We start from the raw sequence: 72,089 nt of genomic DNA, 5'->3' as shown, positions 1-72,089 counted from the left end.
CCACGAGATCGCGATGAACACTATCGCCCAGCACTTATCAGAATCCAAACACGGGATTTAGCCAAAAAATTCATTTTTTCAAAAACCAAATGGTGAGATGCGATTTTCAAGAGTCATTTATTCCCCAAAGTGTTGGTAAGCGATTGTAAATCATTTTCTTTCAATTACCCATTACATTTCATGAATTATCAACCTAAAATATAGAGTTTTCATGGTAGAATTTGGGGTTTGGGTAGAATCTAGGGATTTCGGAAATTTGGGGATTTAGACTTTAATTTGAGGTCGGATTCCAAAATCAATTATATATCCGTGCTCGGGGGTGAATGGGTAAATGGATTTTGGTCCGAACCTCGGGTTTTGACCAAGCAGGCCCGAGATCGATTTTCGACTTTTTGGAGGAAAATTTGAAAAATTTATTTTATGCAATGTAATTGATTCCTTTAGCAATATTTGATATTATTGAGTCATTTTTGAATAGATACGAGTGGTTTGGAGGTGAATTCTAGAGGATAAGTTGTGATTGAGAATTAAGTGCCTTTCGGAGCAAGGTAAGTGTTGTGTCTAACCCTGACTTGAGGGAATTAGGAACCTCAGATTATTTGCTATGTGAAACTCATGTGAGCGGCGTATATGTGAGGTGACGAGTACTTATGCGCTGCCAATTTACCTGTTTTCCCTGTTTTCTCCCATTTTTTTATATTGTCTCTTTCCTATGCCTAATTATTACGTGTTTAGACTAGTGTTGTTAAATTGATCGTTCTTATCATGATTACGGATTCTCTGGTGATAATTGAGTATTTATTTCAAAGTTGAGATTGATATTGTGGAACCAAATGTTAAAGTAAGGCTTGTACTTGTTATTCTATCTCCCTATTGTTATTTATGCATTGCATTATGGTAAGGGAGAGTGTTAATGCGCGAAGGGTGATGTCGTGCCATATTGTGAGTGTTAATGTACGAAGGGTGATACCGTGCCATATTGCGAGTGTTAATGCACGAAGGGTGATGTCGTGCCATATTGTGAGTGTTAATGCACGAAGGGTGATACCGTGCCATATTGCGAGTGTTAATGCACGAAGGGTGATGTCGTGCCATGATATGAGAGTTAATGCACGAAGGGTGATGTCGTGTCGTTTATATTGATTTATGGAGAGACTGGGAGTAAAAGCACGAAGGGTGATGCCGTGCATTTTTACTTTACTGTATTCATGTTCCTGTTGATTCATAATATATTGGTTGTTCCAGTTATCATTCTACTGTAGTTCTATATCTCGTATTTCCCCCAGCATGTTTCCCCATCCCGATATCTCCTGTCTAATCCTTTATTACTGTTATTTGTATATACATTGTTAAACTGTACAGGTTTCTTTGTAGGTGCCTTGCCTTAGCCTCGTCACTACTTCATCGAGGTTAGGCTCGACACTTACCAGTACATGGGGTCGGTTGTACCGATACTGCACTCTGTACTTTCTGTGCAGATTTTGGTACCGGCTCGGGTTGATCGAGATTTTGCTATTGGACAGCTATCCAGAGACTCAAGCTAAATCTGTCGGCATTCACAGAACTTGAAGTCCCCGTCTATCTTTTATGTACTATTGTTTCTTTCATTCATACAGTTGTATTTCTTTCAGACTATTACTTGTAGTAAATTCGAGAATGCTCGTGAATTGTGACTCCAGATCCGGGTGGTAGTAATTAATACAGTTTTTATATTATTCCGCACTTATTATATTTCACCTTAGTTAATTTGCTGAATGGGATACGGGTTGGTTTAATGATTCTCTAACGTTAGCTTGCATAGCAAGTGAAATGTTAGGCGTCATCACGGTCTCTACGGTGGGTATTCCGGGTCGTGACAAGTTGGTATTAGAGCACTAGGTTGCCTAGGTCTCACGATTCACGAGCAAGCTTAGTAGAGTCTGGAGGATCGGTACAGAGACGTCTGTGCTTATCTTCCATAGGCTATGAAGTTTAGGAACAAATTTCTACTTCTATTCTCCTCTGTCGTGCAATGTTGTTTTCTCAATACTGATTGAACTCTTCTACTCTTGTTCTCTCGGAGATGGCGAGAACACGTACCGATTCCTTAGCTGAGCAACAGTTAGAGCCTCCAGTGGTAGCTCCTACGAGGGGCAGAGGTCAAGGCCGAGGTCGTGCCAGAGGCCGAGGTAGGGGCAGGGCTCAGCCTAGAGCCCGAGCAGCAGCCCTAGCAGTGGAGCCTCAGATAGATCTTGACGAGGAGGTTCCAGCCCAGACTGTTCCTACCGGGCCAGCTCAGGTTCCGGAGGGGTTCATTGCTACCCAGTACTTTAGGATGCTTTGGTCCGTTTGGTGGGCCTTATGGAGAGTGTGGCCCAGACTGGAGCATTTCCCATGGAACCAGTAGTCTCTCAGGCTGGAGGAGGAGCCCAGACTCCCCCTACTCCCTCTCCAGAGCAGATAGCTCCCTAGTATCAGGTTCCAACAGCTCAGCCAGTCGGAGTAGTTCAGTCGGTTATTGTGGCACAGGTCGGAGATGGGCCAGCTATGTCTTCTGAGGCTTTGTGGAGGTTGGACATGTTTACCAAGCTCTTCCCAGTTCACTTCAGTAGTGCTCCTTCAGAGGATCCCCAGGAGTATCTTGACAGCTGTCACGAGGTTCTACGAAACATGGGTATAATGGAGACCAATGAGGTCGATTTTGCTGCATTTCAGATGACTGGTTCCGCCAAGAAATGGTGGAGAGATTACTTGTTGAACAGACCAGCTGGGTCGCCTGCTCTTACTTGGGACCAATTCTCTCAGCTATTCATAGAGAAGTTTCTGCCTATCATATTGAGAGAGGAGCGTCGCCGTCAGTTTGAGCGTCTTCAGCAGGGCAATATGACTGTCACTCAATATGAGACCCGTTTTGTGGATTTCGCCCGTCATGCTATTCTTCTGCTTCCTACCGAAAGTGAGAGGGTGAGGAGGTTTATTGATGGACTTGCTCAGCCTATCAGATTGCAGATGGCTAAGGAGACTGGGAGTGAGATTTCTGTTCACGCGGCTGCTAATGTCGCTAGACGAGTTGAGATGGTTCTTACTTAGGGAGGTCAGGGGTCTGACAAGAGACCTCATTATTCCGGTGAGTTCAGCGGTGCCTCATCTAGAGGCAAGGGTACTTTTGGTATAGGCCATCCTCCCAGGCCATTTTATTGAGCACTCCAGGCATCCCACGGTGCCTCAGGTGGTCGTAGCCCTCAGATGCATTATTCCAACCAGCTAGCCTACAGTGCACCATCAGTTCCTATTAGTACACCTCCACTCCAGAGTTATCAGGGTGGTTATTCAGGTCAACAGGGTCAGTTTCAGGGTCAGCAGTCACATCAACCGAGGTTATGTTATACTTGTGGTGATCCGAGGCACATTGCTAGATTTTTCCCTCGGGCAACGGGTAGCGCATAGCATCAGAGTTCTCGTGCCATGGTTCCGGCACTAGTTGCTGCACCACCTGCTCAGCCAGCCAGAGGCAGGGGTCAGGCAGCCAGAGGTAGAGGCCAGACTGTTAGAGGTGAAGGTTAGGCTGTTAGAGGTGGAGACCAGCCGGCTAGAGGTCGTCCTAGGGACATAGTTCAGGATGGTGGGGTCCAGCCCCGGTGTTATGCTTTCCTAGCTAGGCCTGAGGCTGAGTCATCTGACGCTGTTATCATAGGTACTGTTTCAGTTTGCAGTAGAGATGCTTTAGTTCTATTTGATCCGGGATCTACTTACTCATATGTGTCATCTTATTTTGCTTCATATTTGGTTGTGCCTTGTGATTCTTTAAGTGCTCCTGTGTATGTGTCCACACCTATGGAAGATGCTATTATTGTAGATCGTGTTTATCGTTCGTGTGTGGTCACCATTGGGAGTTTTGAGACTCGTGTAGATCTTCTACTTCTTGATATGGTTGATTTTAATGTCATACTAGGTATGGATTGGCTGTCACCCTATCATGCTCTATTATATTGTCACGCCAAGACGGTGACCTTAGCCTTGCAGGGGTTGCCTCGATTAGAGTAGAGAGGGATTCTTTGCCATTTTTCCAGTAGGGTTATCTCTTATGTGAAGGCTCGACATATGGTCGAGAAGTGGTTTCTAGCTTATTTGGCTTATGTCCGCGATTCTAACGCGGGGGTTCTTTCCATGGATTCAGTGCCAGTTATTCGTGAGTTCCAGAGCTGTTTCCTGCAGACCTGTCGGGGATGCCACCCGATAGGGACATTGATTTCTGTATTGATTTGGCTCCGGGCACTCAACCCATTTCCATTCCGCCATACCGCATGGCCCCGCTAGAGTTGAAAGAATTGAAGGAACAATTACAAGATTTGCTTGATAAGGGCTTCATTAGACCTAGTGTATCACCCTGGGGTGCACCATCAAGAACAAGTACCCATTACCGAGGATTGATAATGTATTTGATCAGCTTCAGGGTGCCCAAATATTTTCAAAGATTGATTTGAGATCTGGCTACCATCAGTTGAGGATTAGGGCATGCGATGTCCCTAAGACAGCTTTTCGGTCTCGGTATTGGCATTATGAGTTTCTAGTTATGTCATTTGGGCTGACAAATGCCCCAACATCATTCATGGATTTGATGAACCGGGTGTTCAAGCCCTACTTAGATTCCTTTGTGATTATGCTTATTGATGATATCTTGGTCTAGTCCCACAACCGAGAGGAGCACGAGCAACACCTTCAGATCGTTCTTCAGACTCTGAGAGATAGTTAGTTATATGCTAAGTTCTCAAAATGCGAGTTTTGGTTGAGTTCAGGTGCTTTCTTGGGTCACGTTGTATCAGTAGAGGGTATTCAGGTGGATCCTAGGAAGATTGAGGCAGTTTAGAACTGGCCTAGACCCACATCAGCTATAGAGATCCGTAGTGTCCTGGGTTTGGCGGGCTACTACCGTCGATTTGTGGAGGGGTTTTCATCAATAGCAGCCCCGTTGACTAGGTTGACCCAGAAGGGTGCCCCGTTCGGGTGGTCAGATGAGTGTGAGGCGAGCTTCCAGAAGCTCAAGACAGCTTTGACTTCGGCACGGTATTGGTGTTACCCACAGGTTCAGGATCTTATACAGTATATTATGACGCATATCGTATTAGTCTAGGTGCGGTATTGATGCAGGGTGGTAAGGTTATTGCATATGCTTTGCGGCAGCTGAAGGTTCACGAGAAAAATTACCCTGTTCATGATCTAGAGCTGGCAACCATTGTTCACGCACTGAAGATTTGGAGGCACTATATTTACGGCATGCCATGTGAGGTATTCATGGATCATCGGAGCTTGCAGTATTTGTTCAAGCAGAAGGAACTCAATTTGAGGCAGAGGAGGTGGTTGGAGCTATTGAAAGACTATGATATCACCGTATTGTATCATCCCGGGAAGGCCAATGTGGTGGTCGATGCTTTGAGTAGAAAGTCAGCTAGTATAGGTAGCCTTGCTTATATTCCAGTTGGTGAGAGACCGCTTGCATTGGATGTTCAGGCCCTTGCCAATCAGTTCGTGAGGTTGCATGTTTCTGCGCCCAGCCGTGTTCTAGCTTGTACAGTTGCTCGGTCTTCTTTGTTTGAGCATATCAGAGATCGGCAGTATGACGATCCTCATTTTCTTGTCCTTAGAGACACAGTGCAGCATGGTGGTGCCAAGCAGGTTACTGTTGGAGATGATGGAGTTTTGAGGATACATGATCGTATTTGTATGCCTAATGTCGATGGACTTCGTGAGTTGATTCTTGAAGAGGCCACAGTTCCCGGTATTCTATTCATCCGGGCGTCGCCAAGATGTATAAGGACTTGCAGAAGCATTATTGGTGGAGGAGGATGAAGAAAGACATAGTTGCATATGTATCTCGGTGTCTAAATTGCTAGCAGGTAAAGTGTGAGCATTAGAGACCTGGTGGTTTTCTTCAGAAGATAGAGATTCCTGAGTGGATGTGGGAGCATATCACTATGGATTTTGTCGTTGGACTCCCACGGACTCAGAGGAAGTTCGATGCAGTTTGGGTCATTGTGGACATGCTGACCAAGTCAGCACACATCATTCCTGTGGCAGTTACTTATTCTTCGGAGCGGTTGGCAGAGATTTACATTTGTGAGATCGTCCATCTCCACGGTGTGCCCGTGTCTATCATTTCTGATCAAGGTACACCATTCACCTCGCACTTCTGGAGGGCAGTACAACATGAGTTGGGTATGCGAGTTGAGTTGAGCACAACATTCCATCCTCAGACGGATGGGCAGTCCGAGCGTACTATTCAGATCTTGGAGGATATGCTCCACGCATGTGTTATAGATTTCGGAGGATCATGGGATCAGTTCTTGCCCCTTGCAGAGTTTGCCTACAACAACAACTACCAGTCGAGCATTCAGATGGCTCCCTATGAGGCATTATATGATAGGCGGTGCCGGTTGCCAGTTGGGCGGTGGTTCGAGCCGGGAGAGGCTTGGTTGTTGGGCACAGACTTAGTACAGGATGCCTTGGATAAGGTCAAGATTATTCAGGATCGACTTTGCACAGCTCAGTCCAGGCAAAAGAGTTATGCCGACCGTAGAGTTCGTGATGTTGCATTCATGGTCGGGGGGAGAGAGTGTTATTCGTGTATCACTTATGAAGGGTGTAATGAGGTTCGGAAAGAAGGGTAAGTTGAGCCCTAGGTATATCAGACCTTTTGAGATTATGGAGAGAGTGGGAGAGGTGGCTTACATGCTTGCATTGCCACCTAGTTTAGCAGCTGTTCATCCGGTATTCCATGTGTCCATGCTTCAAAAGTATCACCTTGATCCGTCCCATGTGTTAGATTTCAGCTCTGTCTAGTTGAACAAGGATTTGAATTACGAGGAGGAGTCGGTAGCTATTCTAGCCCGGCAAGTTCACCAGTTGAGATCAAAGAGTTACCCTTCAGTTCGAGTGTAGTGGAGAGGTCAGCCTATTGAGGTAGCTACTTGGGAGTCCGAGTCCGATATGCGGAGTAGATATCCCCACCTTTTCACCAGCCCAAGTACTTTTCTATGTCCGTTCGAGGACGAACAATTATTTTAGAGGTGGAGAATGTGATGACCCAAAAGGTCATCATATGTTTTAGAACTCGATTCTGTGCTTTTAAGCTTTAAAAATCTCATTCTCACCCTCCTCGATTTATGTGCGCAGTCCGGACATGTTTTCGGAAAACTTTTATGTTGAAAATTGATGAAAATAAAACTTTTGCCTTAAAAGTTGATTTTAGTTGACTTCGGTCAACATTTTTGGTAAACGGGCTCAAATCCATGTTTTGACGGTCCTGGTGTGTCCGTATCGAATTATGGGACCTGGGCGTATGCCCGGAATTGAATTCGGAGGTCCCTAGCTTGAGTTATAAATATTTGATGAAAATTAAAAGTTTGAATTTTTTTTAAGACGGTGTTGATGTTTGGCCTTATTGATACCGGTCCGTATTTTGGTTCTGAATACCGGTATAGGTCCAATATAATATTTATGACTTACCTGTGAAATTTGGTGAGAAACAGAGTTGGTTTGTCGTGATTCAGACGTCTAGTTGAGAAGATAGGAATTTTAAAGTGTTCTTGAGAATTTCATTTGATTTGGTGCTAAATTCATAGTTCTAGATATTATTTTGGCGATTTGATCGTGCGAGCAAGTGCGTATGATATTTTTAGACTTGTGCGCATGTTTGGTTTGGAGCCCCGAGGGCTCGGGTGAGTTTCGGATAGGCTACGGGATGTTTTAGATTTAAGAAAATCTGGTATTTCTGTTGTATCTGCTATGCTGTGCTTCGCAATCGCGTAGTCACTCTTGCGATCGCGAAGGGGAACCTGGGCTGAGGGAGGATTTACTCTATGCAAACGCGAGACCATGAGGGGGAGTTGCTCTATGCGAATGTGACCTATCGAATGCGAACGCGTAGCTTTTGCTAGGCTGGGTAGGGGACCTGGGAAAGTTCTATGTAAACGCGAGCCCTTTCACGCGAACGCGAAGGTAAGGCGGGCTAAACCTTCACGAACGCGTAGAGCCATCCGCGATCGTGTAGGTTTTTAGGAGGCTGCTCTTCGCGAATGCGACAGAGTCCACGCGATCGCGATGAACACTGTCGCCCAGCACTTAACAGAATCCAAACACGGGATTTAGCCAAAAAAATTCATTTTCTCAAAAACCAAACGGTGAGAGGCGATTTTCAAGAGTCATTTCTTCCCCCAAAGTGTTGGTAATGTGATTCTAAATCATTTTCTTTCAATTACCCATTACATTTCATGAATTATCAACCTAAAATCTAGAGTTTTCATGGTAGAATTTGGGGTTTGGGTAGAATCTAGAGATTTCAGAAATTTGGGGATTTAGACTTCAATTTGAAGTCGGATTCCAAAACCAATTATATATCTGTGCTCGGGGATGAATGGGTAAATGGATTTTGGTCCGAACCTCGGGTTTTGACCAAGCGGGCCCGGGGTCGATTTTCGACCTTTTGGAGGAAAATTTGGGAAATTTATTTTATGCAATGTAATTGATTCCTTTAGCAATATTTGATATTATTGAGTCATTCTTGAATAGATATGAGTGGTTTGGAGGTGAATTCTCGAGGATAAGCTGTGATTGAGAATTAAGTGGCTTTCGGAGCAAGGTAAGTGTTGTGTCTAACCCTGACTTGAGGAAATTAGGAACCTCAGATTATTTGCTATGTGAAACTCATGTGAGCGGCGTATATGTGAGGTGACGAGTACTTATGCGCCGCCAATTTACCTGTTTTCCCTCTTTTCTTCCATTTTTTTTATATTGTCTCTTTCCTATGCCTAATTATTATGTGTTTAGACTAGTATTGTTAAATTGATCGTTCTTATCATGATTACGAATTCTCTAGTGATAATTGAGTATTTATTTCAAAGTTGAGATTTATATTGTGGAACCAATTGTTGAAGTAAGGCTTGTACTTATTATTCTATCTCCCTGTTGTTATTTATGCATTGCATTATGGTAAGGGAGAGTGTTAATGCACGAAGGGCGATGTCGTGCCATGTTGTGAGTGTTAATGCACGAAGGGTGATACTGTGCCATATTGTGAGTGTTAATGCACGAAGGGTGATGTCGTGACATGATATGAGAGTTAATGCACGAAGGGTGATGCCGTGCCGTTTCTATTGATTTATGGAGAGACTGAGAGTAAAAGCATGAAGGGTGATGCCGTGCATTTTTTTCTTTACTGTATTTGTGTTCCTGTTGATTCATAATATATTGGTTGTTCCAGTTATTATTCTACTGTAGTTCTTTATCTCTTATTTTCCCCAACATGTTTCCCTATCCCGATATCTCCTGTCTAATCCTTCATTACTGTTATTTGTATATATATTGTTAAACTGTACAGGTTGATTTGTAGGTGCCTTGCCTTAGCCTCGTCACTACTTCGTCGAGGTTAGGCTCGACACTTACCAGTACATGGGGTCAGTTGTACTGATACTGAACTCTGCACTTTCTGTGCATATTTTGGTATCGGCTCGGGTTGATCGAGATTTGGCTATTGGACCGCTATCCGGAGACTCAAGGTAAATCTGTCGGTGTTCACAGACCTTGAAGTCCCCGTCTATCTTTTCTGTTCTACTGTTTCTTTCATTCAGACAGTTGTATTTCTTTCAGACTATTACTTGTAGTAAATTCTAGAATGCTCGTGAATTGTGACTCCAGATCCGGATGGTAGTAATTAATAATAGTTTTTATATTATTCCGCACTTATTATATTTCACCTTAGTTAATTTGCTGTTATTTACTGAATGGGATAAGAGTTGGTTTAATAATTCTCTAGCGTTGGCTTGCCTAGCAAGTGAAATGTTAGGCACCATCACGGTCCCGACGGTGGGAATTTCGGATCATGACAATGTCACTTTGAAATGACGTGACCTCGGGTTGCAGCTCAAGGAAGGCCACGTTTCCACCTTGTCTGAAACACTTCTACTCCACCTGCTCATCTAAACTTCTCAACCATAACTAACAGAGTCCGTTCATCGAGGTCGCCTAGGGTCGACATCAATAAGTGGAGGGACTAAATGTATAGGTCAAAATCTACCTCAATCGGATTTAGCATGGAGTGGTACTATGGAGTGATGTGGCCGAGGTCGACTAGTAGACAACGGGAAAAAAGAGGGGCAGTCAATAATTGCCAAGGTCAAATATCAAGGACGGTACTAACGGCTAGTTTTTGTAACACAATATTTAAGGGAATATTCCATTGAATATTCTCTGTACAGGTACTTTTAGGGTTTACTGGGGATATGTCCCATATAAATAGAAAAAGAGATAAGGGGGAAGGGCATGTAAGTTATTCGGATAAGAGTTGTTTTTGAGAAGAAGACTCTCTAGAAAAGATACAAACACTACCTTTCTAATAAGATTCTACCATCCATTATTCCATACTTTACCATCAGATCCGAGAATAGTTCAAATATTCTAGGATTTGTCTATCACGCATCTCTGCCAGAAAGAAGAATCATCCACCTCATTCGATGTTGGGTGAATCATTCTCCTTATTTACGTTTATGCCATTTATTGTTATTTATTGCTTGATATTCTTCCATCATTACTTCTCTTGAAATATTAAATGCATACTGCATTTAATCCCTCACTAACACTATCTTGCATTATTAGTGTTAGCTAGTTATAAATTCAAGGATATTATTATCAACTAGGATTAATCCCTCATTACACAAAATTGATTAGTTTTTCCGAAGATTTGCACTTTTTGGTCAAATACAAAATCCTCTTCCAGGACTCAAGAAAAACTTGGTTGCCTAAAAATCGTGAAGGCGAGGTAGAGGCCATGGTAGTATGGTACTGTCATGGGTGGCAATGGAGGTTTTCGCTGGGAACAACATCTTGATGTGAAACCCCATTCTTTATAGATATGATAAAAAAACTAAAGGATCTAAGTTTGCTATAGAAATCAAAGTTGATTGATTGAATTTTAAATTCAACAGAGAAGATGATAACGCCGGAAACAAAGGAGAAAGGGGAAAAAAAGGAAAGATATAAAAAGTTAAAAATTTAGTGGGACCCACAAAATTCCCTTGATCTTAAATGATATATTTAAGGATTAAATAATAAAAATGCTGACATGTCAATTTATTTGAGGGATCCCGAGTGCCACAATGACAAAACGTTAGGGTTGTTGGTGTTTTTTCTTACTTTGTTAATGGTAAGGTTGGACTTGAACGAAAAGTATAACGGGGGACAAATATAAACTATATACAATAGTACAAGGAGAAATTCAGACTATTTCCCTTTTAATTCCCCTCAGCGGTCCCCCCTTTTTAACGCAAAAAAACTCTATTGGAGCCCATCGATTCTACAAAAAGTATAGATTCTCGGTATTGTAGCAAGCTAATATCGGATCTAAGGCATTATCGCATAGTGGATTGCTCGTTTCGGCGCCCAAATCATCAAATCTTCACCTTTCCAAAAATTTAAAATCGAGGTATTCCGACTTTTTTTTGTTAAAACTCATGTATTAAAAATGCCTATTAGTTGTTTTTCACTATGATATATGTTTTTTTGTGATTGTTTTGCGATTTAATTAATTTGTTATTTTTTTTATCCAGATTAGATTATTATTGTGCTATAAAATAATTAGTAAAATAAATAAATTATTATTTTATGAATAATTAATGTTATTAGTTGTTATAAAAAATATTTATTAGTTATTTTTTACTGTGGTATATGTATTATTGTGATTGTTTTATGATTAAATTAATTTGTTGTTTCTTATCCGGATTAGATTATTTATGTGCTAAAAGATTAGTAAAATAGATAAATTATTATTTTATAAATAATTAATGTTATTTAGTTTTCTTTAGTGTTATGTTGTGCCCGTAATTGTAATGTATTGCCAGTAATTATAATGTGGTACCCTTTAGCGTAGTACAATGTAGTGCCCTTTAGCGTAATATCTTTGTAGTTATTAAAATTAATCATTTAATTATTTGTCAAACCCAAAAATTATCTCGAATACTAGTCAACAAATGTAAGAAAATAACATAAAAACAACAATATTTGTCAAACTAATTATTTTGCATATGAATACTTATTAATTAAATCATGTATTCATATAAAAATTAATTATTTAATTCTTTTATACCCAAAAATAGGTGAGTAAGAAAGAAACATATAAAATAATAAACTAACATATAAAATAACAAACTAACATATAATATAATAAACTACCATATAAAATAAGAAACTAACATATAAAATAATAAACTAACATATAAAATTATAATATAGAAAATGTATCAACCTAACTAACAATATAGTAAAAATATCTACTGAATATTAATATAAAAGATATTGAAATATATTTAAAGATGTTAAGAAATTAAAAAGAAAAATACTTTAATTAATATTGTTAAATTTACAGATATCGCCATGGATGTTCCCCTTGTGCATCCTGGACCTGCATCTCTAGAGCTACTGTTGCTACAGGCCAACCAAAGATCTTCATGAATATGGGATGGGCAGTGTTGGTCCTAGACGTATAGACGATATATGGGAGTTCATTAGGGCCCACCCACTCCATTCCCGTATAGTTAGACGCCTTCAGAATATAAGTTTCTACAAGATCATAGAGATCGGCTGGTTGCAATTCGACTGGGCGTTGATCATGACTATGATAGAGCGGTGGCGACCGGAGACACACGTTTCATCTATCCATCGGCGAGGCTACCATCACGCTTGAGGACGTGGAGGTTATTTTCGGGCTGCCGGTTGATGGATTACTTTTAGCTTACCTGCATGCTCTCAGAGACTACAGAGGTTTGCATTACCTGCATATATTGCAGCGGTTCACCGGATTCCAGCCAGCGAACGAGACTGCATGTGATGACCCAAAAGGTCATCTTTAAATTTAATAATTATTTATATGTTCTGAGACCTCAAATAGCACTATTCATCATTCCTCGACTTGCATGCGCAATCTGTATAATTTTTCGGAAAGTTTTTATATTTAAAATTGATTAAAATGTGAAATAAAGCCTTAAAACTCAACTGAGTTGCCTTTAGTCAATATTTTGAGCAAACGGACCCGGATCACTATTTTGACAGTTTCAGTAGGTCCGTATCATGATTTATGACTTGTGCGTATACCCGGAATTTAATTTGGAGGTACCTAGCTCAAGTTATGGCCATTTAACGGAAACTAGAAATTTAAAGGCTAAAGATTTCCAAAGTTTGACCACAGATTTGACTTTTTGATACCGGGGTTGTAATCCAATTCTGGAAATTTAAATAGCTTTGCTATGTCATTTATGACTTGTGTGCCAAATTTGAAGTCATTCCGGATTCGTATAATATGTTTTGACACGAGTTTTACAAATTGAAAAGTTTGAAAATCTAAAGTTCGAATTGAGGTGTAAATTGTAATTTCAGTATTGTTTGATGTGATTTGAGACCCGGAGTAAGTCCGTATTATGTTATGGAACTGGTTGGTATAATTGGACGAGGTCCCGATGGGCTCGGGTCAGTTTCAGATCATTTTCGTAAAGGTTTGCAGGTCTGGTTCTGGTGTTTCGCACCTGCGACTTTTGGAGCGCAGGTGCGACCCCGCTTCTGCGGAGAGCCTCGTCGCTTCTGCAATTTTGGATATGGGCAGCCTACTCGCTTCTGCGAGAAAATGGTCGCAGATGCGACTACCGCTTCTGTGGTTAGGCCTTCGCAAATGCGGAAGGCACCGCTTCTGCGGCTCCTTCATGCGCTTCTACGCAGCCGCAAATGCGGCTCAACCTCCGCAGATGCGGACACACGCTGGGAAAGCCTATTTCGCAGATGCGAGATTTTTCTCGCAAATGCGAGCTCGCAGTTGCGAAAATATGTCCGCAGATCCGAAAATACTGGACAAAATGCTTAAAAATCAGGAGTTAGCCATTTTTACTCATTTTTGAGTTTTGAGTCACGGATTTGGGCGATTCCAAAGGGGTTTTTCACGACTTTGAATTGGGTAAGTGTTCTATAACTAAAAATGATTATATTTCATGAATCCATGTCTATATGCATCATTAATTTCAGATTTAGATGGAAGAAATTGGAATTTTTGTAAAACTTACCTAAAACGAAAAATTTAGATTTGAAGGTCCATTTGACATTGGAATTTGATAATTTTTGTATTGTTGGACTCACCTCGGAACGGGTGTTCGGATTTCATAAGTTTTTTTGAGATTCTAGACATGGGCCCCACTGTTGATTTTTTAGATGAATTTTGGAATTTAATCCGAAAAATTAATAAATTCATATGGAATTAATTCCTACGATTTGTATTGAGTATATTGAATTGTTTATGACTAGATTTGAGTATTTTGGACACGAATTCGTGAGGCAAAGGCTTATTGAATTCTTATATTTGGTTGCAAAGCGAGGTAAGTGTCGTGGTTAACCTTGACTTGAGGGAGTAGGACTTATTTGTCTATTTGCTACGTGATTTAATGTGCGGGTACACCGTATATGTGAGGTGATGAGTAATTATGCGTTGTGGTTGAGTCAAAACATGCGGGTGGAATTTGTTTATTGTGAATAATTGCCTATTTAATTAAGATATTCCTGCTTAAGTTTATTATTGATTATTTGATCATTATTCGTGAAATTATTATTCATTTAATTATTGGTGAATATTTTGGAAGGTGAAGTCGGTATTCTGGTATTGAATTGATTGATAAGTGTATATCCCCGCTTTTAAATACTCTTCCGAATTTATATTATTATTTTCATAGTAAGGAAGAGTGTAAAAACACGAAAGGGTATTGTCGTGCCATTTGTGAGTGTAAAAGCACGAAGGGTGATGCCGTTTCATTTTCAGAGAGCGTAAAAGCACGAAGGGTTATGCCGTGCCAAAAGAGAGTTCAAGTACGAAGGATGATGCCGTGCCAATTATTATTATTATTATTATTATTATTATTATTATTATTATTATTATTATTATTATTATTATTATTATTATTATTATTATTATTATTATTATTATTATATTATTATTATTATTATTATTATTATTATTATTATTATTATTATTATTATTATTATTATTATTATTATTTATTTATCAGTTTATGAGAGGAATGAGAGTAAAAGTACGAAGGGCGGTGCCGTACCATTTTCATATCATCAGTTGCTCATTTTATTGTTGAGGAAATATTTGGCTGCTAAATGATAATTCTCCTGCTGAAATTATTATATCAACCCCCTTCGCATGTTCCCTCCTAAATTTATAAAGTGTTATTTACTGTTTTATTGTTGCTTCGTATTTGTATATACTTGTACAGGTTGTTTGCGTAGGTGTCATGTCATAGCCTCGTCACTACTTCATCGAGGTTAGGCTCGACACTTACGGAGTACATGGGGTCGGTTGTACTCATACTACACTCTGCACTTCTTGTGCAGATTTTAGAGTTGGTCCCAATAGCGTACCATAGACGTGCTCGGATTCAGCTACTCAGAGGATACTTGAGGTATAACTGCACAACGTTCGCAGTTCTGAAGTCCCCTTCTATCTTATCTCAGTTGTGTATTATCTTTCAAACAACTTGAAATTTATTTAGACCTTTATTTGTATTATCCTAGTATCTCGTGCACTTGTGACACCAGATTCGGGGATGTATTTTAATAATTCGATATTTATTGTCTTCTACATTTTATTTCAATAATTGACTTCTATTTAATTAAATTTGATTAAAAATAATTAAGATTATTTTAACATTGACTTGCCTAGCAAGTGAAATGTTAGGCGCCATCACGATCCTGAAGGTGGGAATTTTGGGTCGTGACAGTAGGTATTAGAGCACTAGGTTACTTAGGTCTCACGAGTCACGAGCAAGCTTAGTAGAGTCTGAAGGATCGGTACGAAGACGTCTGTACATATCTTTCAGAGCTATGAAGTTTAGGAACAATATCACTTCTTTCTTAATCTGTCGTGCAATCTTATTCTATCATCGATGATTGAACCATTCTATTCTTATTCTCTCGCAGATGGTGAGAATACGTAATACATCTACCGATGGACAGGGACCAGAGCCCCCGGTGGCAACTATGACCAGGGGTAAAGGTCGAGGCCGAGGTCGTGTCAGAGACCGAGGTAGATGCAGAGGCAGAGCTCAAGCTAGATCTCAAGCAGCAGCACCCGTAGTAGAACCTCAGGTGGATATTCAGGAGGAGGTTCCAGTTCAAACAATACCAGTTGGACCCGTTCAGGTCCCGGAAGGATTCATAGCTACTCCAGTGCTTCAGGACGCCCTAGTCCGTTTGGTGAGTCTTATGGAGGGCGTGACCCAGAATGGTACGTTTCCAGTGGCACCAACCGTCTCACAAGTTGGGGGAGGAGCACAAACTCCTACTACTCCCGCTCCGGAGCAGATGGCTCCCCAGTATCAGGCTCCAGCAGCCCCGCCAATTGGGGTAGTTCAGCCAGTTATTGCGGCACAGGCCGGTGATATGGCCGCCATGTCATCTGAAGCCTTATTGAGACTGGATAAATTTACTACGCTCTTTCCAATTCACTTCAGTGGTACACTTTCTAAGGACCCACAGGATTATCTTGACTGCTGCCATGAGGTGCTGCGGATCATGGGTATAGTTGAGACCAATGAGGTCGATTTTGCTGTATTTCAGATGACGGGTTCCGCCAAGAGGTGGTGGAGAGATTTTATGTTGACCAGACCAGCTGGGTCACCTACACTAACTTAAGAGCAGTTCTCACGACTATTTCTAGAGAAGTTCCTCCCTATCACATTGAGAGAGGATTTTCGCAGGCAGTTTGAGCGTCTCCAGCAGGGCAGTATGATTGTTACTCAGTACGAGACCCGTTTTGTGGATCTAGTGAGGGAGAGAGAGTGAGGAGGTTTATTGAAGGACTTACTCACCCTATCAGGCTTCATATGGCCAAGGATACCGGAAGTGAGATTTTCTTTCAGGCGACTGCTAATGTTGCTAGGAGGATCGAGATGGTTCTTGCACAGGAAAGAGGGCAGGGTCTGATAAGAGGCCTCGCCAGTTTGGTGGGTTCAGTGGTGCCTCGTATGGGGGAAAGGGTAATTTTGGTAGGGGTCATCCTCCCAGGCCGTTTCATTCAGCACTCCAAGCATCCTACAGTGCACCACCATCTCCTATCAGTGCACCTCGGATCCAGAGTTTTCAGTATGGTTACTTAGGTAGACAAGGACAATTTTAGCATCAGCAGTCACAACAGTCGACGTCCTATTATACTTGTGGTGATCCGAGGCACATTGCTATATTCTGCCCCAGATCTCAGGGCAGCATGCAGTAGCAGGGTTCTCGTGCTATGATTCCAGTACCGATTGCTTCACCACCTGCTTAGCCAGTTAGAGGTAGGGGTCAGGCAGCTAGAGGTGGAGGTTAGACCATTAGAGGTAGAGGTCAGGCCGTTAGAGGTGGATGCCAGCCAGTTAGAGGCCGTCCCAGGGACGCAATTCAGAGTGGTAGGGCCCAGCCTTGATTTTAAGCTTTTCCATCTAGGCTTGAGGCCGAGTCTTCCGATGCCATGATTACATCTATTCTTTCAGTTTGCCATAGAGATTCTTCAGTTCTATTTGATCCAGGATCTACTTATTCCTATGTGTCCTCCTATTTTGCTTCATATTTGGTGATGCCTCGTGATTCTCTGAGTGCTCCTATGTGTGTGTCCACTCCGGTGGGAGATTCTATCATGGTAGATCATGTCTATCATTCATGTATGGTTACTATTGGGAGTCTTGAGACTAGTGTGGATCTTCAACTTCTTGATATGGTTGATTTTGATGTCATCTTGGGTATGGATTGGTTGTCACCTTATCGTGCTATATTGGATTGTCATGCCAAGACGGTGACCCTAGCCATGCCAGGGTTACCTCTATTAGAGTGGAAAGGAACTCCTGGTTATTCTACCAGCAGGGTTATTTCTTAAGGCTCGACGTATGGTAGAGAAGGGGTGTCTAGCCTATTTGGCTTATATTTGCAATTCCAGTGCGGATGTTCCTTCTATGGACTCAGTGTTAGTTGTTCGTGAATTTCCCGAAGTATTGCCTGCAGATTTGCCGGGGATGCCACCCGACAGAGATATAGACTTCTGTATTGATTTGGCTTCGGGCACTCAGCCCATTTCTATTCCACCATACCGTATGGCCCCGCCGGAACTGAAAGAACTATTACAAGACTTGCTTGATCATGGATTTATTAGACATAATGTCTCGCCCTGGGGTGCACCAGTGTTATTTGTAAAGAAGAAAGATGGTTCAATGTGAATGTGTATAGATTATCGACAATTGAACAAGGCTACCGTCATGAAAAAGTATCCACTACCAAGAATGTATGACTTATTCGATCAGCTTCAGGGTGCCAAGGTGTTTTCAAAGATCGACTTGAGGTCTGGTTACCATCAGTTAAATATTAGGGCATCTGATGTCCCTAAGATAACTTTTCGGACTCGGTATGGGCATTACGAATTCCTATTAATGTCATTTGGGCTGACAAATGCCCCAACAACATTTATGGATTTGATGAATCGGGTGTTCAAGACCTATTTGGATTATTTTGTGGTTGTATTCATTGATGATATCTTGATTTACTCCAGCAAGTGAGAAGAGCATGAGCAGCATCTTCGGAGTGTGCTTCAGACTTTGAAGAATATTCAGTTATATTCCAAATTTTCAAAATGTAAATTCTAGTTAGACTTAGTTGCCTTTTGGGGGCATGTTGTATCGGCAGAAGGCATAAAATTGGATTCTAAGAAGATTGAGGTTGTTCATAATTGGCCTAGACCTACTTCAGTTATAGATATCCGGAGTTTCCTGGGTTTGGCAGGTTATTATCATCGGTTCGTGGAGGGGTTTTCATCTATAACAAGCCCATTGACCAGACTGACCCAGAAAGGTGTTCCATTCGGATGGTCAGACGAGTGTGAGTTGAGCTTTGAGAAGTTCAAGACTGCTTTGACTACGGCGCTAGTGTTGGTATTACCCACATGTTCAGGATCTTATATGGTGTACTATGATGCATCTCAAGTTGGGCATAGTGCAGTATTGATGCAAGATGGCAAGGTGATTGCATATGTGTCGCGGCAGTTGAAAGTTCACGAGAAGAATTATTTTGTTCATGACTTAGAATTGGCAGGCATTGTTCATGCGCTGAAGATTTAGAGGCATTACTTGTACGGTGTCTCGTGTGAGGTATTTACTGATCATCGTAGCTTACAATATTTGTTCAAATAAAAGGATCTCAATTTGAGGCATAGAAGATGGTTGGAGCTATTGAAGGACTATGATATCACTATTTTGTATCACCCCGGAAAGGCCAATGTGGTGGTCGATGCTTTGAGTAGAAAGGCTGTGAGTCTGGGCAGCCTTGCGCATATTCCGGTTGGTGAGAGGCTGTTAGCTGCAGATGTTAAAACTTTGGCTAATCAGTTCGTGAGGTTAGAAGTTTCAGAACCCAGTCGGGTTCTAGCTTGCACAATCGCTCGGTCTTCTTTATATGAGCGCATCAGAGAGCGGCAATATGAAGATCCTCATTTACTTGTCCTAAAGGACACGATGAGGCACAGTGATGCCAAACAAGTTACTGTAGGGGAAGATGGAGTTCTACGAATGCAGGATCGTATTTGTGTGCCTAATGTGGATGGACTTCGTGAATTAATTTTGGAAGAGGCCCACAGTTCCAGGTATTCTATTCATCCAGGTGCCGCCAAAATGTATCAAGATTTGCGGCTACATTATTGGTGGAGGAGAATAAAGAAGGATATGGTTGTATATGTTAGCTCCGTGTCTGAATTGTTAGCAAGTTAAGTACGAGCATCAGAGACCTGCTGGTTTGCTTCAGAAGTTAGAAATTCCTGAGTGGAAGTGGGAATGTATCACTATGGATTTTGTTGTTGGGCTTCCACGGAATCAGAGAGAATTTGACACAGTTTGGGTCATTGTGGACAGGTTGACCAGATCAGCACATTTCATTCCAGTGACAGTTACTTATTCTTCAGAGCGGTTAGTTGTAATTTACATTCGTGAGATTGCCTGCCTTCATGGTGTTCTCGTGTCTATCATTTTTGATCGAGGTATACAGTTTACTTCGCACTTCTGGAGGGCAGTACAACGTGAGTTATGCACGCGGGTTGAGTTGAGTACAACATTTCATCCACAGACAGACAGACAGTCAGAACGCACAATTCAGATATTGGAAGATATGCTTCGCGCTTGTATTATAGACTTTGGAGGTTCTTGGGATCAATTATTTTCACTTGCGGAGTTTGCCTATAATAATAGCTACCAGTCGATCATTCAGACGACTTCATATAAGGCATTATACGGAAGGTGATGTCGTTCGCCGGTTGGCTGGTTTGAACCGGGAGAGGCTCGGTTATTGGGTACCAATTTGATACAGGATGCCTTGGATAAGGTCAAAATTATTCAGGATCAACTTCGCACAGCTCAGTCTAGGCAAAAGAGTTATGCCGACCGTAAATTTTGTGACATTGCATTCATGGTTGGAGAGATAGTATTTCTCGGGGTTTCACCTATGAAAGGTGTAATGAGATTCATAAATAAGGGCAAGTTGAACCCTAGGTATATTGGACCCTTTGAAATTCTTGAAAATGTGGGTGAAGTAGCCTACATGTTTGCACTACCACCTAGTTTATCAGCAGTTCATCCGGTGTTCCATGTGTCTATGCTCCAGAAATATCATGGTGATCCTTCCCATGTGTTAGATTTCAGCTCAGCCCAATTGGACAAGGATTTAACTTACGAAGAGGAGCCGGTAGCCGTTCTAGCTCGGCAGGTCCGACAGTTGAGGTCTAAGAATTATCCTTCAGTTCGGGTGCAATGGAGAGGTCAATCAATTGAGATAGCTACCTGGGAGTCCGAGTCGGATATGAGGAGTAAATATCCACAACTTTTTACCAGCTCAGGTACTTTTCAAATTCCGTTCGAGGACGAAGATTTGTTTTAGAGATGGAGAATGTGATGACCCAAAAGGTCATCTTTAAATTTAATAATTATTTATGTGTTCTGATCAAATAGCACTATTCATCATTCCTCGACTTGCGTTCGCAGTCCGTATAATTTTCCGAAAAGTTGTTATATGAAAAATTGATTAAAATGTGAAATAAAGCATTAAAACTCAACTGAGTTGACTTTGGTCAACATTTTGAGCTAACGGACCCGGATAAGTATTTTGACAGTACCGGTAGGTCCGTATCGTGATTTGGGACTTGGGCGTATGCCCGGAATTTAATTTGGAGGTCCCTAGCTTAAGTTATGACCATTTAACGGAAACTAGAAATTTAAAGGCTAAAGATTTTCAAAGTTTGACTACGGATTTGACTTTTTGATACCGGAGTCGGAATCCGATTCTGGAAATTTGAATAGCTCCGCTATGTTATTTATGACTTGTGTGCCAAATTTGAAGTCATTCCGCATTCGTTTAATATGTTTTGGCACGAGTTTTACAAATTAAAAAGTTTGAAAATCAAAAGTTTGAATCGAGGTGTGAATTGTAATTTTGGTATTGTTTGATGTGATTTGAGACCCTGAGTAAGTCCGTATTATGTTATGGAACTGGTTGGTATAATTGGACAAGGTCCCTAGGGGCTCGGGTGAGTTTCAGACGTGTTTCAAATCATTTTCGTAAAAGTTTGCAGGTCTAGTTGTGGTGTTTCGCACCTGCGAATTTTGGAGCGCAGGTGCGGCCCCGCTTCTGCGGAGAGCCTCGTCGCTTCTGCGATTTTGGAGCTGGGCAGCCTACTCACTTCTGAGAGAAAATGGTCGCAAATGCGACTACCGCTCTGTGGTTAGGACTTCGCAAATGCGGAAGGCACCGCTTCTGCGACTCCTTCATGCGCTTCTATGCTGCCGCAAATGCGGCTTAACCTCCGCATATGTGGACACACACTGGGCAAGCCTATTTCGAAGATGCGAGATTTTTCTCGCAAATGCGAGCTCGCATATGTGAAAATATGTCCGCAGATACGAAAATGCTCGAAAAAATGCTTTAAAATCGGGAGTTAGCCATTTTTACTCATTTTTGAGTTTTGAGTCTCGAATTTGGGCGATTCCAAATGAGGTTTTTACGACTTTGAATTGGGTAAGTGTTCTATAATAAAAAATGATTATATTTCATGAATCCATATCTATATGCATCATTAATTTCGGATTTAGATGGAAGAAATTGGAATTTTTGTAAAACTTTCCAAAAACAAAAAATTTAGATTTGAAAGTCCATTTGACATCGGAATTTGATAATTTTTATATGGTTGGACTCGCCTCGGAACGGGTGTTCAGATTTCATAAGTTTTTCCGAAATTCTAGACGTGGGCCCCACTGTTGATTTTTTAGATTAATTTCGGATTTTAATCCGAAAAATTAGTAAATTCATATGGAATTAATTCATACGATTTGTATTGAGTATATTAAATTGTTTATGACTATATTTGAGGATTTCGGACACGAATTCACGAGGCAAAGGTTTGTTGGATTCTTGAATTTGGTTGCAAAGTGAGGTAAGTATCGTGGTTAACCTTGACTTGAGGGAGTGGGACTTATTTGTCTATTTGCTACGTGATTTAATGTGCGGGTACAACGTATATGTGGGGTGACGAGTACTTATGCGTTGTGGTTGAGTCAAAGCAAGCAGGTGGAATTTGTTTATTGTGAGTAATTGCCTATTTAATTAAGATATTCCTGCTTAAGTTTATTATTGATTATTTGATCATTATTCATGAAATTATTATTTATTTAATTATTGGTGAATATTTTGGAAGGTGAAGTCGGTATTCTGGTATTGAATTGATTGATAAGTGTATATCCCCGCTTTTAAATACTCTTCCGAATTTATATTATTATTTTCATGGTAAGGAAAGAGTGTAAAAGCACGAAGGGTATTGTCGTGCCATTTGTGAGTGTAAAAGCACGAAGGGTGATGCCGTGTCATTTTTATAGAGTGTAAAAGCATGGAGGGTGATGCCGTGCCAAAAGAGAGTTAAAGCACGAAGGGTGATGCCGTGCCAATTATTATTATTATTATTAATTATTATTATTATTATTATTATTATTATTATTATTATTATTATTATTATTATTATTATTACTATTATTATTATTATTATTATTGTTGTTGTTTATTTATCAGTTTATTAGAGGAATGGGAATAAAAGCACGAAGGGCAGTGCCGTGCCATTTTCATATCAACAGTTGCTCCATTTATTGTTGAGGAAATATTTGTCTGCTAAGTGATAATTCTCCTGCTGAAATTATTATATCAACCCCCTTCGCATGTTCCCTCCTAAATTTATAAAGTGTTATTTACTGTTTTATTGTTGCTTCGTATTTGTATATACTTGTACAGGTTATTTACGTACGTGTCCTGTCATAGCTTCGTCACTACTTCGTCGAGGTTAGGTTCGACACTTACGGAGTACACGAGGTCGATTGTACTCATACTACACTCTGCATTTCTTATGCAGATTTTGGAGTTGAGGTATAACTGCACAACGTTCGCAGTTCTAGAACTCCCCTTCTATCTTATCTCATGTGTGTATTATCTTTCAAACAACTTGAATTTTATTCAGACCTTTATTTGTATTATTCTAGTAGCTCGTGTACTTGTGATACCAGATTCGGGGATGTATTTTGATAATTCGGTATTTATGGTCTTCCGCATTTTATTTCAGTAATTGACTTCTATTTAATTAAATTTGATTAAAAATAATCTAGATTATTTTAACGTTGGCTTGCCTAGCAAATGAAATGTTAGGCACCATCATGATTCTGAAGGTAGGGCCAGTGTTTGTAGCTGACGCCCGTCCGGCAGCATCTGGAGGTGATGTATGCGGAGATTACGGATGATTCACCACCGGAGGTTATCGACCGACACACGAGATTGGTGTTGTTGCTGATGTTTGGTGGTGTACTGTTCCCAAACACACGAGACCTAGCCAGCTTGAGATTTCTACATCATCTTTAGCGGCTAGATGATTTACCTGGTTACAGCTCGGGTGTAGCTATTCTAGTTACCTGTATAGCCAGATGTGTCGGGCTAGCATGGCCTCCCAGAGAGACGTTGCCGGATTTTTACCGCTACTGCAGGTGAAAACATAGTCAATTCTTTTCATGATTATAACATACATAGTAAAAGAATACCTTAAATGTTTTGTCCACAATCTTATTAGGTTTGGGCCTGGGAGCGATTCCTACAGTTCCAGCCACCTCTACTACCCATCGCTCCGGATGCACCACCTCCAGCGTTTCTCCCTTTAGCTTGGAGGTGGGTTGATAGACGAGGCTAGGGACGCGAGTTCGAGGCTCGACATCATATCCCCTATTACAGGGATTTGTTGGATTTTCTTGAAGGCGCACAGGTACATGTATTCTTAAGTTTACTTGGTTTGGCTTTATATGTGGTGTTTACTCACGATTCCTGTGTTTAATTAATAGTTCTTATGGAGGCCACAGAGTGACGCGCTCATAGCTGGTTTGCCCGATTATTGTTCCCGCGGACGAGCTATGTGGAGCTCTTCTGTCCCACTGATATGTCTTGATATTGTCGAGCATCATGCCACCTAGCGAGTCCTTCACCAGTTTGGTCGACCGCAACTTGTACTTATTCCGCCCGCTTGCCTTAGGACACATTACCAGCGGGATGATCGTTCCAAGGCTGATCAGACATACTTGGACTGGCTAGAGGCCCGGATTGAGATTTGGGACCAGAGGTATGACCTGATTACGCCACCCCCTCCACCTGAGCATACGGATGGGGAGCATGAGTATATGGGCTGGTATCGCAGCGTTACCCGATTTTCCGTCGGGAATCCCGTTCATCGCACTAGTGGTCGGTACATTCCATACGCCGGGAGGCATGGGGCACTGGTATGTTATTGTTATACTTACTTATAACGTTAAATTATCCTTCCTTAATTAATATTTGACATGTTATGCAGGCTATTGGCTTACATTAGTTCTACCAGTTGGGACTGCAGATGCAGCAATATACAGGCAAGAGAGCGACAACTTTGCATGAGTATGGCCGGCAGGTTACAAATCTGGCTGCACAGACATTGAGGCGTGCCTGAGATGATGAGTGATTAGGATACGAAGCTGCTTATGTACGCCGCCACAGGAGTACCATCATGGGCCACCAGTGAAACTTCAACGTGGTAGACATGGCAGGCGTGGCCAGAGAGGAAGGAGTGTCCAACGAGGTTGTGGTGGTCGGCTAGGACAGAGTCCCCATCAAGGGGGCGTTGAGGAAACCGTGGAGGATATTAGAGATGATCAGCCGAGTGACCACCCTGAGCCACACGATGCTCCTCATGATATGCCACCATTCGGCCTTCAACTGTCTTCAGGGACTTTGCAGTTGACCTCGTCAGCTCCATTATTGATCGCGGGAACGTCCATTCCGCGACAGGAGTGGGATCAGTATTTTCCTGATCCCCCAAAGCCATCGACAGTTGCTCAGGATCGTCCGACACGAGACGTGCGTAGTGGGCGACGACTGAGTTATGGATCATCATCGAGGAATGCTGAGGATCTAGCACATACTTCATCTATTCCAGCACACCTCGATGTTCCGACAGAGCATTGCGGCGCTACTCAGGCGCATGTTTGTTTGTATTACTATCATTTCTATTTGTTTTTATCTCATTGATTAGTCAGTAATATCTAAAGCATTTTAATTTATTTTAAAGACTTCGGCATTGCCCGTCACAGAGGCCGCATTGTGCGTTACTAAGATGCCGGAGACAGATGATCTAATTTAGGAGCCCGCTGAGACCATGGTATGACCATTATAAGTTTTTCCCACGGTTCGTTAGTAATTATTATTTCATATAGTAAAATATCTTATTATTCTGTAGGTTACTGCCGGCCCGACGACCACTTCTACTGAGTTTGCTAGCCTTACCGAAGATCATGCTGCAGCGCATCCTCCGATAAAGAGGAGATGTAATGAGGATGATCCTGATAGCGTAGCCAGGTAGGATGGGATGTGCCTCAGGCCAGCCAATGCTTTAAAGCATATAGGCTCTGGGACACATTGACATTTATTATTATTTGTATATATGACATTAAATATATAATAACAACATTATTTATGTTTTACATAATTTGCGCATGTGTTTTTATTTCTCGAGATATTTAGTAGTTTAACAGTACAACACACAAAAAATGACAGATTAACATAAAATTTAAATTCGTTACCAATTCGTTATCGCCATCTGCTTGAATGACATTCGCACAATGGAAGTGACTGGCAATCCACGTGCAAACTTCAATAACCCATTGAAAGACTGACACATTTGTAGTTAGGATTTCCTATCTTCTACCACCATCCGCATGCAAAGTCCACTTGTCAAGCTCATGTCACATCAACCAACGATAGGCTTCTGGGTCTTCTTGCCTGATCAATTCCATTCGCCTCCTGAATTTACACTCTTGGTAATCTGTTGGAGCCATCCACATTAAATCATGCAAGTCCTTATTAGCATAAGCCCTCTAGAAGTTGGCCTTCAAGTGCCTAACACAGTAATGGTGGTAGGCATACGGTTCTTGCGATGAATGCAAATTCTCTACAGAACTTAAAATACCGCCACACCGATTAGATATTAGACAAATACCTGAACATTATGTGATAATGTGCTCCTTTAAATGGTTCAAAAACAATGTCCATGTCTCTTGGCTTTCATTGGCACAAATAGCAAATGCTAGGGGAAATATACTTCCATTAGCATCTACTACAACGGCGATCAACAACTTAATATCATACATTCCATAAACATGAGTACCATCTATGGATATTACCGATCGACGATACACAAAACCACCAATGGCTGGTTTAAATGCCCAGAACACATATCTGAATATGTGTTCCGGTATTCCCGAACTCCGCTCAAGCTTCCATTCAACAATAGTCCTGGGGTAAAGTGTTTCAATGCGGCCATATACCTGGGTAGATATGCAAAGTACTTATCCCAGTTACCATAAATAATTTCAAACACACGTTTGCACCGGAGAAATGCCTTTCTTTTGGTAATGGTACTGTTACGGCCCAAACTGATGGGTTGTGGCGAGTGCCCGAGTTCTACCTACCGAACACCCCTAAGCATACGTCTATGATATAAACATGAAATAAGTATAGGTCATGCATAATATCTGACCCCAAACTGCTGAATTATGTGAATAACATACATGATGAGACATACCCAAAAAGACATATATATACATATACATGCGGAATACAGTAGGGCAAGCCGACAAGGTCACATACTATCCAACTATACATGACTGTCTACAAACCTCGAATAGAGTGTAAATTTGTATAAAGTACGGGACTAGGCCCCGTCATACCCTTATATGTATACAAAAGTATCGTACCAAAAACCCAAAAGCAGCTCCATATCAAATGGAGCACACTAACTCTCGCTAAGCTAGGATCCTAAGGAGGGGGGCCGTCAACCTGTCTACCTGCACCTGCAGCCATGAAACGCAGCCCCCCAGGCAATAGGGGTGTCAATACGAATAGTGTACCGACTATGTAAGGCATAAAAATCAATATATAAAAGAAATGAAAGAAACATGGAGTAAAGAACTCAACCTGTAAGTCTAAATAGCTTTGTGAATCATGAAAATATTTATAATGTCATGCGTATGCATATAAATGTCATATCATGCATATGTATATGTGTACATAACATCATCAAGCTTTTTAGGGAATCCCATCATATCATCTCAGCCTCTGTGGGAGAAATATTAAACGTATACCAGCTGATAGGTGGTGGTGCATATAAAACGTCATAACCTTTCCTTATATCACATATACATATAATATACGCGTATATAACGTCATCTGGTCATGGGTCAATGTACATGTATAAATGAATGCAATGCATAAGGAATTAAGTCCATAAGATCTCTCTAAATATCATAAGACCCATAAACAGACGATATGATAGCAAGACATATAGGGAATCAAGAACATAGGCAACCCAAGTACTTTTAGGAATAGAATTATTTGTAAACGTTACGTGCTTTCTCGTTTTATTGCATTATATAGATCATGCCAAAAGGAAAGAAGTGATAGCCTTAACATGCCAGTATGATCTCTTCCTTATTACTCAACCAAGCTCAACACAACTTCTTTCATCTACAACAAGTGAAATGATATTGCCGTTAACATTTAATGTCGTACCATCGTATTTGGCTAGTCGTATGGCTTAAGAAAAATCGGGCAGCAACTCCCCTATTTTTAATACATCCCAAATACCACTAAGGGTCATCAACAGCCCAACAACAACAACTATAACTAACAATAGCAACAACAACAATATAATCCAATATGAGTTTCTCCGATTATCTTTACAACCAAATTGAGCGGCAAACTCATTTTTACTTATAACAAGATATAAATTAAATCCAAATCTTAATCCATAAATTAGTTTATAACCTTCAGAACATCATACTTATATGTACTATATTATTTCTAGTTCAAAATATCCACAAAATGCCTTCCAAAATAGCCCCATAAGTCTAACACCTTAATTTTTATCGTCAATCACTTGTTTTTCATCTTTTCTTCTTCAATTAACTTTATTAACACCTAGAAAAGCTTAAAAACAGCAGCCACAATATTATCAAATTATTTCTTATAATTTTCAGCCACAACAAACCATCTATTTAGCCACAAAACAGTCCAACCAAAAAGACAACTACATCCCATGTTCTTTCAAGTGCTATCTTATGATTTTTCACTCAACCAACACAACCAACACAAGATTAACCTTAGGCACAATCAAGAAGATATTATACATACCTTGGACAGCAGCTACAACTCGAAACCCTGTCTCAGCTTAGCTCACAATAGCCCTCAATCATACCACAACAAAAAAGCATTCTCTTATAGTCTTTAATACCTTTGATGATGATTTGAGTTGATTTCCCTTGAGTTTGGTTCTTGGGATCTTGGGATATGTTAGGGAGGGTTTTGAAGAGCTGTTAGAAGAAATTTGGGTGAGAAATAACCCGAAATGAGGCTGAAACACCTTTAAAAAAACGTAAGGTCAGAGGTCATCTCAAGTGGGTCCCAACCGAGCTGCTTGCGCAGTCTTGCAAAAATGCAGATATCTCTCTTCCCCGATGTCGTATCAATGAATAGTTTAATGTATTGAAAACTAGACTGTAGACCTTCAATTTGGTATATAATGTGTCCCAAAAGACCCCATATAGCAGGCGAAATTCATTGTTCAAAAGGTTCTATTACAAGGCAAATCCTTAGTCGGTTTTTCCGCAACTTTAATCCGATTTTTCCCAAACTTGATATTTTCTATCCAAACATCATATATAGCCATATTATGACTTTAAACTCATTTAAATAATGATTAGCAAGTCTCATATTCATTACGTCACCTTGGGACGCACAGGGTGTAACAATCTCCCCCCTTAGAAACATCCGTCCCCGAATGTTAAACTCCCAGAAACCTATAGAAATTTTAGTAGAGTCTCCTCTATAATGGTACTACTACCAACCTGTCACATAGAAAACCCAACAATACAAAGCCACACAGGGCCACAATCAACAATAACACCAATGGCCTCAAGTATCATATACGTACCTAAAGGTTGTGATGTCTCAGTCTGAACCTCCTCCGGAAGCGGAAACAAGTGAGGATACCTAGTCTTCATTTCTTCTTCAGCTTCCCAAGTCATATCTTCCACATTATTGTTTCTCCAAAGTACTTTAACTGAAGCTATATCCTTAGTTCTCAATCTCCGAATTTGTCTATCTAGTATAGCAATGGGAGCTTCCTTATATGACAACTGTTCTGTAACCCGAACATCGTCAACTGGAATGAATTTAGAGGGATCTCCAATACACTTACGGAGCATAGACACATGAAAGATTTAATGTATAGACTCCAAGTTGGAAGGCAAGTCTAACTCATATGCTATTTGGCCTACTCTACGTATAATCTTATAAGGTCCAATATACCGAGGGCTAAGCTTTCCTTTCTTACCGAATATTATAACGACTTTCATCGGTGATACCTTTAGGAATACCAGTCGTCTACTTGAAACTCCAAGTCTCGTCGTCGATTATCTGCATAAGACTTCAGACGACTATGAGATGCTAATAGCCTTTCCCTTATAAGCTTAATCTTCTCAACTTCCTGTTGTACCAACTCTGGTCCTACTAACTTAGTTTCCCCTATCTCGAACCATCCTCTAGGAGACCTACAATTCCATCTGTAAAGAGCTTTATATGGAGCCATCTGAATACTGGAATGATAACTATTATTATATGCGAGCTCAATAAGTTGAAGATGATCATCCCAGCTATCCCTGAAGTCCATCACACAAGCCCATATCATATCCTCCACTGTCTGAATAGTACGTTCAGCCTAACCGTCTGTCTGGATGAAATGCTTTACTAAGACTTACCTGAGTCCCCAATCCTTTTTGGAAGGACCTCCAGAAATTAGCTGTAAATTGAGCACCTCTATCTGAGATAATAGATATAGGGACACAATGAAGTTGTACTATCTCCTTAATGTAAAGCCTTGCATAATCCTCTGCTGAACACGTAGTCCTGACAGGTAGAAATTGGGTTGATTTTGTAAGTCTATCAACAATAACTCATGTAGAATCGAACTTACGCTGGGTACGAGGTAATCCTATGCTGAAATCCATGTTAATCACTTCCCATTTCCAAGTCGGAATCTCTATAGCCTGCAATAATCCACCGAGTTTCTGATGCTCAATCTTAACCTATTGACAATTAGGTCACTAAGAAACAAACTTTGCTATATCCTTCTTCATTCCGTCCCACCAATATATTCCCCTGATATCATGATACATCTTCGTCGCTCCTGGATGAATAGAATAACGAGAATAGTGAGCTTCTCCCATAACCTGCCGGCGTAACCCTGCCACTTTAGGAAAACATAATCGACCTCGATATATGAGGACTACATCTCCTGTAATCTCAAATGGTGTCTTCTCCTTTTGAGGGGTTGCATATCTGTAGTGAGCTACCACAGGATCTTCATATTGACATTCCTTCACTTCAATTACTAGAGAGGATGTTGTCGTGTCCTGAATAGTAACTCTGGTACCACCTGAATCTAGTAATCGAACTCCAAGATTAGCTAAATGATGAATCTTATGAGCTATATCATTCTTCTCTGGCTGTAAATATGATAGACTACCCATAAATCTACGGCTGAGGGTGTCGGCTACTACATTCGCCTTCCCTGGATGGTATAAATATCAATATCATAGTCTTTCAGTATCTCCAACCATCGCCTCTAACGTATATTCAATTCCTTTTACTTGAATATATATTGAAAGCTCTTATGGTCCGTATAGATATCAACATGAATGCCATACAAATAGTGCCTCCACCTCTTTAGTGCATAAATCATCGTGGCTAACTCTAAATCATGGGTCGGGTAATTCTTCTCGTGGTTTCTTAGTTGTCTAAAAGAGTAAGTGACAACCTTACCATGCTGCATCAATACACAACCCAATCTAACGCCCGAAGCATCACAATAGATAACATAACCATCGGTCCCTTCTGAAAATGTCAAAACCGGTGCTGAAGTCAATCTATACTTCAGTGCCTGGAAACTCTCTACAATTCTCCTGTAATATCCTGCCAAACCCACCTCCTGTATATAGTAGGGAAAGCTGACAATGCCATATACATGATGGGGTTGGAGCCACACTTTCAAGCAAATCCCTCAGTTGTTCTTTCAACTCACTCAGCTCTGCAGGTACCATTATATATAGAGGAATAGATATTATATGGGTATCTGGTAATATGTCAATAGAAAACTCAATCTCCTACTATGGCGGAAGGACTGGAAGCTTATCGGCAAAAACATCTAGAAACTCATTAACCACCGGGATAGACTGAAGGGTCGGTGACTCTACTTTCACATCCTGTACCCGAACTAAGTGATAAATATAGCTCTTTTTATCATCTTCCTTGCCTTGAGATCGAAAATAAACCTACCTCTTGGCGATGCGGTATTACCTTTCCATTCCAGAATTGGTTCCCCTGGAAACTAGAACCGAATCATCTTTGATCTACAATCAACGTTAGCATAACAAGAAGCCAACAATCCATACCCATTATAACATCAAATTCCACCATATCTAACTTCATTAGGTCTGCTCTTCTAGAATGACTATGAACTACTACTATACAGTCTTTATATACCCGTCTAGCTATCACTGGATCCCCAATAGGTGTAGATACCTCAAAAGGTTCAATCAACTCAGGTTCTATCCCAAACTTACTAGCAACCAACGGATTGACGTACGATAAGGTGGAACCTGGATCAATCAATGCATATACATCATATGAGGAGACTAATAATATACCTGCAACAACATCGGGTGATGACTCCTAATCATGTCGACCCGCTAATGCATAAATACGGTTCTGAGGATCGCTCGAGCTAGATGCTCCACTTCTACCTCTACCACGACCAGCTGGTGCCTGTGAACCTTGCCCGGGGGGCGTACTGATGATGACGAACTGGCTGCAGATCTCGCTGACTGAACTATACCTGCACCATCTCTCATCGGACAATCTCTCATAACGTGGCCTGGATAACCACAAGTATAACAAATACCCAACCCTACAAGGCACTGCCCAGCATGCTTCTTACCTCACTCAGCACTTCGTGGCAAGGGCGGCCTCATCTGACTTGACTCACACCTATACTGAGAACTAGAGGCCCTAGAACTCTGGTTGGGCTTTAAATATATAGAACGATCAAATCTACTACCGGCAAACTGAGGTGGTGCACTAGCCGATGGCTGGGCTGGATACCTCGGGTACTGTTATCGCTGACCACCTCGAAACTCACTAGAAGTACCTTAAGATCTCGCTCTCTTACTCTGGCCCCTATCATGCTCACGACCGGCCCTCTGCTTCTGCTTACGCTCCTCTACGCCCAGAGCGTATGCCTGAATACGAGAAATGTCTATGCTTGGCTGAAGTGAGACCGACATACAGTCATTAAGAATGTGTGGCTCCAACCCTATCACGAACCGGTGAACCCGATCCTCCATTTTAGCTACAATAGTGGGATCATACCTAGCCAAAGAATCAAACTGAAGGTTGTACTCCCAAACACTCATATTACCCTGCCGAAGGGTCAAGAACCTATCAACTCTGGCCCGTCTAAGCTCTGGTGGCAAATAATGATGAAGAAAAGCCTCTGTAAAATCTTTCCATACTGCTGGAGGGCCATCCTCACCTCTGGACAACTCCCAAGATTCGTACCAATTAATTGCAACATCCCGAAGTCTATAGGAAGCCAACTCAACTGACTTAGTTGCAGTGGCCTTCATTACCCTCAAAGTTCTCTGCATCCTATTAATAAATACTTGAGGGTCCTCGTTTGGATATACTCCAATGAATATGGGAGGGTCCAAATTAATGAAATCGTGAACCCTTGCATTGATGGCCCTATCTGCATGACTGATACCTACCTCCTGGCTTCGAGCCTGTGCGGTCACTAATCGAGTCAATAGCTGAATAACATCTCTCATCTCCTGACCCGGTACATCCGGCTGAGGAACTAGGGGTACTGGGGCTGGCGCTTGAGCTCGTGCCACTCAGATCTCCTCCGGAGAGGGTATGGTATGTGAAGTCTGAGATGGAGTCTCACTATATGACTCTCCCCGAGCCCTGGAAACTCGTGGCGCTCGGCTTGTGGTCTCATCATCCACAGACTTGCCCTTTTGGGCGGCAGTAGCCTTCTTGGGCATCGCTGAAAACATAATGTATCGTTAGGAAAATGAATTCTTACATCGCACGATCTAAGATAAGAAGGGAAGGTAACATCCTATATGTCCTACCGCCTCCTGTTTATAAGTGTGGTGCACAACACACTCATAAACAAGACTCTACTAGACACGGTCTGTAGACAACCCCAGGATGGAACTACTCTGATACCACTTTTGTCACGACCCAAACCGATGGGCTGTGACGAGTGCCCGAGTTCTACCTACCGAACACCCCTAAGCATACGTCTAAGATATAAACATGAAATAAGTATAGGTTATGCATAACATCTGCCCAAAATTGCTGAATCATGTGAATAACATACGTGACGAGACATACTCAAAAGACATATATATATATATACACACACACACATGCGGAATACAGTAGGGAAAGCTGACAAGGCCACATACTATCCAACTATACATGACTGTCTATAGACCTCTAATAAAGTGTAAAACTGTATAAAGGATGGGACTGAGCCCCGTCATACCCTTATATGTATACAAAACTATCGTACCAAAACCCAATAGCAGCTCCGGATCAAATGGAGCACCCAACTCTCGCTAAGCTAGGATCCTAAGGAGGGAGTCGTCAGCCTGTCTACCTGCACCCGCGGGCTTGAATAGCTGGCCCCCAGGCAATAGGGGCGTCAGTACGACAAATGTATCGAGTATGTAAGGCATAAAAATCAATATATAAATGACATGGAAGAAACATGGAGTAAAGAACTCAACCTGTAAGTCTGAATAGCTCTGTGAATCATGAAAATATTTATAATGTCATACGTATGCGTATAAATGTCATATAATGCATAGGTATATGTATACATAACATCATCAAGCTTCTGAAGGCATCCCATCATATCATCTCTGCCTCTGTGGGCGAAATCATAAACGTATATCAGCTGATCAGGTGGTGGTACGTATATAACACCATAACCTTTCCACATATCTCATATACATATAATATACGCGTATATAACGCCATCTGGTCATAGGTCAATGCATATGTATAAATGAATACAATGCATAAGAAAGTAATTTTATAAGATCTCTCAGAATATCATAATACCCATGAACAAACGATATGATAGTAGGACATATGGAGAATCAAGAACATAGGAAACCCTAGTACTTCTAGGAATAGAATTATTTGTGAAAGTTGCGTGCTTGCTCGTTTCATTGCATCATATGGATCGTGCCAAAAGGAAAGAAGGGATAGCCTTAACATACTAGTATGATCTCTTCCTTATTACTCAACCAAGCTCAATAGAATTTGTTTCATCTACAACAAGTGAAATGATATTGCCGTTAACATATAATGTCTTACCATCGTATTTTGTTAGTCGTATGGCTTAAGAAAAATCGGGCAGAAACTCCCCTATTTTTAATATATCCCAAAGACCACTAAGGGTCATCAACAACCCAACAACAAAAACTATAACCAAAAATAGCAATAATAACAATATAATTCGATATGAGTTTCTCTGATTATCTTAACAACCAAATTGAGCGGCAAGCTTGTTTTTACTCATAACAAGATATAAATTGAATCCAAATCTTATTCTATAAATTAATTTATAACCTTCATAACATCATACTTATATGTGCTATATTATTTCTAGTTCAAAACATCCACAAAATGCCTTCCAAAACAGCCCCATACGTCTAGCACCTTAATATTTATCGTCAATCACTTGTTTTTCATCTTTTCTTCTTCAATCAACTTAATTAACACCTAGAAAAGCTTAACAACAGCAGCAACAACATTATCAAATTATTTCTTACAATTTCTAGCTACCACAAACCATCTATTTAGCCACAAAACAGTCCAACCAAAAAGATAACTACATCCCATGTTCTTTTAAGTGCTATCTTATGGTTTCTCACTCAAACAACACAACCAACACAAGATTAACCTTAGGCACAATCAATAAGATGTAATACATACCTTGGACAGTAGCTACCACTCGAAACCCTATCTCAACTTAGCTCACAATAGCCCTCAATCACACCACAACATCATAGAAGCATTCTCTTGTAGTCTTTAATACCTTTGATGCTGATTTGAGTTGATTTCCCTTGAGTTTGGTTCTTGGGATATGTCAGGGAGGGTTTTGGAGAGCTGTTAGATGAAATTTGGGTGATAAATGACCCGAAATGAAACTGAAACACCTTTAAAAAAAGTAAGGTCGGAGGTCGTCTCAAGTGGGTCCCAACCGAGCTGCTTGTGCAGTCTTGCAAAAATGCAGATATCTCTCTTCCCCGACGTCGTATCAATGAACAGTTTAATGTATTGGAAACTAGACTATAGACCTTCAATTTGGTATATAATATGTCCCAAAAAGACCCCATATAGCAGGCGAAATTCATTGTTCAAAAGGTTCTATTACAAGGCAAATCCTTAGTCGGTTTTTCCGCAACTTTAATCCGATATTTCCCAAACTTTATATTTTCTATCCAAACATCATATATAGCCATATTATGGCTTTAAACTCATTTAAATAATGATTAATAAGTTTCATATTCATTACGTCACCTTGGGATGCATAGGGTGTAACAGGTACACCCATATACCTGGTGGACAGATGTTATACACTCTTTGATCTTGTACCTTATGGACGCTTCAATGTGTGAAATCAACACAAGAGAAATTAAGTCAACATTCAAGTTAAAATGATTCCTAGTGAATGTGTCCATTTCACAATTGTGGGTGCCAATGAATTTACCCATAATCCACATATTTGTTTTCAACTTTCACGAACGCAACATTCAATTACAACCTTGAAACCATCAACAACAAATAACCTTGTATACATATGGATATGACTCATGAACCACAATATCACGACACTCGTTTTTGCTGTACATTCGGGCCGCCCTGCTTAGATGCACTTTTTAAGCAAAAAGCATGCCTTTTGATAGCACCGTTGCTCTAGACTCATCCCACATTGCTATCCGAATTTCATCAAGATCCCTTGTGAGGGTATCCACATCCGGCATACTTGGCAACTGATCAAGGTTGGGAATCTCCCTTGAATGAAACGGCACATGAGACTAGTACACTCTTGGTCTAACGGAGGGTGGAGCATGCTCCCTCGTCAAATCAGGTTCATCATTCTCAGCCTCATAATCATCACCCTCATCAGAGAAGGGTGTGTCATCTCCAGACTCATCAACATTATTGTCATAATAACTATTATCTTCCTAACTCTACGCATCTACCAGATCCTGATTAAATATGTCGTCTTCGGACAATTGAGTAAGGACAGGTCCTTCAAGTTGCTCGTTTTCACTGCACAACCAATAATATAAAATGAGTTTCTCAAATTCATCCAAACTTTACATATAAACTTTATCACTTCACTTACAAATCATAATGTGTTTATATCCCATGATGCACCCTATCTTGTTGGTTGTGACTCCCTGATGGACCACCATCATCCAACACACCAAAACTAGCCATATTCTAACTGTCCGTTGGTACATAACTTGTAAAATTCATATTTGGCTCGTATATGAGTATTAATACAAATACAATACATAAAAATAAATATCGTACCACAAAGGAAAATTGAAGCTTACCACTCGGCTTGTGGATTATGTAAACTTAGGGAGAAATTATGTCCTCGGTTGTCACGACCCAAATCTCCCTCCGTAAGATGTCGTGATGGCACCTAGTCTTAGGGACTAGGTAAGCTTAACAATTACCGAAATAATAACAATATTAAATAACGACTGACAAATGCGAAGTAGAATTTTTATACAATACTTGAAATCCCAAAACCGGTAGTATAAGTAATAAGCTCAAATGAGTTACTAGAAAGCCTACAAATACAACTGTTTGAAGTATAGATAAAATAGTGCGAGTACAATATTAGAAGGTGACTCTGAAGTCTGCGAACGCAACAACAGGTTTACCTTGAGTCTCCACAGCAAGTTTCGTACTGCTAGCGAGCGGTGAACTAACTCCACCATACCTAGCTTTGCACAAAAATGTGCAGAAGTACAGTATAAGTACACCACAGTCAGTACCCAGTAAGTATCAAGACTAACCTCCGTGGAGTAGTGAAGAGGTGTGGTCAAGACACTCACTAGTCAAATAACCTGTGCAATATAGCATACAAAAATAATATAAAACAAATAGCAGTGGTAGCAACAATAATCAACTAGTGATGTAAACATCAAGGCAACAAGAACAAAATAATTATTACTCAGACGAATAAGAAACACAAGTACAACCAATTAAATAAGTCCTTCAAATATAAATCTTCAAATAAGTATCCTTCGAATATAAAACTCTTTCAAATAAATATCTTATATCATAATCATAGAATATGGTTATAATTTTAAACCAAGTAAGAATTCAACAAAGAAATGAGTTTATTTTAGAAATAGTTTGATGAATAAAATGACATTTCAATATAAATAAACATCAGATAAGCTGCTGATTTGGATGTAAAACTTATTAAATTAAAACATAATAGCAATTTCATTTATTTAAAACAACTCAATCATCAAGAACAAGTACAAACCAGAAATACAAATCCTCAGAGTCTAGTACGAAAAAGCCAAATCCAACATAATACTACAAGAAATATAAAAACACTTAATATTGAGTCAAATAATACATCATGGAGAACACATGAATTTACATATTATGAAAAAATAAAATAATCAAAGGCAAGTGCAACCACAGAGAAATATCAACAAAAGGACATTCCCGAGGTACCGCCTCGTAGTCCCAACACAAATATCAACAACAACAACAACAATGCCCCTATGCCGTCACAAGTCATCACAAATCAATCCCCTACATAGCCCACCTTGTCTCACCACCTGCGCAATAATAAAGTGAATGTCTGCCTTGTCTCGCCGCACACGCATAATAATATTCTCACCTTGTCTTGCCACATGCGCAAACCCACATATATAGCACGTCTTGTCACGCCGCATGTGCATATATCAATAGTAATAACAGCATGGAATAAACCCCGTGCAAATACCCGAAATAACCTCTCAACAATATCACGTGCCAATATCACAACATATTATAAATTGCACCTCAAGTGCTCAAATATTACAACATATCACAAATTACACATCAAATACTCAAATATTACAACTTGCCATGAAGATCAATAATACATTAATTTCCAAAATATGGAGCTCATGGCTCGACCATAATGTGCATAAAATCATAACAAAAATATCCGGGAGTGAACAACTCAACAGAAAAATATTTCATAATTTAACACTGAATATGATCACGACAACACAATACAATAATTCATATCACAATTTGCCCATAGGCCACAACAAATTCCAAAGATATAATAAAATCAATAAATTTCTCATCAAATAGCCCAAGGCTCCAAACAACGTATATAAAACCTCAAAACAACAACAGAGATGAAAAAGTAACCTAGCATAGGACAACGCCTTCTTTAATCCAAAATATTAATAAATATATATATATCAATGCCTCATTTTAAACTTATTAAATAATTATTTGCAGATAAGCAATGAGGCATAACAATTCAAGGATTTACTATGTTCCAACAATTTTCCAATTACATAATGGCGTCTATGAATTTCAACCGATATAATTTGCACATATAAATCAAGTATGTACTCGTTACCTCACGTACATGATTTTCAATTACACAATTTCCACATAAGACTCAATGCATAAGGGGTATTTCCCTCACTCAAGGTTAGACAAGATACTTACCTCAAACCGTGAAATTCTTTACTCCGCTGTGTCTTTCCCTGGCGAATGGGCCTCCGAAAGCCTTGTATCTAGACACAATTAATTTGATTCAGTTAATATAAATTATTGGAATTAATTCCAAATAAAAATACAAATTTTCCAAAAAATTCCGAAATTTAACTCAAAAATCTCCCGTGGGACACACGTCTCGGAACCCGACAAAAGTTACAAATATGAACGCCCGTTCAACCACGAGTCCAACCATACAAAATTACTAAATTTAGCCATCAACTCGACCTCCAAATCTCAAATTCGTATTTTGAAATCCCTAGGCCCAAATCCTTTAATTTCACCTCAGAAATATGTAATCTAGTCTAAATACTCAATGATAATCCAATATTATTAACTAACAATGATCACACGTGACTTACCTCAAGTTTCCCCGTGAAGTATCTCTCACAAATCTCCCAAAACTGTGTGTTTAAACTCCAAAATGGCAAAATTGTCGGTCCCTTCTGTTTTTGTAGCTTGTCTGGTGTTTTCACTTCTACGGAATATTTAACCGCATCTATGCTTCCTCTTTTGCGGATTATCTATCGATTCTGCGATTTTCCAAGGTCCCTCTACCTCCCGCTCTGTGATTAAACGACCGCTTCTGCAGGCTTTCTTCTGCGAGAAGTAGTCCGCTTCTGCGGTCACGTAGATAAGGAACTTTCCTCCGCACCTGCGGCCACTGCTCCAGTCTCCCTTTTCCGCTTCTGCGCTCCCATTCTCGCTTATGCGAGCCACTTCCGCAGGTACAGTTGCATCAGATGACAAAAGGTTTCCAGCTTTGTTATAAGTCCAAATTTCGATCCGTTAACCATCTGAAACTCACCTAAGGCCCCCGGGACTTCAACCAACTACACCAACAAGTCCTAAAACATCCTACGAACTTAGTGGAAATGCCAAACATTTTCAAAAGGCCTCATTTTCACATCAACACAGGGTATTAGTTTCAACCAGCTATAGCAACTCGTGCCTACGCACATGTCATATGTAAACCACACCTCTGGTCATAGTAGTTGTTCATAATTAATTCCATCATCCTCAATTAACCTCATATTAATCAAACCCTCGTTTTAAAATTTCATAATACCGACAGCAATTTATCCGAATTTACGAGTCACATTTAACGCTACCTGGGTACTCACATCGTGGGGGCTAAAACTCAATAATTACAGCACAATTATGGCTAAATATGCACAAAATAACATAAAAGAATCATCAATTAAGCCTAACAGGCATTACTCCATAATAGTACTAATATGGAGTAATGCCTGTTAGGCTTAATTGATGATTCTTTTATGTTATTTTGTGCATATTAGTCTGAGTCCCTCCCCCGATCTATGAAGTAGCTGGTGCAATCGAAATCAACCCCGCCTGAGCCAATGTACCAAACATGCTCAGGAATTGTGCTAAGGTCTCATGAAGTCCAGGGGTAACAGTATGTGCCTCTGGTACCTGTCCCTCAATCAGAGCTACTAGTAGCTCCTCAACTACTGCTCTAGTAGGTGCCCTAGCTGCGGCACGTGCTCCCTTTCGGCCTCTGCCTCTGCGTTACCTGTCCCGGGGCGTTACCTGCCCCGGGAACAGCGTCATCGATAACTGAAGCTCGTGTCCTCACCATCTGTGAGAGAATAGAATGGTAAAACTCAAACTCCGAGATCAATAAACTCACACGATAGGAATGAAGGAAGTGAAACTGTCCTAATAGTTCCGTAGCCTCTCGAAGATAAGTACAAACGTCTCTGTACCGATCCGTAAGACTACTAAACTCGCTTATGACTCGTAGCACCTATGAACCTAGAGCTCTGATACCAACTTGTCACGACCCAAATCTCCCTTTGTAGGATGTCGTGATAGCACCTAGTCTTAGAGACTAGGTAAGCCTAAAGATTACCGAAATAATATGCAGAAGTATAGTATGAGTACATCACAGTCGGTACCCAATAAGTATTAAGACTAACCTCCGTGGAGTAGTGACGAGGTACAATCAAGATACTCACTAGTCAAATAACCTGTGCAATATAACATACAAAAATAATATGAAACAAATAGCAGTGGTAGCAATAATAATCAACTAGTGATGTAAACAGCAAGGCAACAAGAACAACATAATTATTACTCAGACGAATAAGAAACACAAGTACAACTAATTAAATAAGTCCTTCAAATATAAATCTTCAAATAAGTATCCTTCGAATATAAAAATCTTTCAAATAAATATCTTATATCATAATCATAGAATATGGTTCTCAGCCCCCTTTGATATTCTCACGGCACCTCGTACCCATATCTATATCATACCCGCACGGACAACTCTCGTGCTAAATATGTCAAAACATAAAATTTGCACGATTAATTTATTTCCAATAAAGTAAGGTTACAATTTTAAACCAAGTAAGAATTCAACAAAGAAATGAGTTTATTTTAGAAATAGTTTGAGTGAATAAAATGACATTTCAATTTAAATAAATATCAGATAAGCTGCTGATTTGGATGTAAAACTTATTATATTAAGACATAATGGCAATTTCTTTTATTTAAAACAACTCAATTATCGAGAACAAGTACATACCAGAAATACAAATACTCAGAGTCTCATACGAAAAAGCCAAAGCCAATACAATACTACAAGAAATACAAAAACACTTAATATTGAGTCAAATAATACATCACAGAGAACATAGAAATTTATATATTATGGAAAAATAAAATAACCAAAGGCAAGTGCAGCCATAGAGAAATATCAATAAAAGGGCACACACGAGGTACCTCCTCGCAGTCCCAACACAAATATAAACAACAACAATGTCCCCAAGCCGTCACAAGACATCACAAATCAATCCCCGGCATAGTTCACCTTGTCTAGCCATGTGCGCAATAATAAAGTAAATGCCTGTCTTATCTCGCCGCACGTGCATAAAAATATTCCCACCTTGTCTCGCCACATGCGCAAACCCACATATATAGCCCGCCTTGTCACGCCACATGTGCATATATCAATAGTAACAAAAGCAGGGCAGAAACCTCGCGCAACCACCCGAACTAACCTCTCAACAATATCACGTGCCAATATCACAACATCTCATAAATTGCACCTCAAGTGCTCAAATATTATAACATATCACAAATTGCACATCAAGTGCTCAAATGTTACAACTTGCCACGAAAATCAACATTACATTATTTTTCATAATAAGGAGCCAATGGCTCGACCATAATGGGCACAAAAACCTAACAAAATATCCGGGAGTGAACAACTCCACAGAATAATATTTCACATTTTAACACTGAATATGATCACGACAACACAATACAATAATTCATATCACAATTTTCTCATAGGCCACAACCAATCCCAAAGATATAACAAAATTAATAAATTTCTCAACAAATAGCCCAAGACTCCACACAACATATTTAAAACCTTAAAACAACAACAGAGATGGAAAAGTAACCCAGCATAGGACAAGGCCTTCTTTATTCCAAATACTCAATGATAATCTAGTATTATTGACTAACAATGATCACAAGTGACTTACCTCAAGTTTTCCCGTGAATTCTCTTTGAAACATTGCCCAAAATCATGTGTTTAAATACCAAAATGGCAAAAATATCGGACCCTTCTGTTTTTGTAGCATGTCCAGTGTTTTCGCTTCTGCGGAACATTTAATCGCATCTGCAGTTCCACTTTTGCGGAATACCTACCGCTCCTGCGGTTTGCCAAGGTCCCTCTACCTCCCACTTCTGCGATTAAACGACTGCTTCTGCGGACTCGTTTCTGCGAGAAGCAGTTCGCTTCTGCGATCCCTCGTGAGCATTTGCGGTCACGCAGATGCGGAATTTTCCTCCGTACCCGCGGCTACTGTTCCACTCTCCCTTTTCCGCTTCTGTGCTCCTATTCTCGCTTTTGCGAGATCGCACCTACGAGCCATTTCCGCTGGTGCGGTTGCATCGGATGACAGAAGGTTTCCACCTTTGTTCTAAGTCTAAATTTCTATCCGTTAACCATTCGAAACTCATCCGAGGCCCCCGGGACCTCAACCAACTACACCAACAAGTCCTAAAACATCATACGAACTTAGTCGAAACTTCAAATCATATCAAATAATGCTAAAACCACGAATCATACCCCGATCCAAGTTTAATGAAACTAAGAAATTTCAACTTCTATATTCGATGCCGAAACCTATTAAATCAAGTCCGATTGACCTCAAATTTTGCACACAAGTCATAAATGACATAACAGACTCCCCGGTATCAAAAAGTCAACTCCTCGGTCAAACCTTAAGTTTTTATTTTAGTCATTTCAAGCCTAATTGAACTATGTAGTTTCAAATAATTTTCCGGACATGCTCCTAAGTCCAAAATCACCATACGGAGCTATTGGAATCATCGAAACTCTATTCTGGGGACATTTACAAATAAGTCAACTCCGGTTAACTCTTTTTGTTTAACCTTCAAAAATAAGAATTGTTCTTTCAATTAAATTCTGAATCTTCCGAAAACCAAACTCGACCATACCCGCAAGTCATAATACACATCACAAAGCTGCTTGTGACTTTAAGTCGTTAAACGAGACGTTAATTCTTAAAATGACAAGTCGGGTTATTACATCGGTCCTTATTCACCCGTGGAGATAAGTTTAGATCAGGCCAAACTCTTTCACCAGAAACCTGTTCAGCTAAAACTACTCCAAAATAACCACCCGATGATTGAGGGATATTTTTACTTTGCAAAACCTCATTATTGTGAACGTCTTCCGCCTTGACATACATTTCCAAGTCGCACCCTCCTTAAAAGGAGGAAAAAGACGAGAAAATTTAGGGTGGTTTTTGAAAAGCTAATTATTAAAGAAGTCGTCGGAAAAAAAATTGAGAAAAGTTGTATGTGTGGATTAATTCAGATTTTTTGTTTCAAAAGCACTGCTTGTTTTTGGATAGAGATATAATTTCGGGAAATCAAAATTTGCTTTTTCCAACTAAACAAAATTGATTTTTAGTTTCAAAAATATGTTTTTGAATCTTTTTCCTAAAATAAATAGTTAATTCGTGTAACTCACAAATTGAGAAATACAAATCTACCATGCTCCTAGTTAACGGATGTAAAATATCTTTAAAAAATTAACTTCCTATAAAAAAATTATATTTAGCCTTTGATTAACACTGGAATTTTATTAAAACATCAAATTGCTGAAACGGAAGATCTAATATAAACAAAGTAATTAAATTTGGATGTCATTTAATCTTTTGTCTAAATTAAGCATAATTAATTAGTCACGGCGTTTAGTGTTTGTTGATCATGAAATTCTTGCCAAATATTTATTTATTTTTTACTGATAAAATCAGAAATTAATTTTTTAAATTATTTAATTTTGACTCATAAAACTAATTTGAGCTACATACAACAATAACAACAACGTACTCAGTCTAGAGATGATAGTATATTCACCGTCTTTATACCTACTTTGTGAAAGTAAGAAATGTTTCCAGATTTGAGCTTACAACTTACATAGTGTATTGATATTTGCTGTAACTCTATCTGATATTCAATAAAAGGAAACAAAAATGTTTGGCTTCGTCATTTTAAGCCTGATCCAGGCCCACATATTTCTCCTAGAATGGGGGTGATAGAAGAAAATTTTATGTAAAAATATACGTCATATTGGTTAAGGAGACAAAATGAAGGTGGAACAAGAAATTTATATTGCAATATGAAAAAGATGGACAATAAGAAAGGGATGGGGAAACTTATATTGTAATTGTTACGATAACTTTTATTATGTTGGATATGATTTATGTCTTCAATTTTTTCGACTTCAGAAAACTATTGTAGTTCTTAATTACTCTGTCTAAACATGCAGGCCAATCGTGTATGACAGTGTCATGAGCTGTAAGCCAGAGCAGCATAATTATACTGCATATCTAAGTCAAAATGATAAGTTATTTACGGGGTAAAGTTCTGCCTATTTTATTTATCAAAATTAAATAAAGACTACCATGTGTGGTTTATTTAATTCTTTTTCATTCTAAAGAATTTTCTAATAAAATAAATCTTAAAACTTAAATTTTGTGTAGAAAAAAACAACTAACCTTAAAAGCAATATTTTAATTAAATGTTATTTCTTAAATAAATTTTATAATTTAAAAATCAAGCCCTACAAAAATTTATTCAACAAAAGCGCTCTACAAACTACAAACTTTCTCGACTCTCTCATACTTTTGGTTTTATGTTTACTTTTATCAGTAAATTTTCTAACATTGTCTTTTTGTTATTTTAATTTTAATTTATAAAATTATAGTTCTATTAAAAGTTTTTTTTTTTATGGTTTAGCTAAATATTGCGTAGTTTGATTTAAAAAATTGATACATTATTCATGGACAAAAAAAATATTGAATTGTTTAAAATTTGAACACCCTTGACGGTATTCCTAGCTATGTCACTGAGCATATGCATACTTGATGTATAACCTCGACAGTGTATTACATCCAGGAGCGAAGCCACCTTTTGCTAAGGGTGGTAAATTCGTCAGAAATATTACGAAAAATTACATTGTATATATAAGTAAATTATTAGATTTTAGATGTATATAACATATATTGAACACCTTTTGTTAGAATATGTTTTTACTTCTTTCAAGTCTGAATACCCTTAGGAAATGTTCTGGCTTTGCTACTGATTACATCATAACGTTAGGGGAGAATAATTCAATTCTCTTTTATGTAAAAGCTAAGTATTTATGAATGCATAATGTATATAAATGTTTAATCGCAGTTACAAACTTTGTCTTATTTTCGAGAGTAATTACCATATCGATTAGGTTGAAACTCCTCGAAAAGGAGCTCTAAATAATTACTTGCTTAGGCTTCATGGATAGGAACTAATGGCATTTTTCCTCCATAAATCTCTGGCAGCTGACTTTCATCAATGTCTTGAAGTAGAGTTGTCATTAGTCGTTTGTTTTCCACAAACATGATCTGATGAGAGGAAGGACAAAAATTAATTTTGTAAAGATAATTAATCTAATACAAGGTTTAACCAGGGGCGGCTCAACGGTATCCGGGGCCTAAAGCCAAACTTCAACGAGGGGGCCTAAGTTTTTTCATATTTAAAAACTCATTTAATAAATTTTTATTTTAAAGTTAATTTTTCTAGCTTTTTGAGATGTAATTTTTAATAATTTATTTATAATCGATTTCTTAACTAGGATTATATATATTTCTACTTTCTAGGATTATTATTCAATTCTTTTAGGATTTCCTAATTTTCTAAAAGATCTTTGTTAAACTCTTACCAACTTCTTCTTCTTCTTGGATTTCATTCTCTTCTATCTCAATTATATTAGTGATTTGTTTATCTACCATAAATTCTTCCTATTTTTGGAGACTGTATTAAAGTTTCAATTCTTCTCTCCTTTTTTGGTATTTTTAATATGGGGATTCATATTTTCTTGTTGACATATTAAAATTTTAATAAATTTAAAAAGGTAATACATATACTTACAAACAAAAGATATATATAAAAAAAAATTAGATGCAAAGTAATAAGAAAAGTATAGAACAATTAAACCTGGTTTAACAAATAGTCATGGATAACTTGATATATTACTTTTGCTGTTTCAATATTTTTGGTGCAATTCCGGGAAAGCTTGACAAAAAAAGAGTTCGCAATTGCTTTCTACTATCATATTTGACAGAATATTTTATGAGACTGTGGACTTATAAGTTTGAAAAGGAATATAAAAGATTAAGTAAAAACCAGTTTAAAGAAAAGTAATAAAATTAACGTGGGTCATGCGATAATAATGATAATATATAAAGGATGCAAAACAAATATTCACATGTAAGTAACTATTGTTATTCCCAAATTATCTCTATTGGTCTCATAGTTCCCTTATTTATGAAAAATATACTTTTTTTATATACTAAATATTTTTTAAAAAATTTATCAAATACAAATACAACTATTTAATACAGTATCAGAAAATTTTGGGCCCCTAGATGTGGGGGTGCTTTACCATTGAGCCGCCCCTGGGTTTAACCAATAGCTTAACTGCAGCTTGACTAAATTCTAGCATTGTTTCATCAAACCTTAGTAGAGTCTCACCTTCTTTTTGGTCTTGTTATCAATAAAAGGAGACACAATTTTCCACAATGTCCAGAATAGGTAAGGAATTTTAACTCCAAGTATCTTTTCAAGTCTTTCAGGGTAGCAGTCCTGCAATTAATAGTATAGTAAACTTCAAGATTATGGACTAGAATACGGTGAGCCGTTTTCCCATGACAATTACAGAGGAAAAAAATTATAAGGATTTCATATATATATATATATATATTTGCAGTGTCAAGTACTTTTACGCTATAAATGTTTTGATTTTTATTAGATAAGCTACCTTGTTTTTCAGGTTACTAATTCATATGAGCTTACAATTGTCCGTATATAGAAGTTAAACTCAACGAAAATAGATAATTAAACCTGTAAAATGGATAGAGCCCAAATGTATGCACGAGCATCGCTGTTGGCATAGCCAAAACCTTGGAGATCCACAATTACCACAAACTTTTCCCTACCTGGTGAGGTCCTGATTAATCAAGAAAATCCCAAAATAAAAATAATTACTGTATTAAGGCTGCATGATCTCGACTGCTTCTTTGAAAAGGCAAATTTGCCAAGTGAGAATATTATATTAATTAATTAGATAGTGTACCTTGAACACAGTTTGTCTAAAGCCAAGACCACAAATCCTGTAAATGAAAACAAAGTCTTGACTATAAATTAAGTAGCAGGCCAAGTACGTAGAACGGAATAAAGAGAAAGAAAACAAAAATCATACGTTTTAACTCGTCAAGACCACCTAGTTTATTCTGAAAATGTCTGCTACCTAAAATGACAGCAATAGGGCGTCCTTGTTTGTCCACTCCTTGCAAGAACATTTTGTTGTGTGCTATCTCATTTGGAGCCTCACTCGCTGAAATAGAACCATTTGGTGCAATGTGTTTCTTCCATTTAAGGCATTTCAACAACATTGCCGAAGCTTTGTCCACGTCCAGATCCATAGCATGAAGAAACCTTCTTATCTCAAAATCATCTACTTCCTGAAAACAATTGACGGAAAAAAAAAAATGAATTACAAAATGGATTTTGAACCTAACTCAATCCAAAAATTAGCTTATAAAGTGAGGATGGTTCAAAACCATATAAGGAGTTTTCAATTAATGTTGGCCAGAAAGGTACATCAATTGCATGAACAATATAACATAGGAGCTCAACATGGAATAAATCAAGAATACTGATGGGTCTAACTCTAACCAGAAGCGGATGTAGAGTGGTGGTACAAAATTCACCTGAACCCAGTACTTTCGACGCGAAACATAAATTTATGTATAAAAATTCATTATAATTGCAAAATTTATAGTTATGAACTCATAATTTAAACATACTAACGCTAAGAAACTTAAATATTGAACTCATCGAATTTAAATTCTGAATCTACCTCTAACATAGTAATTTAGAAAAATAAACATTACGCCAAATACATGCGCAAACGCCTGCTCCTAAGGTGAATATTTCCAAGACCCACAACATCTCATTCCTTTAAATAAAAGCGGTACACTTAAAAACCTCTTGCACTTGATCATTTTAACATAGAAAAATCTTGATGTTTTACTTGTAAACGGAAGGAAGAGAACTAATAAAGAGTGAGTCCTTGCTTTTCACTTTGCTTAATAGTAATATTCTTTTATTAATCTGTTTAAAAATTGATAAATTTTTATATTTCCTTAATAAAAAGCTTTTACAACATACAAATATTATTATAACTATAAATTTCAAAAGTCTTACTATAATTATACAAATGTTAACGACATGTTTAAGATTATAAATGTTAAAGTCTTTTTTTTAAAAACATTTATATCGAGTCAAACGAATTGAGAGAGAATACTATTCAATTACCTTGGATGAAGGATCTTGCTTTTCGACAAGAGCTCTCATAAGGCGAATCTTGTTCTTCTCTTCTTCACTGATTTTGTCATCGCATTGTACTTGGATATCCTGTGTTACTGATTCTTCTTCCTGCTGCAATTTTGTTTCAAAATGAATTCCATTATTGTTTAACTCCTTTGATACTGCCTTAACCTTTCCCTCCATCACTTTCTTTCTTGCACCAATAACAAAGTGATCTGCCTCAATTCATGGCTAACTTGGAGGAGGAATTTAAAAGGAGGAATATGGGGAGGCTAGAAAAATTAAGACTAATTAAGACTTTGCTGGAACCAGTAATAGCAATATGTTTGGTCAAATTTCTAATATCAACTTATTTTGAAACGAATTTTTTTTTGTAAAGTGTTTTTCAAAATAATACTTTTGGTGGAAATCAATCTGTATTTGACTAATTAATCTTAAAAGAACTTTTGAGCAACAATTAATATATGACTAATCTTTTAAAAAGTGCTTCTATATTTTTTTTTTAAAAGTACTTTTTAAAAATATTTTTTTTTTTTTCAAAAGAAACTACTTTTTTCTATTTATTAGAAACTGCTTTCTTCTCAAAAGTATTTTTGGCAACAACAAAAGAAAGTCAAACACGCTATTATCAAATGGGACCGCAGTAAATGTAATTGAGTATCTATATACTTGTATTCTAGCTCGTATGGCATCCGAATATTATATGTTGTATATGATAGGATTTCTCTATCCTGTTAGAGAATGCAAAAAATTCTGATAGGAGGTACAAATCCGAATTAATTGGTTTTGGATACCATATGATGGTAAAAAAAATAAAAAAATCATGCTAGATAAAGGTAGAACTGCAATTTAAGTGCACTATATATATATATATATATATATATATATATATATATATATATATATATATATATTATTTTATTTTTATTTTTTTTGGGTATGTACGTGTTTGTTTTCGTGTGTTAACTCATCCAACCTAACTTAAAATTGAGGATATTTGATATGTTCTTGGAAGAAAGATGTTGCTTTTCAACTCGAGCTCTCATCCACATGTTATATGTTAGATCAGATCTGCCTCTAATATTAATGCAATTGGAAACCATATATAAGCAGAGGCGCAGCCATGATTTCAATCTTATGAGTTTTGGATTTTGAAACTACGATTTCAAGTGTTAATGATTGAGTTCTAAATTTAATATTATACATATTTTATGAATTCAAAATACTAAATACACTGTTTGAACAAAATTTATTGGGTTCGGCCGAACTCATAGGTCAGCTTGTGCCTCTGTCCCTGTATATAAGTCTATCCTGGAAAGATATATCGTACAAATATAGGGTTGGCTGGGAAGTGAGAGTTCACCTACTTACCTAACTCATACTAGTAGCTTTAACTAAAGAGTCTAAGACCACTTCGTCGAACCTCTTTTTGCATTCAATGTTCATGTTCTATGGTGTTGTATCTAAGGCCTATGAGTGTAAATATATTCAAAAGAGTAATCATGATAATTTTGATCTGTTTTCTATAGATCTAACGTAGATCACAACCAAGTCGCACCCTCCCTAAAAGGAGGAAAAAGAAAAGAAAATTTAGGAGAGTTTTTGAAAAGCTAATTATTCAAGAAGTCTTCGGGGAAAAAAATTGAGAAAACTTGTGTGTCAGGATTAATTCTGATTTTTTGCTTCAAAAGCATTGCTTGTTTTTGGATAGAGATCTAATTTCGGGAAATCAAATTTTGCTTTTTCTAACTAAACAAAATTGAATTTTTTTTAGTTTCAAAAAATGTTTTTGAATCTTTTTCCTAAAATAAATAGTTAATTCGTGTAACTCAGAAGTTGAGAAATACAAATCTACCATGCTCCTAGTTAACGGATGTAAATGTCTTTAAAAAATTATTTTCCTACAAAAATAATTATATTTAGCCTTTGATTAACACTGGAATTTTATTAAAACATCAAATTGCTGAAACGAAAAAACTAACATCTATAATATAAACAAAATAAGTTTCCGTTCTCATGACTAACTGAAGGCTGTCAAGGCACCCAACTATCTTCTACTCCTATTACATTAATACCTTACTGAACCACAAATAATGGTTTTAAAATATCTTATAGTATTACATTGCAAAATGAGAAGAAAAAAAAAGTAATAAATGGTAAAAGGGTAAAAACATACTCGCATCCATTATTTACACCACACCAATAAATACATATACATGACATTTATTTCCTAGCACAAGGCATCCAAGGAGATGGCAGAAAGAACACAACGTATGGAGATTTTCTGGCCAATATGGGAAAGTAGTTGAAGACGGATTCTCTTGGCAAGAATGGGAGCACGTAGCCGCACGTTGAGGCAAGTAAACCAATTTGGTAAAAGAGAAAGAATGAAGTTGGAGAATACAAGAAAGGAAAGCCCTTTGTTTATGGATAATTTGGCTAGTTTCTGTCATGTTAAAGGCACCAGGCTTTAACTTTCCATTTCAAGTTCCAAATTACCAGAAAAAGAAGCAAAATTAGAAAAAGAAAGACAAAAAAGAACAAACAAAGGACACAAAGTTAGAAAGAAAATCAAAAGGAGAACACATCATGTGCACTTAATGGCAGTTAGCTTACTGTTGGCCAGTAGAGGAAAGCAATTAATGCGATCACAATGTCGATACAATCAAATCTGCCTAGTGTAAAAAAATTATATCATTTGAAAAAGGCAAAAGGGTCAAATATACCCCATCTACTTTCGAATATTGTCTACGTTTAACCTCTGTTATACTATCCAACCAAATTTACCCCTACCATTATACTATCTGGCCAAATTTACCCCTATCATCAGCAAACATTTAAAAATTACCTCTTGATCTGTTAAGTAATCCAAAATCTCCTAAATTCATTTTATTTAAATCACTTGTTGTTTTTCTTGCTCCATTATTTTCAGAAATTTCCATTGATGTAAATGCTAAAGTTACTAGACTATACAAATTATTCATAATTTTTTTTAATTACCAATGCACCCACTTCTCTTCTTGTAATAATGAGTTTGGAATTGGTTTAAAATTTTATTTACTTTTTCAATCATATACATACCGTAGAATTCAGTGGGTTTATTTATTGTGTATTATATGCAGCTGATTATCATGTATGTACATGTATATTCAAATATATTTTGTCATTGCATGATTAGTATAGAGTTCGATCGACTAACTTAAGAGTGCACAATGTGTAGGCATTTGATTAAAGCAAAGTGGAATTCGACAATGTAAAGTCTCTGAGGAATTTCAACTTCAATCACTAATACTTGCAAAGTCTTCATACATTTGGTGCAACAAATTCATTAAATTGGGGATGTTATAAATACTTTTAGAATTTAGAAAAGTTACCTAATTTAGATTTTTCAATTTACTATACTTTGTTTATTAACAGTTGTATTATTTAATATATTTTTTTCTCTTATTTTTTTTTTCCAATTCAGAAAGCAGGTAAATGCCAATTATTTCGAAAATAGTGGACCAAAAAGAAGAATCGGTAACTTAATTAAAATGATTTGGGAGATTCCGGGTCATCTAACGGACTGAGGGGTAATTTTTTAAAGTTTACTGATTGTAGGGGTAAATTTGACCCGATAGTATAACGGTAGGAGTAAATTTGACCCGATAGTATAATGAAGGTTAAATGTAGACAATATCTGAAAGTAAAGGAATATATTTGACTCTTTTCCCTTTGAAAAATAACTACAAGTAACCGTCAAGAAAGAATGAGATTAATAATCTAGTTATTTGCTCCAAAAGGTTAAATTACACTTAAAAAAAAAAGATTTAGTTTTTTTTTAGTGGCAGGCAGTAGCAAAACTAGAAATTTCCCTAAGGGTGTTCAGACTTGAAAGAAGTAAAAAAAATTCCAATAAAGAATGTTCAATATATGTTATATACATCTAAAATCTAATATTTTACGTATATACACAATATAATTTTTCATAATATTTCAACGAAGGGTGGTCAATTGACTACTCTTAGCAAAAAGGGGCTTCGCCCCTGGTGGCACGGTTTCGGGATCACAAGCAAGTTCTGGCATATGTAGATTAAGGTATACATAGCATAATCATCAATGGATATAATGCAGCATGGGATTTTTTGGATTCTTTGGCCAGTTAAGGTTTCAAGTCGAGTGAGTGTTACAAAGGCCAGAATGGATAACATTGACAATCGTCATAACTAGACCATCTCACAAGCAAAAGCTCAGTTCCAGATCAAAGTAGTGCCACAACAATTCAGTGCTCAAGTTTGATCAAAGAAGGCATTTGATGCAAAAAACAAGCTGAAGCAGTAAATTAGCTCCCAACTTTCAAGAAACTGTTCGCCTTAAAAGAAGATTATTGAAACACCCATTGTCAAGCAGCCCACAGCCACCCAAGGACTCAACCGCTCACCTGCCACATCAAAGCACACTATATTAGTAACATCTTGTCAAATCTAAGCATTCTAGCCATATGAAAGCACAAAAGATTTACTTGCTATGCTACAATGAACAAATGATTTCCCTGTTTTCTGTTATTTGCTCTCTAAACAAACAACCCTTCTTTTTCCTCGGATAGATAGCAAGGTATTTGCAATATTGTATACTCTTTAATTTCAAAAAAAAAAATTTGCTCTACTTACATATACTGTCAAAGTTTAGGTAAGGGATAGAAGTTCAAGATAACTTCTATTTTATTGAAAATGTGATGAACATTTTATAAAAGAATATCATCCAGAGAGTGCAATGGATGAGTAGCACAACAATCTGCAATATGCATCTCAGCGCACTAGTCAAATGTGAAAAGAACGGAGGAAATTAATTATCCTATCTAGTTTATCTAGATTTCCTTTTTACATCAAAAGAATAAGAGAGCTAAACATCTGACCTTTAAGTTACAAATAGTTTCCTTTTTGCCTTTAAAGTATCTCTTACTTCGCTCATTCGGCCAGTAGATCTTGTGTCTGCCTTCTGACTTTTGAAAAAGGTGGCCATTCAGAAGATGTTATGAAAAAGCTTCCGGAAAGAAGTAGGAGCGAAAGGAAACAGGAACCTCCATGAAGACAATTAAGGTGCACAAATGACATGTGGTCAGGTGGATGAAGCTTCTAAAAATTTTGATCAAAGATGAGGCTGATAAAACATTATCAATCAGCCAAGTGACAGAGAACACCCTAAAATATCAATTCCTGTCAAAATGATGCATATACGAGAAATAATTCTTAGCCATGTTGTGCAATAGTATCCATTCATTGGATGTCTAATCTTTAAGTTTCAAATGTAGGTTCTCTCAAGCAGCAATTCTGCATTAGTCCACAGCCCATATTCGCTTCCATTTTTAATGGGACTACGTGCAAGCAATTCAGTTGAAGAGAGATACATGCAGTGTTTAGGGGTGGATATTTGCGCCCAAACCCATTTAACCCGTCCCGAGTGTAACGGGTTGGGCAAGAAACATTTCAGCTCGTGGGTTTATTTGGGTTGTGGCCAAGTTAAGCCATCACTTTTTCGCAGCCCATTCTGACCCGCGAAGAGGCCAAATTTCAACCCGTGTAGCTCCCCTAAATAAAGAGGCCCCAACACAGCTGAAGATTGCTTGCGTGGAAATTTATTCAGCTGCCCAATCGTTAGAACTACTTTTTTATACAAGTACCAAAAAGGCAAAAACATGAGAAGTTTGTGTTACTTTCCGTTCGATAAAGTTCTCTTCGAATTAATCTAGCAAAAATGATTCCTCTGTATTTTTTATCTTTAAAAAAAGACATGCAAGAGAATACTAACATTTTAATGCATTTTCTCGTAATAAACATTATCTTTATTTTCAAACTTGTATTCAATTTGTTACTGCTCGTAGAAATAAAGTTTGACCAAGTTTTGAAAATTAAAAATAAAGAAGAAAATGTGTTAATTACAATAACAATCCATCTAAATAGAGAAAGCTTGAAAAATATCTATCAGGTTTTAAGAAGTTATAAACGCTCTGAATAGTTTAGTAAAAATTAATTCACGTGATTGTTATATATATATATATATATATATATATATATATATATATATATATTGATAATCATCGCCAGTGCATGAAATGAAAGAATTATGAAAAACAATTATAAGGAAGTTGCAAAATTAGAGAATATAGGTGTATAAGTAAATAGGTTTCTTTATACTAGATGGAGTGTGGTTCTAATTGTAGAAAGATGGGTCAAGTTGGACGGGCTGGGCTATGACCCATTGTTTAGCCCATCTTAGCCCGAGTAAACTTTGGGCTAGGTAGGGCAATGATCATTTATTGATTCGGCCCATGTTGGCCTGCCCATATTCAGCCCAACCCCCTCATTTGCCACCCTAGCGGTGTTATTAATCACCAAACCAAGAAAACTTCAATTACGTAAGAAAAGTTAGTAATCAAGGCAGCATAATAGAAGGAAAAAAAAAACAGATAGTAAATTAGAGCTCTACCAACAATACCAGCATGATAGGAAATAACTTTACCTATTCTAGCAGCCTTCCAAAAGAAGCCTCGGAACCTGCCATATGTAGTATCTAATTAGGAAGCGAAAAGGAGAATACAAGATAAAACGTTGATCACTTCCAAACTGTCAAATGAGGCTATAGGAGAAAAGCTTATTGATTGGTCCACCATTCACGATTAAGGTTGTAGCCCATAAAAAGCCAAGAGAACATAGTAGATCCAAAAAAAATGCACTTCTATCATTTTCCAGAATTGTAGCATTTATATTCTATAAGAAACACTAAATTATCAAAGAGAAAAATTTCGAGTGAAATGTCATTCTACCAAGTGAAACCACGGTTTTCACGAAAAGTATAACAGACTAAATCCAGAACAGTTGAATCTTCGCCATAATGCAAACAAAAAAGAAAAGGCAGCCCTGTGCATAAAGCATCCCGCATTCACGCAGGGTACAGGAAAGGGCCGCACCCCAAGGGGTGTGATGTAGACAGTCTACTCTAATGCAAGCATTAGTGGTGTCCTTACCATAATGTATATACATAAAATAAAACAAAAAATAGGAAAAATGTGTCCTCACATGAAACAACAGTAGAAATGTTGAGCCTAAGTACATACACCATGTCAAAACCTACAGCTTTTAAGAGGTTTGTTCGTAAATGAAGAAGTAAAAATGAGGGCCACAAATATTTTCTTGCATGTGAAATATCGCAACAGCCTATCCAAAACATTGAAGGGGATGTTCCGTAGAAATATTTTGTGCTGACATGTATGTGCCCCTTTCACTACCACCTTCACTTCATGGCAGATTTCCTCCATCCTTTACCGGTCTCTCCTGTCCCCTCCCACCACCCATCTAATAATGGAGATTGGGGCAAGTGACAGAGGAGAAAGGAGGGAAGGTGGCTAAATGGTTGTTGCGGCCCACATGCACCAAGTTAGAGAACAAGATTGCCAGTTCAAAGCAATAAAGGGAGCATAATCCAGAAATGTACCAGAACAAGAAGATCTTCTCAAACCATAAATCTAAGGAATACGACAACACCACTAACAACAACAACAACTGCTACACCACAGTCCCAAACAACCATAAATCTAAAGGAAAGAGAAAATAAAAGAACCAATATCATACAAGCGGAAGAAATAATGACGGCAGCACTACATGGATATCAAGTTTAAACGTAGGTAAGATTGACATCAATAGCATATCCTGTCACCTGAGCTATAGACACCCACTACTTAATAACTTCTCAAGAAAATTGTAGTTAAAATTTCATGGAGACTTACCCAGTTCTCTGTTCAAGAAGAGCTGGAAAATGCATCTTCACGTAAGTGCATGTACAAATCCATAACAGCACTACCGTCAAAAAGGAATGGAAATTAAAGAGCGCTGACTGAAAATACCAATACAAAAGTATTAGTGTCTATTTACACATCCAATAACAGAATTCGCATTCCAATGCAACTCACCATATCTGAACTTTTCCTGTCTTAATCGGTTTTCGCTTCCACCAACTCTACAAAGTAAAGAAACATCAGTTAGATTCCCCTCACACAAAAGGGAATACAATGCAATTGAGAAAATGGTAGTAATTCCTCGTTTTATTTTTGAATCATTCAGCACAACAACCTCATATTGATGAAACAAATTAATACTATAGGAAGCCAGTGAACAACTTTCCGACCACATTTGGGAAATGTATATTTCAAAATTGAAGTGTTAACTACACTTTGACATCATTCATAGAGTGGCCTTACAAATAAACTACAAAATAAACAATGTAAGAGAAGCACAAATCAATAACATCTCTATCTTATTACGAATTACCCCTGTGAAATCAATAACATGTGCGAATGGACTCCAACAAAATTTAACTCACTTTTGAACCTCCAAATTCAACCCAATTTTGTGTTCCAACCAATAATTCTCCTTATTAAAGAACTTCTCTTTTTCTCAAGAGAACAAACACAACCCAACTCTACATCCCATACATAGCAGTAATCAAAGTTTAGTGAGACCAAAATTTTAATATTTCCCTTTATCCCATATCTTTGAGCATTATAGAACAAGAAATTATAACTGAACTTTTCTATACAATAGCAAAGGAATAACCTTTCTTATCAGTTGGCCCTTTACAATCACTGTTGACTTTCAGCAATTGACTCTCCTTCAATGATAAAGCTGATAGCACAAATTTCTACACCGTACGCTACAATGACAGCACAAAAAGTGCAAAGAGAATGAAGATCATGCGAACTTCCTATAAAAAGTTTAACTATATTTCACGGCAAAACATGTAATTAAACAGAAAAAAAGGGGGAAATAGATTGAAGAGGCGGATTACCTAAATCGAGAGAGTCGCGGGAGTTTCAGATCGCTAGACTTTGGAAACAATAGATGGAAAGAAAAAGATCCCCTTTGTTTGGTTTTGATGTACAAAAAGTGGAAGGAAATTTTGGGAGAGAATGACAAAAATGATCCTTTAAATATATTTATGAGCAGTTTTGGTGCTTTAAATTAACCAAAAAGAGTATTTTTGGCCTATAATTCCATCAAATCCACAAAATTACAACATAAAATTTTACACACCAGAAATAGATTTTGAAGAAAAAAAAAAAAGAAATTGCACCTCAAAAATTTGTACATGCAAAATATAAAAAATTGACCAAAAAAATGAAGAAACTACACCTCTAGATGTGAGCTCGTGTTAATTTTTTATATATAATTTTTGCTAAATCTAACAATACAAAGTTGATTTTGATGTACAAAAAGTGGAAGGAAATTTTGGGAGAGAATGACAAAAATGATCCTTTAAATATATTTATGAGCAGTTTTGGTGCTTTAAATTAACCAAAAAGAGTATTTTTGGCCTATAATTCCATCAAATCCACGAAATTGCAACATAAAATTTTACACACCAGAAATAAATTTTGAAGAAAAAAAACGAAATTGCACCTCAAAAATTTGTACATGCAAAATATAAAAAATTGACCAAAAAATGAAGAAACTACACCTCTAGATGTGAGCTCATGTTAATTTTTTATATATATTTTTTGCTAAATCTAACAATACAAAGTTTATTAAATATTTGACGTGAGACCACTTAAGTGTTAACTTTTGGCGAACCGAAACTAATCAAAAGTATATTTGAAGGACTTTTTGAATTTACCCTCCATAAAAAAAGGACCATTTTGTCATTTTCTTAACATTTAGGAGAAGAATTTGATGTAAAGAGATTATTTAACAAGTCCTTTATGGCGACACAAGGTGCGGGATCCGCATGATGGGGGAAAGGAATTGCCTAAAACAAAGATACGTAGCCTGATTCCATCTCTTTTCATTGTGTTTGAGCTTTTACCCCAATTTTTAAGTGGATGAGATCGATCGAGTGGTCTCAGTTTGAGACGGAATTGCACGTGTTTATAGATTAAATGTAAGAGCCCAAATAAATTATCTGATTGGGAGTTTTAAGAGCAAATTTTTTCTAGTACCACCAGCGATAAAATGTCCGGAATATATAACTTTATTTGGGACGAAGGTCCAGAGTGAATTAACCTTGTCTGCAGTATCACCTTAGTTTACTAGACCCGAAACTAAAATAAAATAAGACTGTAAATTAATCAGATTGAAGCCTCTTAATTTGGATATCTATTGATTTTTCTAAATTGTTTTGTCACGACCATATATTTAGTCAACTCTTTCACTTCTTAATTATACTTTTATTCTTGAAGCAGAAAAGATACTACCTTTATTCTATTCATGATCAAGGCAATTTCTTATTAAAAAAATCTCTGGCTAAATTTTACTATATCGAGAATTGAAATACAAACTTGCTTGATACATCCAATTGAACTTTAAATTGTTGGAAGTTACTTCTAATTATATGTCTTACTATAACTTTACTAAAACAATATTAATAATTTAAATATGCCTTTGGCCACGAAAATCCTAAAACAAATTTGTCTAGCCTTAAAAAAATAGTTCGGGGAAGTAGAAATACTATGAAAAAGTTGTCACGGATAAGTTTGTTAGGTTTTGTGAACGGGTGTGAATGGGAAATGGAAGAGACATCTTTTGAATTGCACTTATTCATCTCACCATTTCATTGTCTATATATTTAGAGGCTTAGCCTCATTTTCCATATATGAAAAATCTAAAAACTTATCCCCTCTTTTTTATATTGTTGTATTATTTTTCCAAATAAACATGAGTGTCAAGTATGATTTGATCCGTTTGTTGAATTCGCTATGTGATTTGTAGTGTCACTATCACATAATAGTTATTCTGTTCTATCTTGGAAGAAATTAATCTATAACCTTGAATAATAATGAGGAAATTAAATTCCTTAAGGACACAACTACTTTGTTTTTAAGAAGCCATATCTTTCATTGGATCAGGCATGGAGATGTGTTCTCTTTGACGAGGAAAATTAGCAGAACCACATAGAATGATGGTTTTTAATAGTGGCATTTTATGGAGTGACGTACGGTTCTTAAAAGTCACATCTTATGGAAAGGGAGTATTTGAAGACCAGAAAGCTGCTGTCATGGTTTTCTTAAAATTAAATACTATCTCTAACGTTACATGTGCCTTTTGTGTTGGTTCAAGGATCATTCAAGAGAGATCCATATTCTAGTTTCTTGTCGGAAAATTAAATTGCTATGACTTTGGAAGTAATTGAAGTGGATGACTCATGAATGAAGTATTGCAAAACCGGGTTCTACTTTTTTACTCTATTAATTATTTATTTATCTGCCCTATGTGATCTCTGAATATCATTTTTTTTTGTCCATGTTAGGGTAAATACTTATTTGATGATCTCAAAGTATATTTTATTTCCATGCTATAAAAACTATTAGTTGGTATACAATTTGATAGCATACACGAAATAATACGTGAGATTATTTCAAGATTGTAAGAATGAACAACGCTTATATTGATATTTGAAAATTATTTTGAGATCATGAAGATAAAATGTTTATATGTATCAATAAAGATATACATATGTTAGTTTGATAAGAATAATATATCAAATCATTGAAATATTTAGGGGTTACAAATGGTTTAATTGGAAAGCCATTTGAAAAGAAAGCTATAATACTCGTGATTTTCTACTCCCGTTTCGAGATTAAAATCTGTGTGATTTTCTTCTCGTTTGTTGAGATTAAAGTCTAAGTGACTTCTACTCATTTTGGAGATTAAAATCTTAGTGATTTTCTACTCCAATTTATTACTCGATTTGAAGATTAACAACTTCACCGATTATTAAATTTTGGTTGTGTCATATATACTCGGTTTGAAGATTAAAAAATTTACCATATATTAGATCTGGTTGTGTCAGAAATTACTCGGTTTGAAGATTAAAAACTTCACTGTTTATTAATTCTGGATGTATCGTGACACAAACATAAGTCACTGTTTATTAATTTTGAAGAAATATATTTTATATATGACATTATTCATCAAACAACGACCCCTTACTCGCAATTCAATGGAACTGCGAAAAGAAAGAATATAACGTTAAAGGAGATGATGAATGTCCTGTTGATAAGTTCTGGTATAATTTAATCCAGAACTTGTAGGGGAAGCTATTCTTATAGCTAACCGAATACTCAATCGAGTTCCCCATAGCAAAACGCAATCCATTTTATATGAAAAATAAAAAGGAAGAAAGCCCAACTTAAAATATTTTAAAATGTGGGGGTGCTTAATTAAAGTGCAAGTTCCTAAACCCAAAAGGGTAAAGATCGGACCGAAAATCATTGACTGTGTTTTCATATGTTATGCAATAATAGTTTGGCATATCGTTTTCTGGTTCATAAATCAGAAAATTTCGATATTCATATTAATACGGTAATCGAATCAGATAATGCTGAATGTTTTGAGAATATTTATCTATATAAAAATGAATGTAAGTCGTCTAGTGAAATTATCTAAGCGACCTTGAGAAGAAGCAAAGGAAAGTGCGTTAAATTAGGAAAATCCTAGACGTAGTAAATGTCAAAGGATAACTACTTCGTTTGGACCAAATTTTCTGACATTCTTGTTGGAAAATGAGTATCAAAGTTTAAAGAAACAATGTCTTTCTTGGAAGCACAATATTGGAAAGAGGCACTCAATAGTGAGATAGAATCCATATTAAGTAACCATACTTGGTAATTGGTTGATCTTCCTCCAGAAAATAATCCTTTGGGTTCTAAGTGAATTTCTGTCACGACCCAAAATCCCACCACAGGCGTCGTGATAGCACTTAGTCTCTAAGACTAGGTAAGCCGATTACAATTACATTTCGAGCCATTTTTTTTAAACATATAATTTAATACAAGTGTCGAAACCAAAAGCGGAAATAAATATAAAAACCTCCCAAGACTGGTAATACTGAGTCACGAACTCTAACTGAGTACATGCAGTGATCCCAAGGATCGAATATACAATATTGTTCGAATAAGAGTGGACAGTATAATAAAAATGAAAAGACTCCAAGGGACTGCGACGACCAAGCAGCCCTACCTTGAATCCTTGCGATTATACTCTAATCTCTGTCTGAATCTGATATCTCCACCTGACTCTGCACAAAAATATGCAGAAGTATAGTATGAGTACACCACAGTCGGTACCCAGCAAGTATCAAGACTAACCTCGGTGGAGTAGTGACGAGGTACATTCAAGACACTCACTAGTCATTTAACCTGTGCAATATAGTAATATATAGGAATAATAGAAAACAAGTAGAAGTGACGGCAACAAAGATCAATCAAAGATGTGAATAACAAGGCAACAAGAACACCATAAATATTGCTCAAACGAATAAGGAACACAAGTAAAACCAATTAATCAAGTCCTTCAAATATAAATCTTTCACATATAAGTTTTTCAAATAAAAATCTTTCGAATATAATTCCTTCAAATAAATATCCTTCGAGTATAATTCTTTCAAATAAAAGTCACCCATGTGATACCTTAAATCATAAAATATGGGTCTCAGCCTACTTTCATATTTTCACGGCACATCGTACCCATATCTCTATTACAACCGCACGGATAACTCACGTACCAAAATATCAGCGTATATAAGATCCGCAGGATCAATTTATTTTCAATAAAGTAAGTTTATAATTTTTAAACCAAGTAAGAAATCAACAAAGAAATTAGTTTATTTTTGAACTCGTTTGGGTGAAGAAAATGATACTTCAATTAAAATGAAGCATCTGATAGCTACAGATTTGGATGTAAAATTTATTAAATTAAAACATAATAGCAATTTCTTTTATTCGAAACAACTCAAACCTCGAAATCCAATAAAAACCAGAAACACAAATCCTCAGAGTCTTGTACAAAGAGCCAAAGCCAACACAATACAACAAGGAATACAAAACACATAATAAAATTAAATAATACATCACGGAAGAACACAAGAATTTATATATCACGGAAAAATAAAATAACCAAAGGCAAGTACATCCATAGAGAAATATCAACAAAGGGCACTTCAGAGGTACCGCCTCGTAGTCCCAAATCATAAATAAATTTCAACAAAGGGAACTCCTGAGGTACCGCCTCGTAGCCCCAAATTATAAATAAATTTCAATCTTTCCTTATATCACTGCGGGAGCCTTCACAATTAGTTTTAAAATTATTTTTTTTCGAAATAGTATCCCGCATTTTAGCCACCCTTATCACACTGCATGGCTTCTAGTAATTCCCCTACTAGCCACGCGTATCAAGCCCACACCTTATACCACCGCATGCGTTTCAACACCCACACCTTATACCACCGCATGCATATCAATATCACAATATATCACAATTCGCACCTCAAGTGCCCGATTATCACAGCAGAACATAATTTGCACCTCAAGTGCTCAAATATCACAACATATTATAAATTGCACATAAAGTTCTCAAATACCAAAACATATCACAAATTGCACCTCAAGTGCTCAAATATTATAACATATCACAAATTGCACATCAAGTGCTCAAATATCAAAACTTGCCACAGAAATCAACAATACATTATTTTTCACAATAATGAGCCCATGACTCGACCATAATGTGCACAAAATCTTAACAAAAATATCCGAGAGTGAACAACTCAACAAAATAATATTTCACAATTTAATACTTTGCCTCAATATGATTTACGGTCTTTATAACTCAATACTAATTTCAACAACATGAACTGGAAAGTAATTCATCAAGTAACAACGCCTTCTTTAATCCAATTTTTTGGCAAATAGATTAATGCTTCCTTTTAAATTTATTTAATAAATTATTTATAAATGAATAATCCATAATGAAATTATCTGCAGAAAATATCAACTCAATAAAAATACGGGATTCACATAAAAATCAAGGTGGCAATCACACCAAATTATCATATAAAGACAAATTTAACAAACAAGTATTTACTATGTTCCAATAATTTTTCAGTTTAATACATAAGGGCGTCTATGAATATCAACCAATGTAATTTGTACATATAAACTAAGTACGTACTCACCTCGCGTACATGATTTTTAATTACACAATTTTCACATAAAACTCAATGCCTAAGGGGTAAATTTTCTCACTCAAGGTTAAGCAAGATACTTACCTTTTTGAAGTTAGGAAGATATTCCAAAATAGCTTTCTTGCGTGAAATGACCTCCGGACGGCTCAAATTTAGCCAAATAAATTATATAACTTCATTAAAATTCATCGGAAATAAATTTCGGATAATAAAACGTCGACTTAAAAATTCACATTAAAAAGTCAATCAAAAGTCAACGCGGGGCCTACCTCTGGGAACCCGACAGAATTTGCACGAAATCCGAACACCCATTCCGATACGAGTTCAACCATACCAATTTTATCACATTCTAATAACGAATCGACCTCAAAATCCTCAATTTTAAAGTCTATAAAATTTCTACCATTTTCAACCCAAAATACTAATTTAATGATAAAAATAATAATAAATTCGGGTAATTTAACCACAATTGAGTTAAGAACTCTTACCCCGATGTTTCCCGTGAAAATCTCCCGAAAATCACCTCAAAAATTGCTTCAATCCAAGCTCCATAGCTCCAAATATATTAAAATAGCCGAAACCTAGAAATATAGCTTCTGTCCAGGCATTTACTCTTCGCAATCGCGAAGCACAAAATTTTCCAGCTCAAAATTTGCTCTTCGCGATCGCGGAAAACTAATCACGATCGTGAAGCACTAACTCCCTAACTCTTCCAAACAGCCTCTAGTTTAATAGTCATAACTTTTTGTACAAAACTTCAAATGACAAATTGTTTGACGTTTTGAAAACTAGACATCAAGGGCTACAACTTTCATGCTTTACTTATCTCCCAATTCCTTATAGATTTCGAGATATAAGCTTCCAAAGTTAGCCCTGTGCAGCAGCCATTTCTTCTTCGCGATTTTCAAACTCTTCCCAGATAGCCTGTAGTGTATCCATCATAACTTTTTGTACACAACTCCAATGCCAAACGGTTTGATTTTCTGAAAACTAAACATAAAGGGATACAACTTTCAGTTTTGGATCATCTCCAAATTCCTTATAGATTGCGAGATATAAGCTTCCAAAGTCAGGTCAGTGCAGCAGAATTTTCCTCTATGCAATCGCGAAAAGGCTTCCGCAATCGCGATTCACAGTGTCCAAACAACAAAATTGCTCTTTGCGATCACGACCGTTTATCCGTGATCGTGATGCATACCTCTGTGGCAAAAAAATAACAACTAAAAATGGCCTAGAAATGGTCCGAAATCACTCCGAAACTCACCCGAGCCCCTCGGGACCCCGTCCGAACATACCAACAAGTCCCAAAACATATTACAGACCTACTCGAGGCCTCAAATAACATATAACAATATCGAAACGATGAATCGCACCTCAATTCAAACTTAATGAAACTAAAAAATTTCAACTTCTACATTTGATGTCGAAACCTATCAAATCAAGTTCGATTGACTTCGAATTTTGCACACAAGTCATAAATGACATAACGGACCTATTTCAATTTCCAGAATCGGATTCCGACCCAGATATTAAAAAGTTAAATCCCCGGTCAAACTTTCAAACCTTCAATTTCTTATTTCAAATTCAACTACGGACTTCAAAATAAATACCCAGACACACTCCTAAGTCCGAAATTACCATACAAAATTATTGGAATTATCGAAATTCCATTCCGGAGTCGTTTGCTCAAAAGTCAAACTCTGGTTAACTCTTTTTGTTTAACCTTCAAAAATAAGAATTGCTCTTTCAATTTAATCCCGAATCATCCGAAAACCAAACTTGACCACACACGCAAGTCATAATGCATATCATAAAGCTGCTCGTGACCTTAAGTCGCTGAACGAGACGCTAATTCTTAAAACGGCAAGTCAGGTCGTTACAATTTCCAAAAGAAAAATGAAAGCTGATGGTACTATTAACAAATATAAGGAAGGATTAGTTGTCTAATGATTTAGACAACGAGAAGGTCTTGATTATTTTGATACATACTCGCCGGTAACGAGGATTACATTTATTCGGGTGTTAATTGCATTAACCGCCGTGTGTGGCCTTGAAATCCATCAGATGGACGTAAAGACAGCCTTCTTAAATGGAGATTTTGAGGAAGAAATTTATATGGAACAACCTTAAGGGTTTGTGGTTCCTGAAAAGAAAAGAAGGTGTGTCGACTTGTTAAATCACTTTACGGACTAAAACAAGCACCCAAACAATGGCATGCGAAATTTGACTAGAAATTATTGTCAAATGGTTTCAAACTAGTATATTTACATTAAGAATACTCTAAATTATGTAGTCATTGTTTGTTTATATATGGATGATATGTTGATAGAAAAGGCATGTGAAACATGTGAAATGTGGGGGCATTTAGCTTATGCATATATAACAAAAGCTAATATTAGACATGATGTCTATACTATTTAGAAGAACTTGATGATATGATTCTTCGAACCCCACGAATCCTTAATGGATATTGATATGGTAGTCGATGAATTCATTACTTGTTCAGTCTTAGTGATGACTAGTGATGAAACTAAAAATTCGAAAGTCGTTTACGTGTCTTTCCAGAAAGGATGTATTCTTTCTTGAATATTTATAATATTTAGCTCTTTTATGAAAGGGTGTCACCTGGAAGGCTGTGAATTTTCATGAAAAGATACATTTGTACGTTTTTGTATAGACATGACTGTTCAAGAACGGATGTATTAATCGTTGGTCTATAATGTGGTGAACCAACTAATGAAAATGATAAAAATCCATAGCAAGTTGGATTTATTTTATGAATGAAAGTGCTATAATTTGCACATCATATGGACATGTATTGCATTTTGGAATAAGCATAAATAGCATACAAATGCTAGAAAAAAGGCAGAGTGGTTGCGAAATATGTTATATATTAAAAGGTTGTAGCCATAACTAATGCCAATCATTCCAGCTGTTGTTATAATATAATATTGCTACATTAAGTGTAGTCAATAATCTGACATGTAATAGAAAGTCGAGACATATTAGTTTACGACACAAGGAAGTTCGCATTGAACTGTCATGACAATAAAATGAGTTTTGAAATATTTAAAATATATCCATGACTATGCATTGCACTATAATAAGTATCATGTGATTATTGAGGGACCACATCAACCTAAACTAAATCCACAAGTGGATATATTCTTACAATCAGTGGAGGAGCGGTGTTTTGAAACTGTCCAAACAAAAGTGCATTGCCGTTCTACAATGGAGGCTGAGTTTATAGCCTTAGACAAGGACGGTGAAGAAGCTGAATGGTTCCAGAATTTCTTGAAGAAATTCCATCTTAGCCCAAAATATTAGCACCTATATGCATACAATGCGATGGTCAAGCGACAATAGGAAGAGCTGGGAGCATTATGTATAACGAAAAATCTTGTCATATACGACGAAGACATAAAAATGTTAGGCAACTACTCTCTAGGGGAATTATCATAATTAACTATGTGAAGTCAAGCGATAATGTGTCAGATCCACTTATAAAAGGCCTAACTAGAGAGGTTGTTGAAAAATCATCAAAGAGAATGGGACTATGGCCGAGGACAAGTCATTGTAGTGGTAACTCTACCTAGAAGACTGGAGATCCCAAGATCTAGGTTTAAGGAGCTCAAACAAAGTCATTAACGATGGTTCAACATTGTCAAATAAAATTTCTTTTTGGTCCATTCTCGGGATGACACAATGTTCAGTACCAAAGATAAAATGTTAAGGCTTTTTAATGATTTTTACATTTGGTACGGGTATATCAAATAGTGTATCTATGTGATAACACGTTTAGAAATCACCGATGTAAGTGTGAAGTGTAATCCGCTTCAAGGAGAATTCTGTAAGGCCAATTCTCTATGCACTTATGAAACCATGTTGTGTTCATGGATGAAACGAACACAACAATGAGAACCAAAGACGGTTAAAGGTTGATTGTGTGACTTATAGTTGTCTAGTATACACCAAAGCTCGACGGTTCAAAGATATTAAATCTACCGATTGACCGAGTATATCCGACATATGTTCACTATGGAAAGTTCAAATGAAAACCTACTTATCCAGATACGATTAATCCTTAATTGTGAATCACACAAGTTTTTTTGCATGTTTTTAAATATATTGCCATTCCCCATTCATGTGGGGGATTGTTAGGTTTTGTGAATGGGTATGAATGGGAAATGAAAGAGACACATTTTGAATTGCACCTCTTCATCTTACCATTTCATTGTCTATATATTTAGAGGCTTAGCCTCATTTTTTATACATGGAAAATGTGAAAACTTGTCCCATCTTTTCTACATTGTTGTATTATTTTTCCAAATAAACACAAGTGTCAAGTGTGATTTGCTCCGTTTGTTGAATTCGCCGAAGTTATGTGATTTGTAGTGCCGCTATCACATAATAGTTATTCAATTCTATCATGGGAGGAATTAATCCATAACCTTGAGCAACAGTGAAGGGATTAAATTCCTTAAGGACACACAAGCACTTGTGGGCTTGGAATTATTTTATGTTTTATTTATTGAACTAACGTTTTTCCTTCTCTGATTTTTTGATTTTGAATATAGATTACTAACAAAGTTGTCATGGATAAATTTGACAACTTTAAAATAAGTAGTTAAGGATCAAAACAACAATTTACTCACAAATAATACAATGCTTATTTGTATGCTTTTGTACGAGGTCCTTTTTCTTTTATTATTTGTGATAAAATCCAGTATTGCAGTAAGCCAGCAATCATTGTTCTAAAACACGCTCAAACCGAAATTCGTCAATTGAAGTGGACATCAATTTAATAATAATAATAATAATTAAAAGAAAAAAAGAAGAAGACGGTGATGAAGATGAAGAAGAAAGAAGAAACCTCTTTTTGTAATTTAAATTATAAATCGATCGGAAATTAAAATATAACCCTAATCTCAGGAATTGAAAAAAAAAAAAAAAAAAGGGAAAAAAAGATCTCATTTTTGGGGACATGCGTCTATATTGAGGGTACATTGGCAATAAACGAAATCGTCCTCATCTACACATTTTGCTTCACAAATTTGGAGAGGTCCAAATCGTTCAGTGCAAAAAGCTTTGCATGTATTATCACTTCGATGATCTCTGCATATTCCCTTGTAGCTCTCCGTACATGACTCTCCACAACGTCCTTGCGCTACACAAACTGACATATACACACACAGTTATATCGGAGTCGGATCATAAATACAGTCAAATTTTTCTGTAATGATCTGATTTGTTCAGATATTTTTATTTGCTATAGTAAAATACTTATATAATATAATATAACATGAAAAATTAATTCCAAATAAAACTTGATGATTATAGTAAAATATTGTCATGAAGTATGTAAATACAAAATTTAGGTAAACACAAGTTAATTCGAATTTCAGTATTATAAGAAAATTAATAATAATAATAACTACTAGGGTATAGCAATTTATTGTAGAAAAAAAGAAGAAGGGTACCTGATACAATAGCAATAAACACGACAAAAGTCAAAAGGATTTTTGAGGACATTGCCATCTTTCAATCACAAAAACAAAGAGTAGTTATGTAGTATGATTTGTGAGTTTTATGTGTGCTTCCTCTGTCTTTATATACAAGTTAGAGTATCTTTATTAAAATCCTAACATGGGCACTTCATTAAAGACTTGACGAAATAGCAAATAGTCAAATTTAATTGTCACTTTTTTTAGAAGGTCAGTTAATTTCTTACTGAAAATATTCTAACAAAATATTGAGAGAGATCTAACAATAAATAGAAAGTATATACAAATTAAATTTATTGAGAGATCGATATTATTTTCACAGTAATTTATTAAATAGTGATTGGATAGAATATGTGCTAGATCCTACTTCCTAAATTAGCTCCAAAAGGAGTGTTTTTTCAGCTACCAAATCATGGTTTTATGTTTTTTTCTTTATGTGTCATAGGGAACTTCTACCGAGTGATTGTGGTGTGAAATAATTATTCACGTAATTGTAATATACCTCCGATTAAAAAGTTAGAAAGTTATATTATTAACATAATTTTATAAAGTTATATTTTTACCATACTTAAATAAAGTTATATTGTTACCATACTAAAACTTAACACATTCCATAGAATTTTCAGTTGTGCTCGTTTCACATTTCTTTATCCTCTCGAGAAAAAAAGGAAGAAATTTCTTAATATCCCAAGAAATTATTGTTTACCATTTTGTGTAAACTAAGTGACAAACACGGGCGGACCCACCTAAAGCCAAGAGAGTTCATATGAACGAAATTTTTTAATATTTTATATAGGTTAAATTCTGTAAAATATAGATATAACCCTTTGTTGAACCCACTTGACAGAAGATTGATCCTTTGGAAAGATGGTCAAGCACGTTTCGAAACATGGCTGCAGCACTTGGACAGCTTTTTTTCCCTAGTTTTTGTAGGCTTAAGGGACTAATAAATAGTTACCCTTGTTAGTTGATTCTTCCTTTTCCTCTATGTGCTTTAGTTTTTATCTCTATTTTTGTACTTTATTTTTATTTTACATTTCATCTCTTTACTAAAATCTAATAGGAAATATTTTACAGTTTATTTTACTTTATAAGGATCAAACTTTTCTACAAAATGAAATCTTACATTATTTTTGCTAAAATATGCAAGTGAAATCTTTAACTTGTTTATAAATTGTTACATTAAAATTATTAATTTACTTTATAAGCTCTCTTCTCTTATAAATTTGTATTAGTTTAGCTTAAGTCATAACTCTTTATTTTTTCGTTGTCTTTTGTTTGTAAATTAGCGACTTTTTTCGTTACACATTTTAGATTTTTTCCAATTTCTAGAGTCTAGAAGGTTTCTAAATCGGGTAAATAGATTTTTAGTTAAAGTAACAAAGGTGAAATTCTTTGAAATAAATTTTTTAAATTAAATAGATAAATTGTTAATATATTTACTTAAAGTAAGTAGACTTTGTTAAATATTTTAAATTTTTTGTTCAACTTTCTTTTATAGAAAAAGGGATGTTGACGGCAGCTTTTTTAAGTTGTTCATTTTGTGATAGCATTATGAATTTAATGTAAAAAAGGTATTGGACAAATCTTACTTGTCGATATTAACATTTTTTTTTGAATCCGCTTGCTTGAAATCATGGGTCCGTCACCGGTGACAAATAAATTATACTTCAATAAGAGTGTTATTCTTCTTTTTCCTTCTTGAGTTTAAACCAGCCTTATTTAAAAAATTTGGACCTTATGTTTCCTTTTTTTGTTAAAGATTTCTTCTTAATTATACTTCCTTTTTTTTGTCAGCGAGTACTAGTAAAACTTAATTGCTTGATTTTTAATCAGCTTCTTAAAAGAAGAAGAAAAAAACAATTATGCAGATTACATGATCTGTTAGTCATAGGGGAGGCTGAAAAGAACATTCAATCATCAATAGGAGATGATTTAACTTCAAAAACGTTTTTACGTGCACAATCTGTGTGTTTTACTGGCATCCTAGCTTTTGGATACGTGCGTTAACGCACTAGTATCCCATGTCAATTAGCTAAAAAATTTAAAATCACACAAATATTATTAAAACATGTCAACTACTAG

At 37.1% G+C, this 72,089-nt stretch overlaps 2 protein-coding genes across 4 annotated transcripts; both read right to left on the bottom strand.

Moving 5' to 3' along the window:
• Positions 1-46,157: 46,157 nt before the first annotated feature.
• Positions 46,158-50,045, bottom strand: LOC104113745 (uncharacterized). Of its 2 annotated transcripts, none has more exons than XM_009624009.4 (6): positions 49,501-50,045; positions 48,383-48,644; positions 48,257-48,293; positions 48,025-48,130; positions 47,656-47,766; positions 46,158-46,526 (listed from the first exon to the last, which is right to left on the bottom strand). In XM_009624009.4, exons 1-6 carry the CDS (start codon positions 49,693-49,695, stop codon positions 46,410-46,412), a joined length of 828 nt encoding a protein of 275 aa, XP_009622304.1. In that variant the 5' UTR covers positions 49,696-50,045; the 3' UTR covers positions 46,158-46,409. The 2 variants fall into 2 exon arrangements, with proteins under 2 accessions (XP_009622304.1, XP_009622305.1); XM_009624010.4 differs by having other exon boundaries at positions 48,431-48,644; positions 49,501-49,817.
• A 3,493-nt stretch (positions 50,046-53,538) lies between these two features.
• Positions 53,539-58,487, bottom strand: LOC104113742 (uncharacterized). Of its 2 annotated transcripts, XM_009624004.4 has the most exons (7): positions 58,333-58,487; positions 58,101-58,197; positions 57,458-57,504; positions 57,275-57,381; positions 56,011-56,045; positions 54,407-54,489; positions 53,539-53,932 (listed from the first exon to the last, which is right to left on the bottom strand). In XM_009624004.4, exons 3-7 carry the CDS (start codon positions 57,458-57,460, stop codon positions 53,921-53,923), a joined length of 240 nt encoding a protein of 79 aa, XP_009622299.1. In that variant the 5' UTR covers positions 57,461-57,504; positions 58,101-58,197; positions 58,333-58,487; the 3' UTR covers positions 53,539-53,920. The 2 variants fall into 2 exon arrangements, with proteins under 2 accessions (XP_009622299.1, XP_009622301.1); XM_009624006.4 differs by lacking the exon at positions 54,407-54,489.
• Between the last annotated feature and the right edge of the window lie 13,602 nt (positions 58,488-72,089).

Source organism: Nicotiana tomentosiformis, chromosome 3 (assembly GCF_000390325.3).
Source record: "Nicotiana tomentosiformis chromosome 3, ASM39032v3, whole genome shotgun sequence".
Classification (NCBI taxonomy): Eukaryota; Viridiplantae; Streptophyta; class Magnoliopsida; order Solanales; family Solanaceae; genus Nicotiana; species Nicotiana tomentosiformis.
The sequence above is the reverse complement of the archived record's forward strand: the minus strand, read 5'-3'. Positions and strand labels throughout refer to the sequence as shown.

Bases quoted from the DNA above. Each gene is read 5' to 3' on its own strand.
- LOC104113742 (XM_009624004.4), bottom strand. The intron at 56,046-57,274 runs GTAAGTCTCCAT...TACATATGGCAG, and splicing joins CTTCTTGAACAGAGAACTGG to GTTCCGAGGCTTCTTTTGGA. The intron at 54,490-56,010 runs GTAAAGTTATTT...TTCAAAAGTCAG, and splicing joins TTGGAAGGCTGCTAGAATAG to AAGGCAGACACAAGATCTAC.
- LOC104113745 (XM_009624009.4), bottom strand. From the start codon at position 49,695: ATGGAGGGAAAGGTTAAGGCAGTATCAAAGGAGTTAAACAATAATGGA. The intron at 48,294-48,382 runs GTATGATTTTTG...TTTCATTTACAG, and splicing joins TGGTCTTGACGAGTTAAAAC to GATTTGTGGTCTTGGCTTTA. The intron at 48,131-48,256 runs GTACACTATCTA...TTGATTAATCAG, and splicing joins TTAGACAAACTGTGTTCAAG to GACCTCACCAGGTAGGGAAA.